The following is a 72089-nucleotide window of genomic DNA, read 5'->3' as shown; positions in this document are numbered from 1 at the left end:
GAACTCAAGAGGCCGATTTCATCTTCACAGAGTGAGGTGATGTCGGCCACACACTTTTTGATTAAGGTCGGAGACTCGATGCTGTACCTTAAGCATGAATTTGAGGCTGAGACCATCGTTCGGTAAGGTTGGCTTGGGACGTCGAGGCTTGTCGGATCTGGAATGGCTTGCTCCTGCCAGTCCTCCTTCCGAATTGGAGTTAAAGTACATCATCGTGGTACGCAGTGATATTTGTTCCATTACCCCACCCGAAGACCGTTCCCAGAATTTTTTTTTTTTTTTTGAGGGAGGTCGCTTTTGTGGTGAACACTCGAGCACCTGACCACGGTCTTTGGGAAGCCACTCCCCCCTCCCCTTCCCCTGCGCCCCCTGGTGCAAGTGGCGCAGGCAAATTAGGATCCGGAATGATACTTCTCTTCGTCTGCTCCTTTGCTGTGCGAAGCGCAGCCATGCCCGAAGCAGTGGCTCCTCGAAACGTCCGTCCACCTCCGTAAATATGGATGGTCCTGTTACTTCAGCCCGAGTGCATAAGATTCGCTCCGCTGGTTTTATTGGAAGGAATGCTGTTACCAGCCTTAGCAATTTCTAGGTTAATCTTGTTTTGGGCAAGTTTAATGAGTTGCTTTGCAGGGATCTGGGAAGCGTAATTGTTCTGTCCAGCTACAGCTTGTGTGCAGTACCAGGGCAACAACCGAAGCCAGCGAACTCCTGGACTAGGTATTCGACTTATTATTCATGTCGAGCAATCGAACAAACATTTTAGTTCAACGAATCAGTTGCAGGAGATCGGCCCTGCACCGTTCGTTGAGTTTCACTATTTTATTTTTCTTTTGTTTCGGCTGTGTTACAGAGGCTCGTTCTTCGAAATTAAGTGGTTACATTTTTACTTCACCCTTGAAATGCTTTGTCTTCAGGCGCTTCAACCACGAATTTGACATAAAGCAACACCTTATTAAAGTTATAGTTTCGGTGCAATATGTACTCTAAAAGCTACACATGAAATATTCTCTAGGGTCGCTACTTGTGTGCATAATTTTATCCAGTGTAATAAATCGATGTAAGTTGTGTGAGCCCTTGTTTCAAGAGCGCATTGGCTTTTGGCACTGTCCTTGGTCGAGTCACAAGTCGAAGCTGGTCTTCCGGTATGAGCCGAATAGCATTACTTCCCAGCTCAAAGTTGTTGGGTCATTGAATCTTGCTTTATTTGGATTTTTTCTGGCTCCCGTACTATGTATTGTTACAGCCAGCCACTTCGACTCAGAAGGCGCAATGCGCTTCGTAATATTTGGGAACGTATTTGACTGACTTGATATAACTATTCGATTGCAATTTTTTCTTGTATGAACCCCTGCTGTTTGTTTCGATTTTAGTACAGTTCGACATAAATCTTCCGTCTTAATCTCAAATGCTGGAGCAGTTTTGTATAGCTTAATAACGGCTATAATTGACTTTCGGGGGTCCTTCCGCCATAAATATAGGCATTTGCAATTATCATTACCATTTAGACATTTAAAGGCGCATGCCATCATAGTAAGCAATAAGTGGACCTTTTAACAAGGGTGTAATTACTCATTGACATCCACTCGAGCGCAGCCCATGCGGCTGCAAAGGAAAGCTACACGGCTTCCTCAGAAACTTCATAGCTCAAAAAAAAAAAAAAAAACGTATTGTCCTAGTCCGGGGATTTAACCCGAGACCACCGCCTTTCTGAGGTAGTCGCTCTACTAACTAAGCTAACCAGGCTGGTCCGCAGAACAGATGGTAGGGTGAGGGCGAAATGATTAATAACTCGAAATAACAACGGTTGGGATCAAATTCAATGAATAATTACTCCATTGTTACAAATGTAATGCACCTTCTGGGTTTTCTTTAAATATTCAATCAAGTGGGTCTTTCCTATGTGATAGTAATTTTTCAAGTGCCACCTTTAAGTTTGAAATGTTGGTTAACGATATAAAAGAAAACAAATGCTGAAAACTTCAGCAAAAATTTCAATATTGTGCTTAAGCCACTTCGCACATGTTTTGCGCTTCTATCACGAAGCTTTGTGTAGTTGAATAAAATGAGACACAGATATGTCGCCGATTAAATCTCTGCATTTATAATTGGCTGCGCTACTTTAGTTGCTTCGGCAACGCTTTGCTAACAGCTGCTCTGTAGTTGATATGCGCAGCAACGCATTGTTATGCAGCTGTATAGAGTTTTAGTTGTTTCAAGTTCGTTCCCCAAGTTCGTGGGCGGCTTAAAAAGGCGACATAGATATTGACATCTTTCCTTCTTTGGCAGTGCTAAAATATTTCGACCAAGAAGTATTCAATTATGGCATTCACACGTAAAACGGTACCCCATATGCATCAATGGCAGTCACTTTCTATTAAAGAAGCAATCGTTTCCTTGCAGTTGTGATCGATATGAATCTCTCGTGGAGTTTCTAAGCGACATGAGAAATAGACTTGTAGCGATTGTGCAAGTTTCCTCCTTCCTTGGGGAAAGTCTTTGGGCGCATCGCTGCCCTCAGTGTTTCAACTGTGCCAGTCACTATCCCATATTTAGTAACATAAGAAAAATGAACATCCAAAGTCTTCAAAGTCGCCAAGCGCAAGCTCTTCGTATGTACTAAATGTGCCTCAATGGCGGACACTGTTCTTGTCAGCGGGGAACATTCTGTTACTAAACAGGTTGCTGTTGACACAATGAGCACATACATTCGGCACCTAACATTGTCGCCGGTCATCATTAGCAACTCGTCAACTATTTAGGCCAAGTACTGTATTCGCAGTGGCACAAGCTCATCGCACCTGTATCCTCTCACAGTTCACCCCAGCCGCAAGGCCATGCTTACCCATATGGAGTCTACACGAACCACAGATACAAAGTAATATGCCTGAAATTACTAAAAAAAAAACGGTATGTCATCGCTTGTTCGTAAAAACATCGACACACAAACATGTCTACATTGATGGCTCAGTTAATAAAACCAGTTTCACGAGGTCTGTGGAATTACCGGCGAAGGCTATTTTTATGAAGGTCCTATCTTACTCCTTGCAACTGGTGTTGAGCTAGTTGCCCTACGTGCTGCAGTAGAATTCATAAGCCAAGAACATCCAAATGACTGCATTATGTTCAGATTCTCAAGCAGCCCTTAAAGGCTTAAAAGCTGCATTACTCCGCGGGTCTCATGAACAATTCGTTGGAGAGATCCGCCAGCTGCACCACGGCGCCATATAGAAAGTTCACGGTGTTATTTTCATGTGATTTATTGTGCCTACAGCATTGCCTTCCACTTCGTCCCAGCAATTTGTAATCTAAACTGTAAAGTGTGTACTTCAATGCACTGTCGGTTGCATTATAGGTGAGTGAGATGTTAGTTACGGTGAGGTGTAAACAGAGAAGGTTTCTTTCCCGGAAGAATATTAAATCAATTATGCTAGCAATGTCTACAGGAAAACAAGCCCAATTACCAGAGCACTCCCCAGCCGCTCACGGCACTCTTCAGTCCCAAAGCCATTGGCACCATGGGCCAGCTGCGATTGACTGATCGAAGCATATGTTGGATCCACGAGCTACCGCGGGAGACACAAGTATTTCTAACAACTATGCAAACCTGCAAAAATAAGTTTTTCTTACTGCGTGCACATTACATAGCATATACAAGTTATGGTTGGTTCATGTGGTTTTAACGTCCCAAAGCGGCTCAGGCTATGAGAGACGCCGTAGTGGAGGACTGCGGAAATTTCGACCACCTGGGGTTCTTTAACGTGCACTGACATCGCACAGCACACGGGCGCCTTGCTTTTCGCCTCTACCGAAAAGCGGCCGCCGAGGCCGGGATTCGATCCCGCGTCCTTGGGAACAGCAGTCGAGCGCCGTAACCACTGCGCCACCCCGGCGGGGTATATACAAATCATGTATTGAGTAATTAAACATCTCTAAATTTTAATAATATCATTACTAGTCATTATACACCACTATAATATTTTTCACTCGCTGATTGGACGCTATTCGGAGGAGATGAATTTTACAATTTTATATGAATAACTCATTCACTGGCTTTCTATTCTCGGTCGACTAGCCGGCTTCAACATCACAACATGAGGGATTATTTAAGTTCGATTTATTGCGTTTAAACCCCTTCCGTAGTATTATATAACTGGTAGAATTACATTATATAATGGTGGTAAGTTTTGCATGTGAGATATCAGAGTCGTTAAAAACGTCGATGAGGAGGCGATGCCAGCACCAATGTGAGGAAGGCCTTCCATTCGTAGCTGATCGGGTAAAAAATGAGGAGGCAAACGAAGAGGTTCTAGCAGCTGCTTGAGCGATATGTCTAGAAATAACTGTGCGGTTGCATGGTATGACCGCGTGTAACACATATGATTGTGATTGAAGGAATAGTGAAATACCGCACGAATAAGGAAAATGTTGCCGATGCCGCTACGAGTAGCAAGGTTCAAAAGTTCGCAATCAAAGTTTCAATGCCCTCACTGTTTAATTAAAGGAGCTGCCAAAATTAATCAATCTTACCCCGCTATTCTACAAAGCTTCGAGCGGGTTGATTAGGTGATATTGATGATGCGGGTGCCAGGTTAGAGACGCATAACCTAGTCTCGACTGGATGAGCTACTTACAAGCTAGCAATTTTGCGTGCCGTGGTGCAGGCTGTAGGCGACTTTTCAGAGAAACACAAGTTATTTGCAGGTCTTACGATGATTTTAGTGATATCAGTACGCCAGCAAAGGTGGTGGCTTAAGGATCCGCGAAGGTATATGTGAAATTGCACCGGTGCAGTAGCAGAGGTGGTGATGGTGAAGTAAAATAACATGTGCTACTGGCGAAATGAAACAAAATAAGTGTGCATTTGTTAGCATTTCATTTCATGAGCCATTGCTCACACCACTCATGCATGCGATTAAGATGATTTTGAATAGCTACTCCGTGATATATAGTGATTCATGCTCATATTTATGAACATAGATCCCACACAAGCTTTGAGGTACGGATCCGCTAAACAATGTATATTTAAAGATTTTAGAAATCGCTAAAATGAACTTAAAAAAGAAAATTACGAAATCGTCGGCAAACATGTCAGCATAATAGATGTATCGGCAAGTTATTAATATTGATTAGAAACAATGGCGGATCAAGGATGGAGCCTTGTAGAGTGCCTGATACTACAGCGAGGATGTAGAAGTTCGGTTAATAATGAAAACAAATTAGCAGTGGTTAATTATGAATTCTTTGTTCTCTGCTGAAATGATGCGGTGAAAATGTAGGTTTAACTGTGAATGAGTGAGGGTCGTGCCGCCTCGACAATAAGGATAGGTGCCTCAGGAGAGCTTAATCTCAGTCGGTGAGATTTAGGTTCTGTGAGGCCGCCCAATTTTACTTGAGGTTAAAGGGCCACTGTCCAGGGAAGGCCCTTTTAAGAAAAGGAGCCCAGTGTTTCGATCAGGTACCGGAGATAGTCTGTGCAAAATTCTACAGCGACACGCGCGCCGCAAAGCACCGAAAATACAATTCAAAGCTCCCTCATGCTCTCCTTTGAGAAGCCAGCTTCACCGCTCCCTGCGCTGGCCCGACGGGCCACGATAATGACGTACGTATCGGGAACGACGTCCATTGGTCCGTCTAGCTGACTGACGGGAGAAGGATGGGTGTCTACCGCTCGCAGCGCGCTTTTCCCTCACCACGGCCAGACTGAATCCAGCGGCGCGCGCTCCCTCGACCGTTTTTTTTTTTTTTTTCGCGCTCGCGGAGAGCCACGCCCCACCTCCGGCCAAACGCGGAGGGGGAAGGGGAATTTGTATTGCGGAGGCTAGACGACCTCGGGCAGGAGAGTGAAAAACCTTTGCGAGGGAACGGAAGGAGAGAGGCAGGATAGAATCGGGTGATTGCGGTGGCTGTAACTGCGTTATTAGTTACTCTTTTCAAAAACATTTTGCGGCCTTGCGTTCCAGGGGCGAAGTCTCGCAGTCACCGGGGAAGAAAATATTTTCGACCGGAGGGTGGACAGTGGGCCTTTAAGACCAGGTCGTGAGATTTGGAAGTCAAATGTCCACCCCTGGCTTATGTGTCATCATCATCAGCATCATCAATCTGACTTTACCCACTGCAGGGCGAAAGCCTCTCCCATATTTCTCCAATTAACCCGGTTCTGTGCTATCTGCATTCACTTGACCCCTGCGAACTTCTTAACCTCATCCGCCCACCTAACTTTCTGCCGCCCCCTGCTACGCTTTCCTTCCCTTGGAATCCAGTTTGTTACCCTAAGCGACCATCAGTTATCCTCTGTTCTCACTACATGTCCTGCCCATGTCCATTTCTTCTTCTTAATTTCCTCTAGAATGTCGGTACTTGAGTTATTTCTTTGACCCACTCTGCACGCTTCCTATCTCTTAATGTTACTCCTACCATTTTTCGTTCCATAGCCCTCTGGGTTGTCCTCAACTTAAGTAGAACCCTCTTGGCTAGCCTCCGCGTTTCAGCCCCATAGGTGAGTACAGGTAAGATGCAACTGTTGTATACTTTCCTCTTGAGCGATACCGGTAAGCTGCTAGTCATAATCTGCGAGTGCTTGCCAAATGCGCTCCATCCCAATCTTATTCTCTTGTTATTTCCTTTTCATGGTCCGGATCTGCGACTACTACCTGTCCTAAGTAGACATATTTGCCTACTACTTCCAGTAATTCACTACCTAATGTAAACTGCTGTTCCTTCCCGAGGCTATTGAACATTACCTTAGTCGACTGCATATTGATTTTCAAGCCTATCTTACTACTTTTCCTGTCTAGGTCATCAATCATTATTTTCAGTTCATCCCTTGAGTTGCTTAGCAATGCAATGTCATCAGCAAATCGCAGATTACTGAGGTATTCTCCATCTACCCTTATCCCTAACTGCTGCCAAGGTAGGGAAAAAGCAGGCAGGAGACCAGGTATTAGGCAACTATGGCATTAGTTCTAGGAATAGCAGGGGGGAATTGCTAGTTGAGTTTGCAGAGCGCAATAACTTAAGAATCATGAATACCTTCTTCAGCAAACGGAAGAACCGGAAATGGACATGAAAAATTCCTAACGGGGAGACTAAAAATGAAATTGACTTCATACTTCGTTCAACCCCCGCTATTATGCAAAATGTAGAGGTAATCGGGAAAGTGCGATGCAGTGACCACAGGTTGGTGAGGTCCCGAATTAGCCTAAATCTGAAGAAGGAACGCAGCAAATTAATAAGAAAGAAACCCATCAACGAATTAGCGGTGAGGGGGAGGGCAGAAGAATTCAGGATCTCGCTACAGAATAGGTATTCAGCTCTAACTGAGGATGGCGACATTACCCTAGAGGCAAGGAACAATAATTTCAGAGATATCATTACTGAGTGCGCGGTAGAAGTAGGCGGTAGGATAGTTAGAGAGGATACCGGTAAGCTGTCTAAGGAGACGAAAGATTTGATTAAGAAACGCCAGAGAATGAAAGCTTCCAATCCAACAGACCAGATAGAATTGGCTGATATGTCAAAACTAATCAATAAGCGCAAGGTGGCCGATATAAGGAAGTATAATATGGAGAAAATTGAGCATGCTGTAAAGAACGGGGGAAGCCTTAAAGCGGTAAAGCAGAAATTGGGCTTATAAGTAATATATGTTAGTCTCCCCTAAAACGGTACTATAGAAATGTTTTGCTTTAAAATGGATCTAAAGATACGTTTATTAATTTCTCTACATTTCTTTCTATTGTGTTTACTCATAAATTTGTTTATGTGTGCTACTTTGTTAACTTTTCATTCAAGTAGTAGAGACCAAAACACATAAAAGCAGTAGTCGGCTAACTAAGATTACTTAACATGCGGTGACATCTCAGAGCGTACAGGCGCTGCTGTAATCTGTTAACGCACACTAAATGAACAGTGTAATAAATTTGGACTAGAATCGAGTAAATTAAAAAAATATTGCCAAAGAAAGGCGTAGAAAAATTTGCAAATACACCACATATAATTCTGGCACTAAAACTTCGTCAACGCATTCCCACTTCTTGCGCTCGCGACCAATTTCTAGCCGCAGCGTTTTTTTCTTTTTTTTCTTTGCCGGTTAGAAGTTGTCGCATTCTCCCGAGGCTGCGTATACTTGTTTACCAAGCTCGTTACCTGAATCACGTGTGCAGCCAATGCTCCTGCATACGCTGCCATGAATGTATATGCGACGCTCATGAAGATGGGGGCACTCTGTACCGTTATCTATCACAACTTCAACTTATATCCTTATATAAGTGCGCAGTTAAGCCCTAAGATACCATTGGTTTCATAGTCGCAAATGTTTTGCCTTGTAAATCTTGCATACCTGGAATGGATTTCAGAAATCAACATAGCAGCAGACCGTAGCACAGGAAGAGTATTTTCTGTTTGCTATAACTAAGCCGAGTACCTCCCACACCGGCGCAGCTTAGAGACTCCGGATAAACTCATGTCCACAACCGGAAAAAGCTTACCTTCAGTATTCCCAGCTAACTCTCGGCATTGTAAAACTTTCTCACAGTTCACGCTGCCAGTAATCACAAATATACTCTGGAAATATTTTGCGCTCTTCCATTCATACTATGTACTGTTTTATAGCTCATAAAGGTAGAGGGCACTTACACATAGCTGAGCTTTTAGTTTTTACAATAAAATAAAGTCTAAACAATAAGCAATAACAGCCACTTTTATCGCTTAGATTGCTTATAGGAAGCACCCTTTAAATAAATATTTTGTTAGCACGATGATTCTCTGTGCATTTCCAGCGATATTGTCGTGCCGTTGCTCCAGCACGTTAGAATTCATCATAACATTCCCAGCATGAACACATTAAAACACTAAATTTGTTACATTTTTCTTGAAAATTACTTTTTGTATATAAAAAAAAGTAGCGGTTCCTCCAACCGTTTTGTTGTCTACGTTGGCGACGCGTACGGATACCTTTATTTCTTCCCTCTCATTCTTACAATAAAATGCAGATGCGTGCAGCGCAGAGCCCATGAGTAATAGCTAAAAGGTTTAACAAGGGTAGCTTCAGTAGACAACCGCTTTTATCAAATTAAATATCACGGCAACAAATTTTCTTTTTTGTGTATTTTTTCCTTGAAGGACTTCCGATCCACACAGCCATCAGTGTGGCGAGCACTTCAGCGCCAACACGTCCGCGTCTTGAGCGGTGCTTCCTCTCCAGACGCATTAGCGCGCCTCTCAGCGCCGGCCGCAGGTCCAGCCAGCGAGCTGCAACCGGGCGACGAGGCATCTCGCAACCGCCAGTGGTGGCGGCGGCCCGAGGCGTCGCCGTCCATCCGCGCCAGCGCAAAGTTTGCAGCGGGCTGGCGTTCGGAACGAGGCGCTCAGCCACCGCTCAGCGCGACTCGTCGTCTCACTTCCGCGCTCCTAATTCTTCCGCGGCTTCGGATATTGCAAAATCGATGGTGCCGAGCCACGGCCGAGCATGCAATTACCCGCGCTCATTATGTCTAGATAGAAAACGGCCACCTCGCTTCCTCCGCATTCACTTCCCCCTCCTTTCGTCGGGCCGACCGCCTGGCCAAGCTTCCAGGACGCGAACTTTACGCACTGCTCTCGTCTCCGTTCCATCGCTCTCTTCTCCTCTGAGGGAAGAAGGCTAGAGCGTGGAGGGGGCTTAAACGGGGGAGGCGCTGGTTTCAAGATTGAGGAAGAGATGGCAGAGTTAGTAGAGCAAAGAGGGGATTCGTAGAGAGAGGACGGGTCACTTGCACACAGAAGTGCCTCGCTGACAACAAGGTTCACCAAGGAGAAAAGTGGCTTTCGCCACCTCGTCCTCATCCTCCTTTGCCGCATTCAATCTACTACATCTCGCTCTCTCGGTCTTTCTTTCTCTCACTCATCAACAAGCACCAGCAGAATCACCTCTCACCATGCGCCCCTTCGCTTAGATGACCGAAAGATTTTTGCGCCTTCTCGACTCGCTTCATGCGGAGCCGGTAGGCATATATGGGTACTTCAAGTGCATTCCGTTGCTCTCTATTGAGCATACCTCTTCTCCTCGCCCTTCTCTTTACTTTTCCTAGCTTTGTTTTTCAGTCCCTGGACGCTCGAAGAGCCCCCTGCAATCGCAGCGTTACGCGTGAACGAGTGCTTTACATAATGCACAGATTCGGCCACCGTCTTAAACGCTCGACGCGATCTCTAGTAGGGCTACACTCCCGCTGGACAACGTGCGCTTAACACCCCTCATCCTCAACCCACCCTTCCTTTTTTTTTTTTCCTCCATTATTCCGGTCTCCGAAGGCGTTACGCTCACTGCGCTCATCGCGAGAGCCGCAGTCTTCAGAGCGCGCGGCCCCGTTGGCTTGTGCGCTCATAGAGTAGCGAGGGAGACACTTTTGCTAGTGGACCTTTTCGGCAAAGCGATTATACGCTTGTCCTTGGCGCTCGCTCGTGAGTAAAATGGCTTCAAGCAAGAACGACGCTGCTATGGTTAGGGTGAAAAGGGAATTAGTTTACTGGAAAGGAGGCTGGTGCGCTGCGTGGTCGAGGGGAAAAAGTGTGTTTTCCGCCAGCTTTAACGGCGTGTCATGAGCGGCACCAGGGCCTTGGGTTAAATCTAGGAATCCAGACATTGCTATAATGAGCCGGACGATGTTTTTGAGCGCATATAAAAAAGAAAAGACGTCTGAGCCAGCCGAAAGCGCATTCGTATGAAAGAGGTGGAGGATAATCGTGCCTATCTTTACAGGTTCATCGTGTTTCCCTCACTGAATGAAATATTTCTGGATGCATTAGACAGCAAGCGTAGACCTGCATAGTTGTGCTGCGCTGCCAAACCAGCCTATTTCAGTTCGCTCTAGATGTTCTTCTTCTAGTGCACACACCGCCTTCAAGGACGCGCTGTCCACAACTAGAGTAAAATGTTTGTGAAACGGCATCGCTGGTAAAAGCATCAATCACGCCGCTAGCGCAGAACCAAAAATATATTGAAGGGAATGTCAGACGTGAGAGCAGATAGGATGCCTCTCTAAAGCAGTAAAAGGCAGTCCGATAAAAATGGCGCGCTTTGCTTCGTACAGCTGGAAGCAATTTGAGATGGAACACGGGGGCGCTTGGCCTTCGCCTTTTGATAGCGATGCGACCAACTGAAGAAGAGAGTGGGTGCTCGGAAAGAGCAGCCCACCAAGATTTCCTTGCATGCGCCTTTACCGCTGATTCTTATCACCTGTCGGCATCAACGCTTTGAAAAGCATAGAGGCCACGCGCTCCCGTGTTGCCTGTCATAATGCTTCTAACAATACACCCTCCTGTGTATGCCACCACGCTCACTGTTTCAGTGCGCGTACCTTGTATCCATTCCTTTTATTCGTCGTTCCTTGGAAATACATAGTTGGGTCCTAGATTTTGCATAGCGTTCCACTGCCGAGTAGTCGGACACTTCCAGCACGTGGTCACCGTTAGTTGAAGGTCGAACGTCTTCAGTCAATAATAGTGAACAGAAAACATGAAATAGATGGTAATTCATATATATATATATAGGGACTTGCATGTGTCGCCGCCTGCTTGTTCTAGCTATTTTAAAGCTATTAAAGTTTCGAGGACTTCGATAGTCGTGTAACAGTACCACTTCAGTTGTCAAGTATAAGATATCTTTGGCAATCTTTTCTTACGCCTTCTCGAGCAGACCTTCTTCCCCTAAGGTGTCACACCATCAGTACCTCGCCATATATGTATTTGACACTTGTTCTTCAAAAAGTGTTTTAGCGCAGAGGAGAAAAAGTTAATTTGATTGCGCCTCTTGTAGCTACTGTCGTGCTAAGTAAAGTTGCAACCCATGTAGTGTCCCAGAAGTCTAATTCTCGAAGCACTACGTGCCCAGTACTGTTGAATACCAGTGCATTTAGTCGTCGAGGCAAAGACCAGTGTGCGCTGAATGTCTATGCAACACGGGTACTGTGTATTTAAGTGCAATGATATAGGTTAAGGTTTGCTAAAGCTGGAGAATTTGAAACGTAAGAGGAGCGCGCTAATGCATATAGAGAAAGTTTTTGCTAGCATTCCTTCTTGCTTGTCTTATGTTGTCAGGCGCGACCCACTGCGAAAGCACTGCGTGCCTGTATCGAAAGGACGACTGAGTTTTAAAAATTACATTAAGATTTTATGCATGGACCCTAATAGAGTAAGTTTTCGGTTTGACCTCACGCATGCTCCGCCTAGTTATTAGTCTAGGTTATATCAAGATTCTGTGGTAAGCAAACCATCGTTCGGGGACACGCAATAAACTTACAAGAGTGCAGAACTTGTAGCTAAAGGGTTATTGTTCCTCTATTCCATCCTACACATACTCATTAGCATACACTCGCGAAATACCCCGCTATGCGAAAGACAGCCTGCATACGACGTAGTTGCCTAATAGTGTGTATTGTCATGTGATGCCAAACAGGGGTGGGATGTTGGAAAAACGAAAAAGCGTACCCCTCTGCAATGTTTCGGAAGCTGCATTAACTATCTCGTTTTTAAGCCATGCATGCGTTCACTTCAAAGAGCAGACAACAGAGTGTATTACGCCAACACATTGCAAAGGCCTAATGCACCCGTACGTGAACTTGAGCATGGAGTTATGTAAATAAGGAACTGTATATCACCTTATATGATACATTATTCAATGCAACCGTGTAAATAAACAAAGGCTGCTGTGTGCGAAGGCTGACTTTCCGCTTTCCTGGCTCACTACGTAGGTCACAAGCAGACATAAGTCCGTCCTCGCTGTCCGGTAATAGAAGCGACAGCAAAGTCCTGCTACCTCTGTCTATGAATGATTCTCTCTCCGCCATGACATGAGTAATGATAACTCGTATTGCATATGAAAAACAGCCTCATGTTTCAGTAATCAAACCGCGTTTGTGTCTATGGCCACAATATTTAAATTATGTGCTCGAAAGCTACGCGTGGAAACTCCAAGCAAACAGAATATGTTGGCGGCGACACTTTGATCCGTTTTTAGATATGGGCTCATTCATCCACTATTGCGGGCACCGCACAGAACTCACGAAAGCAATCATTTCATTGAGGCCAGGCTCGCAGTGCAATAAATAATGTCTGTTTCGAAAGGCTACTCACAAACTGGTGCCATGAGCGCCTGATGCTATTGTGTAGTCGTGGCGTCGCTGTGAAGTCTGCGTTTCAAAAAAGCATTTTCCTGTGGAAGCCTACCGTTACAGAGGACAATACTCTAACAGACTAACGTTCTAAAATGCTTACCGCCGGTGGTACACAAAATATCAAGGTCATCAAGGAAGGAAGGAAGGAAGGAAGGAAGGAAGGAAGGAAGGAAGGAAGGAAGGAAGGAAGGAAGGAAGGAAGGAAGGAAGGAAGGAAGGAAGGAAGGAAGGAAGGAAGGAAGGAAGGAAGGAAGGAAGGAAGGAAGGAAGGAAGGAAGGAAGGAAGGAAGGAAGGAAGGAAGGAAGGAAGGAAGGAAGGAAGGAAGGAAGGAAGGAAGGAAGGAAGGAAGGAAGGAAGGAAGGAAGGAAGGAAGGAAGGAAGGAAGGAAGGAAGGAAGGAAGGAAGGAAGGAAGGAAGGAAGGAAGGAAGGAAGGAAGGAAGGAAGGAAGGAAGGAAGGAAGGAAGGAAGGAAGGAAGGAAGGAAGGAAGGAAGGAAGGAAGGGAAGGTAGGTAGGTAGGTAGGTAGGTAGGTGAGGAGGAGGAGGAAAGGCAGGGAGGTTAACCGGTAAAAAAACCGGTTTGCTACCATGCACTGGGGGAAGGAGGTAGGTACATATAAAGGTGATGAGTAAGCGAGGGATAGGTGAAGTCAGTATAGTCACATCATGGCCATATCACGTCACATCACATCACACCATAGTCATATCACGTCACATATGACAGCAAAATCACAGTCTATCGATCAGGCTTGTGGTTTTCATGAAGCGGAGCAGTGCCTGGGAGGCCTTCACCGCCGACGATCGCCGCGGCTAAGGTAATCAATTTTTCAAGCAAATATAGTTTGGATGGTATCCTGGTTTAAGGGAAAAAATGTATAGTCGCTCCTCGTCGTTTAAAATGAACGCAAATTTACAATTGCATTCTCATCTAAGCGGTTTTAAAAGTTTAAATTCATTCATGAAGTGTAAGGTATAAAAAATAATAAGATCTGTTTGTTTAAAGCTTGTGTTAGACGAATTGTATTTTTTAAAGATATTTTTTGTAAGCGACTGAAACCATATGTGCAGCAAGTAAGAATCTTTTTAGGTTACTGTTTAGCTTGAAGGCATGGCCCTCGCAGAAGTGCAATAAATTCTGGCTTGACCAAACAAAGCAGATTCTTGACTATTAAGTTAACTTTTGTCGAGCTCTACGGAGGAATGACGATACTAGGGAAAACATTCTACGAAATATGTGTCTTTCTTTTATGTGGGGGGAACTGAATCTAACATATAATGCTCTTTCACACCTGTTTTACCCGGTGATTATGCTTTATTTGTAAGCACATATTGGTTTATTTACATTTACTTACAAGTGGAATGAGATGGGACTACAAAGGGGCCTAGTCTAACTTTGAGCCTAGTCGTCAGTCACACTTGTTGCGTGTTGCCCTAACGCGCGAAGGGTCCTCGGGACATTTGCCCATCGGTAGCCGGTGCATTGGCGGCGAGTCTAGCGTCTTGTTTAGAGTTGAAGTGCTTCATCGAATAGTATACAGGACTATGGTGTTGCTCGAATCTCCGCTTCCACTCAGTATAAGGCGTGATGAAGCGCAGTTCAGGTCATTACAGAGACCAAACAAAATGACAGGACTGGTGTACCGACACAGCAGCTTCTGACGCAAACCATATGACCTCGTAATGAATTCCGAGGTTGTACACCCCCAGGTTCGTAGCTTATGCACTGTCATCTTATTCATTAGCGCTCTAATTTTCATCGCATGGCCATACGAGGTAAAAATGCGGATTCAAGTGAGCATAACGTTTTTTTTTTTCGTTTTTTTTTTTTTGAAGCGAAATCTTCACTACGCCAGGTAGTACGAGCCGTTGGGTATGCACGGTTTTCACCTTGAGGGAGATTTAGAGGTCAAACTCCTCTGCTAAGCCTGGTGGTTACCATGTGACTTTGGGCATAGTCACGTAGGCGACTGAGTGGCCAATGACCACTGTCAAGGTCAAGGTTACGTGAGGTACCGTCGGGTATATGCATGGTTTTCACTTTGAGGGAGATTTAGAGGTCGAACTTCTGTGTTAAGTCTGGTGGTCGCCATGTGCCTTTGAGGAAGTCACCTAGGCCAAGTGGCCCGAGACCACTGTCAAGGTCAAGATCACGTGAAGTGACGTCGGGTATGCACGGTTTTTACTTTGAGGGGAGTTTCTAGGTCAAACGTATGTATTAAGCCAGGTGGTCGCCATGCGACTGGGGCATAGTCACGTAGGCCACCAAGTGGCCCGTGACCACTGTCAAGGTCAAGGTCACGTGAGGGTACGTCAGTGTGACGTGGAAGTAGAGGCCGCAGAAGGGCAATGCGGATATAGATAGGAGCCCCCGGTATCCTACCTAGTTTACAACACTGCGCGAGATGGAGGAAGACGAACACACTGCTACAGTAGCGCGTCGGAACGCGAAGACGGCACGTCGGAATGAGGACCTGAAAAGGCGGCGTGCCGAAGAGACCGATAAATAACGGGTTTCACGTTTCGAGAAACCCACAATGTGTTTAATACAAGCTTGGAAATGGACGCATCCGTGTAGTACATGAAGCTTTCGCTTCCCCCCAGGGTTATGCAAAGTTAAACCACCAGCTATTTTTTTTTTTTTTTTTTGCCAAGGCACAAGGCATAAGACATAGATGGAACGCTCTTCTTGGAAAGACAGGGGAAGACCTAATTGTATGAAAAGCGAAGCCAGCTACTGTATGAGAAAATGATGGTCAAACCAGTAGTCACGTGGTGTATTACAAAAATGAAAGGGCGACATTTCCAAACAACATGACCTGGGTCCGTATTCCGAGTTTGCGTCGTTATCGTACGTGTCGCTACTCACCGACCTCGAGACACCTGATTTGTGGAAACGCTGGAAAATTATGTTGCCCCTCTTCCAGTTCCGCAGTGGCACCACCCAGTTCCGGCGTTTCGACCAATCAAATGACTCGAGGTCACGTGAGATAGCGACACTTCGATAACGACGCAAACTCGGAATACGGACCCTGTAGTGACATACGCAGCAAGCAAATTGGCGTGTTCCCTGTCTCTGCATTCAGTGTCACCATTCGTTTCCGATCCATGCGGGGTCATTTAACGAAAAATGAGAAGGGTTCAACGTTGCTGAACCGAATATGGAGCGAAAGCATTAGCTGCGGGTGACCGACCGTTCTTCTTCGTCTTCTTCGCAGCTGTTCACGGCCATTTGTGACTGCGGCCACGGACTATGCAGCGGGCCGAAACCTGACGTAGTATTGCTTTCGCAATAAAAGCGCAAATGGGATGGAAATGTTCGACAACACCTGCAGTGAACTGGAGCATACAGTGATCGACCGGAGTGACAGTGACGCAAACAGGTCTCCTTGCCTGCATGCCTTTTCGTCTGCGTTTGCATAGATATGCGAACAGTTTTACTTTCTTACTTGCTGACTGCATTTCTCGACGCTTTTTTCATAGTAAAGTCAAACTGGTTTTAGCGAGAAAAGCAGCATATATTCTGTATGATCATATTGCCTAAAAGGGTAATTGTTGTGTCTATAAATGCAGAATTTCCCGCGAATGCACATACGCCAGGAGGTAGCGGAATGACCTTACTTTAAAGCGTACTATAAATATACGCGCGCATAGGTGAACATGTGTCCACCAGTTTACCATTTTCAAGCGTCAAATATTACTTAATTTTGCGCTTTTGATTCTGTTGTATGTTAGGGTGCGTTTAAAGAGCAGCTGCAACACTTTTCGATAATTTCACGATATTCAAGGATTGGGATCTATATGGGCTGTAGGTAATGCATGCAAAGTGTTTTGCGCTGGCACTCAAACTCATGACGTAATCCACGATTAAACCTCCAGCTTCTGCCCACAGCACTGAAGTTCTATGGAAAAGCATGGTGATGACGTCACGGGCGGTAATATTTCTGATGTTCGTCGCCTTTGCTCTCGTCCTGCTGCGCCTTTTCTGACGGTGCTAATCAACATATCTAGGGCTTTATTTTCGGCAGCCTTGTTTTTATTTCTTCAAACCTAGTGTGTCTATGCAGAAAACGTACCGGTACCATCAATGACGTCATCATGCATCCCCCACCCGTCGCTGTGCATTGCGGTGAAGTCTGATAGCCGTCGCAAATTTAATTGCGTATTCGGCCATTGTTTCAAATTCTAGCGCCAAGATATTTCGCATGATTTAAGTGCGAGCTGTAATCATTCAACCGTTAGAAACTCATCAAAATCTAAAATCGGTACAGTTTCCCTTTAACGTGCCAAAGTGACGCGGTTTATGAGGAATGGTTGCGGAGGACTACGGATTAATTCTCTCATCTGGTGCAATTTAGGACTTTATGACATATTGCAGCACGCCGGTGCCTTTTGGTTCACCTCTATTGAAAGGCAGCCCAATCGACAGTGATCGAACCCGCGTCTTCGGACTCTGCAAAGAGCCCTTCGTAATTGGCCATTGCGACTGGGCACCATAATATACACCCAGGTGTGGAACTCTTACGTTTAAACGGAACAAAAAATATTATGTGAAATTCAATTTTAAAAATTTCATTTTAACAGACAATGCTCATTATGCAAGGCATGACACCAAATTATGTGAGATATCACTCCACACAGATATAAAGCTCCGCTTTAAACAAGCCATATGCAAAGGTAGCGCGTCTGACTGGGGATGCAAGAGTCCCGAAAAGATCAATTTTCACCTCACCCTTTCACATGAAAGCAGCTGCCCGAGTTGGCAGCGCCTACCAGCTCGGTCATGTCATGTAATCTCGTGACGTCGCACAATGGCTGACCAGTTATTGCTCAGCCGTGTCACCTGACAACTACCACCTGAAAGAGGCGTGCGCGTGATTCGTCGCTCACAGTGCTGACGACGAGTTATCTTGGGAGCGGAGCCTCTAACGCTATTGCGTTAACCCCATGCGCTGCCTCTCTCACTGAGTGAAAATAAAGGGCCAAAACTCAGTGAGGCAACACGTGGCAGCCCTTCGTTTAGAAATTTATTTCTACTTACGGTTGTCGTCTAACGCTTCCCTTATTTAGCTTTTGTTACATTTTTATTCACGACATGATTCCGTTCGAACACAACACCGATTAGAGCATTAAAGACCATTCTCGTTCATTAAGGACCATTAAGGTGCGTTTAGGACCACATTCACGTTCAGTTGCGTCGGTGTGTCGCGGGTATGGAACCCTTCGGTGTTATCAACTATCCGTTTTTGTCTCTTGAATGTTTTTATGTGTATCTTTGTTCGCTGTTTTTTCTCTCTTTCTTTGAAAACAGATACTGTATTACAAATGACTAGTTTTCTACAGGGCTGTATGCGTTGCGCACAGTCAATATGAGGTCCCGGAACCAGTTGGGTGCAGGAAAGCACATATTTCCTGACATCCACTAATTTGTTATTAATTTCGCTATAGTGAAACTGCGAACAAATAAATACAAAATAAATACTGGTAAATAGAACGTTCAGGCTGACAAAAAGCCAAGACGCGTTGTAGCTCTTAATTTTATTAGGACACTATATTATGTTGCTGAAAAACGCCTCAATTGATCTATGGAGAATGACATCCGACCGAGAAAAACAAAACACGAAAGAAATCAGCCAAATTTTCAATCGATGAAATTAGGAACACATTAAGCACCACGTTCGTGCAAATGCACTTAGTAACTCATCTGATCACTGATTCCTTATTTGCATATCTACTATATCACCCATACTCCATGGAGTACTATTGTACGCTGCCACATTTTGTCTAGGACCACTCGACATAGATACAAATCCCTGCTTCAAACCAAGAACTACGAACTTTGCTACCGAAACCGGGTGGCAAGTAGGTGGCTACTCTGCGTGGTTCCTAACTAAGGTATATCGCGCAACAACCCTCACACGCTGAGAAATGCCTGTGCTTAGAACATTGATTTCAGTCAGCGTCAGTTATCTCTGAAATTCGTGAATATATTTGCCCACATCGTCTTCATTGAGTCCAGTCCCCTGGACGTATTACTCGAGTAGCGGTGCCGTCGAATGCAGAAAAGAAATAAAAAAATAGTGTCTGAATTAACTAAATTTTTAATTTGCTTGTTTGGTTTATCATTTTTAACGTCACAAATCGACCCATGCTATGAGAGACGCCCCAGTTGAGTGTTCCGGAAATTTCGACCACCTGGGGTTCAATAACGTTCACAGACGTCGCAAAGCACACGCGCTATTTGCTTTTCGCCTCCATTGAATAGCAGGCACCACTGCAGATCGATCCCGCATCCTCAGGCACAGCAGTTGAGTGGCCTAACCACTTAACCAAAGCAGTGGAATAATTCTAATTTTCTATTAGCATCTATACGTCAGTCTGGCGCCATATCATCGGTCACATAGATATCGTTGGGCGGAGAGTTCACCGGTATGTTAAACTCCGACATCGTTGTGCGGATCATTGTAGGAGCGTTCACTGTCGAGCAGCTCCCCACTGATGCTTAACGAACTAAATTGACACTAGCAAAGAGCTCGAGAAACTGCAATGTGCACTGCTATATTGGAGACAAATCTTCGACAACTATGCGGCGTTACCACTTGTGTTCTGGAGGTATTTCCCACGTCCTGGCACAAGTAGCCATTGTGGGTTTTCATTCACTGGTAAAGTAGACCTCAAAACACATTTGAGAAATTGAGGGTGAAAATACACATCTCCACGAAACAGGCAGTATGCAGCTCGCATAACAACAACTGAAGCTGCTGCATAGCAGAAGGTTAGAACATTCTTAAACCGGGATTCTTTTTATTTGTTTCAATAGACCAGTTCTTTCAGTCGAAGCAAGTTTCGGAAGAACAGACTCTTCTTAAACGCTATGTAGACCGCTGTTTTAGAGATTTGTGCTTGGCCCGAAAATTCCATCGTCAGGCAGCACAACAGTGTTTACTCCATGTTGTAAACAGCTGCAATTTAAACAATTAGTAATTCACTCGTTGAATAGTCAAGGCTAGATATATGGGGAGCTCTTTAGATTAGCTAATGAAACAATAATAGTCACTGTAAGCAAAGCAGGCTCATGCGTCATATTGGAAGTATGATATAAAACCTAAAAATTTTTGGCGGTCATATTCGTTTGTCACAGGCACCGCGAACGGTACAATGCAACTTTATATACTTTTGTGGTACCTAGTAGACACGCTCACTTCTGCATTTCGCTTGTCTGTTACGAGCACAGTAAACCGTGTAGTACAGTTTTCGCTCTCTTCTGACATACAATTGCATGTATGTACGTCAACGAGTACCGGCAAAGGGAAACAGAGTGGGGCTAGTAGTGGTATTGTCCCACACCATTAAAGGCGGAGCTGATGTATCCCTTTTGCGAAAGGAAGAATAGCGGGATGAAATGTTGGCAGTCTATTAGATCCTGTATTTTTCTACAACAGCAGTATTTCACGAGATCTAACCGGCTCAGAATTCCCGGGGTGGTTTTCCTGCCTAATTACCGTGCTCAGGAAAAAAAAAAAAAAAAGAGCGTCGTAGTAATTTCGAACCCAGGAATTTCTCGCAGCAAGCCAGAGCAAAATCTTGCAGCTATCAACGCTTTTTTTCTTCCTTTGTTGCTTTTTGTGACATCAACTCAAACAATACAGACACTGCTGAAACAGGCCAGTACAGGCAAACCTGGCGCGGTTAAACTTTTTTCAAGCCATCACTGCAGCTATCAACGCAACCGAACACCTCGCGTGTTTTACTGACGCTGTCACGCGATGTGCAATGTAAGTATTCGTCATTAACTTTCACATGGGCGCAATGAATTCAAGCACGGAGCCATCCCATTGCCTTTTAAGGTGCGTTGAAGAGGAGAGACGGTTTAACTAACGAACTTCGCAACCCCAATCTTTTGATGGCCCACCGCCGAAACTTACTTAACAGATTTCAAACATTTAGTTCACCATCTTTAAAAAGCAACCTGTACCCCCCCCCCCCCCCCAACATAGACTTGTCCTACTCCCGAAATATTGATAATCGATAACCCACCCCAAGAATTACGTCAGAAAATCTTTAAATTTGGATGGAGGATCGAGATTTGAACGTTGCAGGACACTAACTTGGTTGGTAGAGTCAAACTCTCTCATGTTTTTTTTTTTTTCTTTTTGTCTGAACTGACAGGGTTGCTAAAAGTGATCCACTACGTCATGAGATAGTGAGAACGGCTGAAGAAATATTTTCTGTACCGGACAGCGAAAAACACTAGATTAAGTCTTACAATGTCAAGCTTTCATGATGCTATTGTATCGCCTTTAATCAATAGCGAATTATTTGATTTACAGCTTTGCAAAGAAGCTGGGTAAGCTGATAATAGCTCGAAAAACATGCGCTTAGCGGCTTCCATGGCGATTAGCATATCGTTTCATAAAAGAAGAACTAGACATTGCTGTGTTTTCTTGCTTTAAATAAACTTTATATTATGTTTGTTTGGTTCATGGGGATTATCGTTGCAGAGTAGCACAGGATATGATAAACGCTGTAGTAGATCGCTTCGGAGATTTCAACCGCCTGGGATTCTTTACCATGCACTGTCATCGCACAGCACACGGGTACCTAGCTTTTCGCTTTCATCTAAACGCGGCCGCCATGGCCGGAATCTGACCCGTATCTTTGTGCACAACAGTTGAGCACCCTAACCACTGCACTACCACAGCGGGGCGCTTCGTATTATGAGCCAGTTGTCCGGCTGAGCTTATCATAGGAGGTTGCGGCCAATTACTGCACCAGGGTGGCCAACTCTTCTTCTGGTGAGGGAGTGCGTTGCCGGAGGTGTTCACCGGCATCAGGTCGCGCCCCAAATCTGTTTATGCAATTCCATCGATACGCGGATTTTTTTTTTTTTTAAATCCGGTGGAGAATTGCGCGGCACCGGGATTTGAGCCCCGGTCCTCTTGCATGCGAGGGTGATGTTCTACCGCTACGCCATCGCTGCACCTTTAGTCAGCCCGACCCGTCCGGGTGTACATGAACTCGTTCGTTCCTGTCGGGCGAAGATCACTGCTACACCATGCATCGAGCAAGCGAACCAGGCGCAGGCGGAAGAGCAGGAAGAGAAGGAATGATCAGACGAACAGTTCACGGTCCCGTCCCCGACCAGCAAGGAGGCGCTGGCCCGACGCCTCAGCGTATACACGCTCGAGGAGCGTGTATACGCTGAGGCGGGTAGGGTCAAGCCCTGCTGTCGGGCTGACTTAGCTTGACCTGACGGTCGTCTAGCTCAACCCCCTAGCGTATACATGAACCCGACAGCCGCTTTTCAGCCTGACAGGCCCACCCGACTCGACGTTGGGCTCATGTAAACCCCCTTTATGTCGTCTTCTAAAACCGCTCAGAAAAATACACGCGTTGTTAGCCGTGATAGAAGAGTAGACCTAATCTTCATATTGGCGCAACAAGTACCATCCTTCTAATTTCAGATCGCTTCATGAAACATTGTGACTGTGAAGTACTTCCATGTTTAGAAAGAGATAGCAAAGCCGAATTGCGCTGTCATTTGCGACAGCTACACTGCCTTCTTCATTTTCGCCTCAATGACCGTGAAAAACGAGGAACAGCGCTCACTGCAAACGACAGGCACTTACACGCGGGATCAGTCCCAATATTTGCCTTCGCCGAACGACCGGCGCATGTTTGGCGAAGGCCCAAGACAAGTCCGACCAGCAGGCGAGATAGCGGAGCGTGTACATCCCGTAGTTTCCAAAGTTTCGTCGGGACTCCGACGCGCGGCGCCACTGTGGGGGCTCCCGTCTCGGGAAACGCCGTGTTGCGGAGAGAAGGGAAGTGGGCGCAAAATAGGAGGAGGGGGAAGAGCAGGTAGCACAAAGCTGAGGAGCAGAGGGGAAGAGCGAAAAAAAAAAAAAGCAATGAGAGAGAGGAGCGCACGATTTCCTCCTCTCAGCCGGTACCTTCCTGCTCTCCCCTGCGCTCCGAGTGGCGCGCGATGTTAGAGCGGACCCGTAGCGCACGCGCCACCAGTCGCTTTCAAAGCCCTCGCTGCGCGTGGTTGTCGGACGCCCGTTCGCGCTCACACGGGGCACAGATTGCGTGCGGACGCCGCTGCCTGGACAGCGTGCTTTCCTCCGCGCCTCTCACGTGTGACTGGCCTCTCGGTCTGCTTACGCTCGCTTCTAATTGTTTCGACCGTCAGCGCCTGACACGAAGATCATTCTCTTTGTTCTCACGAAAACTGATTGTACTCTGTGGCGGATCAGCTTTACGCCAGAGGAGTTCTTCGAGAACGAAACTCTTTGCGCTTGCGGCCGTTACCTTCCTTCCGTTTTTAATAGCGGGCCTCTCCTTCTGCGCTGTCTTGATGCGTGGATTCGTGAGTGAGTGGGTGTCCTAGTCCCGTCGTTTGCCTCCGGATCTTGTTTTCTCTGTGACGACTCGCCTCGAGCTGGCCTCTGTGAACATGAATCTCAACGCAAAAACAGTGAGGTCTTTCTTGCTCTTGCGGTGTCTCGTGTTCTTCGGAGTCGTCTCGTCGCACGGTAAGTTTTGCAGCTGTGAGAGCTTCTCACGGTCTTTCTTATGCTATAGACGCAAATGGGCAGTTAATTTCTGCTTGGTGTATAAACGAAGATGAACAAAAATAAAACCACAGCGTGTGACTGCTTCAGCTGAACCTAAGCGTTTCAACAATACGCAATTTAATGTGTAGATTACAGACGATCGGCAAACACCATAGGCAAACCTCTGCGACAATCTCTGCCCCTTTCCGATCAGTTCAGTGCTCAAACTTTGTACAGACGCCGTGTGTGTGAAATATAGTCTATTTGTAATTGAAGATGTATTTTACTTCGTTTCTCGTCGTATGTTGCATAAGAAGAAAAAATCGCAATATTAGCTTTAAGGTATTGTTCTTGAAGAAGCATTCACTTAAAACAGTCAAGTGCTCATTTTGTCCATCTTGCCCACAGGAGGCATACGCGGGCTAATTCTGTGCACAATTAGAATTACGAAAACTACTACGCGATTTCGGCCTGACATAACTTTATGTTGCCCGCATGAAGACAGCCAAAAACCCATTCACGAAGTTATTACTACTCCACTAACGTATTAAGGCGAAAGCATTTATTGCCTCATCGTTGTCAACAGGAACTGTTGGCAAAGGGTGTCACACTTTCGAGGGAGATAGTTAAAAATAAATAAACCTGGTTTCCACCGGGTATCGAACATCCATCCCTTAGATCCTACGCCGAGTGTTTTACCAACTGTGCCACGCTCTAGATTGCTTTTTTTCTTTATTGCCTAGTTTTGGCACATGGCATAACACGAAACTCCGATCAAAACATGAATGAAAGTCATGATCAGCCAGTGTTAGACTGGCCTCGTTGCATTAAAGCTCTCGCAGCGAGAACAAATGCTCTACCCTTGAGAGCTATTCGGAACGTTCTGCAGTCACTTTTTGGATGGCAATAAGCTACCTCCATACCCTCTCGAAAAATAAATTCGAGCAGGTTTGGCATTCCTGTCACGGTGATAGCCTACCATTCTGGAGCGCCATATACAGTGGATGCCCACAAGCATAATTACGTGAAATGGAACCCCATCCTCATTCTCAATGCTTAAATATCGAATGCCTTGCGAGTGTGGTGGAAAATCCTTCTTTATGCTCCGTTATAATACATCCCAGAAATGAACCCCTTCCCAACAATGTAAAAGAAAAACATGATCTATTGTTTCCGACTGCTTACAGATTAAACAATGTGCTCGCCACGGTAAAAAAAAAAAAAAAAAGAAAAAAAAAAGCACCTTCCCTTAAAAAACTTCTTTGCATTTTTTTTTTTTAAATTACATACCGGCACCACGCCCCAGATCATGGAACGTTCATCATAATTCCCCTTGTCGACCGTGAGGATAGCGGGATTCCGCGAGTGACTGATACTGCTCATTTAATTTTCTGTAAAAAAAAAAAAAGAAATATAAAACGCTGGTGAAGTTTGATGCTTTTAATGGAATGCTGGTTGTGTTCGAAAAGAGGAGCGCCATGTACAGTCATGACTGGTTATGACGTCACCAGACGATTCATGCATAGACGAAGCTGACCCCGTCGGCGTCCGATCCTGTGCGCGCCTTTCACTTGGCGCTTCCTCCAACGCCGCAGCAAACCGAAGTATTAGTACTGAAGAGATCAGTGGCGTTTGAAATTGATTTACAGGGTAGAAAAGGCGCTTAAAGGAAGGGGGGGGGGGGAGTGAAAGAAGAGAGGGAGATAGAGGTGCCATATACTGGAGGGCTACGATCCACCGCGCTATAATGGCTTTCGCCTCATCGCACTTAAATGGTCCAAAATGCTCTGTAGATTTTTTTTTTTTTTTAGATAATATCTTGTCGCATTTAAACAACTGCGTATATTTATTTTGCCGATCAGCAAGCACCTCACTTTTTCCTGTAACCTTCCGAGTGTTAGAGATGATTTACTACTTAACTAGAGAAAGCACGCGAGCCTGCATCGCAAGACTTTTTTGATTCCTTGCTTTGTCCAGGCTCAGTCAGCAACATTTCCCATCGGCTGCACATATTTGACCACGTTAGCGAATGTTCACTCTTTAATCTCGAGATCTCCGCATTCATTCCTGCTTATCTTTACCAAGCAACCGTTTACTTCGACCGCATCCCTGGCTGCCCTCTCTCAGTCTGTAACATTCCTATCGTTTCTGCATCTACAGGAGTCAAAACTTCGTGCACATCATTATATCTAACTATATATTATATCGACTTTTTGATGAGAAAATTGGTCTTACCAATCGGGTATCTCTTGCTGGACGTGCTACAATAATTGGCAATTGAATCCACGTCGAAAGCCTATCGAGCGTATGCTTCTTTCCCTATAAGTATCAGATAGGCCTATTATTCATTCACGACTTCACCAAACACGCATAAGCAATATATCCTATGTACTTAGCTCGTATTTTCCCCTCTGTACTAATAAACTGGATTTTCACAAACAGCGCACTAAGATTTGTTGCTCCACACACTGATACCTCGAATTTCGCTGTCAGAATGTCTATGTAAAAGAGCGGAAAAAAGAGTCTTGCGTTAGTGAAGTCCTTTATTTCTGAAACAAGTACAACGGGTGAAGCGACGTATATTCGTCAGAAAATGTTTTCAGACCGGCTGCCATAATACCCGGTATGAAATACGTGGGTAAACGTTTATTAAATTTCTTGCTTTGCAGGCGCTAACCTGGTAAGAGCTGTAATGTAATATTATTTTGACGATATTTTTATCTAACCAAAAATGCGTTGTGTTTACACTGCCATTGGGAAGATGGCTGCCTTTACGCGCTCTTACCGTAATTTACTGGCACCTTTTCTCCGAATAACTTTGCATGCGCGCGCTCTCGTTAAAAATTGAAAGACGCGCTTGTCCAATCTATAGGCATCTGATTAGTAATAAAAAGTACATGAATGCATAATAAAAAGTACATGAAGTATGACACCCGTGCCCCTGGACAACGTTAAAAGCATAAAGCCCGAAAGAGGTGAACAGCAGGCAAAACGCTTACACATGCACATTTAGAGAACCGAGAAGAGTCATTTAGATAACCCTCATAAAAACACTCGGCAGCATTTTTCATTCCTTACTGGTTTCTTAAAAAAAAAAAAAAAAAGAAAAGAAGATATTCTACACAATTCAGCTTTTGTAATGAATTCAGGATTTTTAAAATAGTGTTCAAATTGGTTGGATTCGTACGAAGGTTACTCCACATACTTTCCGCGTACAACCCAAAACGGTTGAATAATAAGTAGCGTCAATAAACGTCAGGCGCAATTTGTTTCGGTTTATGTAGAGTGATGCTCAGTTAAGTGCTTCTTTCATAGGCGTTGTCCTGCGCTTTGCCTCGCATGTGCCAAATGCAAAACGAGAGTCGATGTTGAGCACCCTCTTCAACTTATCTTCATCTCGAGCTGTAGGAGGGTTCGAACCCGTACCCGCGTAACACACAATTAGCCTGGCACGTCTTGTGCAGAATTTCACGACTGCTATTGGAAATTTTATTGCACTGCGACGAATATTATCAATATTTTAACGTTTTAGGCGGAACATATTCGACAAGATGGCGCTAGTTCAAGTCAAGCGTGAAATGAGCAACGAAATATTTAAATTCGAATATAAGTTCTAAAATTAAATTATTAATGGCATGCGAGCGCGCATTCCGATTTTCATTCTAATAAAGCATTACGAACAGTTTGCGACTAATAGAAATTCATATTGCATTTACCGCACCAATCTGAGATTATATAGAAGTCTTCCCGATATGTTTCAACGCCTCGTTCGCAATACACTATGCTGTAAAGGACGCGGGCATGCGCAAATAGGCGCATTTCCGGCCCTATTTCGTCACTAATGTCATTCTTATAGAGCAAGAACAATTGTGACTCTAAACGGAGCCCTGAGAAACACGCGTTCTCTTTGAGACTGAGCACCATTAGCAACCACAATCTGCTGTCGCAAGCGTAGGCCCATCATATCATTTCGGGGCCTATACTGTAATAGGATATTTTTGATTAGTACGCAGTGCGTCACAGTGTCAAAGGCCTTTCTGAAATCAAAAAACCTACACTCGACACTCGAAATTCTCTCCAATGCTCCCGCCAGGTAGTGCGCGAATTCAGCTACTGCGCAGTGCAAAACATGCCCCTCCGAAAACCATGCGGAAGAAGGTTAATATGCGCTCAATTCAGGGTCGGCATCCAAATATACAAGTGAGCTCAGTGATACTGCCCTATAGAATTTGATACAATGTCGCTCGGACCAAAATTTAGAATTGGCACCTTCTTGCAATGTTTCAATTATCTGCAAGATACAATTCAAGCGATTTTCAAATGATAATCTTTCATTACAGTCCTACCGACTACAGCACAGAATCTTCAAATATTTTTGGCAGTCATAAAGATATCGAGCCTTGGCAACTTTCAATTCTGCAACAGAGACTGTATACCACTTGTGTTGATGACAATATATCATGAACTAATTTTGGAGGTAAAGGCTTCAGATACCAGTGGCGACATGTGGTTGCTTTTCTCGTCCATTTCCTAATCAAGTATAATCAGGATTGCGCTCCAATTTCACATTCATCACTAGAAAAAATCCCCAATTCTTCTATTTGTGCCAATGGCTGCTAGCTCCATTCGTATCTACTTATACTTCTTAGTTTCCGTACATATATTTTCTGATCATCCCCGCCTAGAATTGCGAGATATTCATATCGCCACTTTGTATTCCAGAGCTGAAAACAGAGCAGAAATAATCATTACAAAACTCAACCTTCTCGGCGTCTACGCCGTTACCAGAAACAAGTATAACTGCAGTTTCTTTTACATGGTTCCGAATTCCTTAGGGTTACCTTTCAGTTTCGACTGCATCAAAAGGCCGAATAAATATTTCCCTGCTGCCACTTTCATTCTTTCGGCGATTTCTTTTACCTTCGACAATTTTTGTTTTGTCAGTTTTCGAGCTTATACAGGATTCCTCGCATAGCTGACTTAACGATACGCACAGGTTTCATAGGCTTGCGCCAAATCAGTCGTGGGTGCTTCGTGTTTTTAAAAGAATCAGTTTTTAGAGCTCCAATATACGGGACTAAAGCCCATGCCCACGCACTAACTGCCCAATATTATATGCGACGGAAGAAAGAAGCCGACCATTATGCTCTGTATGAAAGAGCATGCTCTTCTCCGCGTATGCCCTTTCGGTAGAGTACGGACGCAGCAAAAGAAAAAAAGTGCCGCTTACTAAAGGCATCGCAAGGGTCTCTGATGAATTGTCGGCACTGCGAAAGACCATCTGCAGGGACAGTTGCAAAAGCGACAGAAAAAACGCATATGAATTAGAAGGGGCGAGGGAAGAAAACAAATGCAGTTCTCTAACAAAGGCATGGGAAATCACCCCGTCGACAGTAACACAGATTGTCCAAACCAATAGTGAAGTGATATCGGGGCTGGTAATTGACATGCGTCAGCGCAAGTGAGACTAGACGGGGTTGGCGATTTTCCGCTCATATTAGCTTACCGGAAGAACAAGTGGGCAACAGACCATGTTATAGCGCATGACTCGGGCAGCGGTCGAGTTTCTGCCCTTGCCCCTTCGATAATCGGATCATTCGCAAAAGGTCTTCCGATACGCCTAATGGAAGTCAAGGTGCAGGGAAGGGCTTTATGGAGAGCCTATTTTCTTCTTTCTTGGAGTCTATGTGACGATCTCGTAGCCGAGTGCACATTATTACTTGCAAAAAAGGTTACTCTCGAAGAGGGTATTTCAATGCTAAAAAATATAATCACCTCCATCCAAAGTTAGTTCCATATTTCACTTGGCATTCGAAACAAAAATACGTCTTAGGCTAACCGAGCGGTCGAAAATTCTTACTTTGCTTCCGGTATAGAAACACGCCTCGCTTTTAATCCATATGCTCTCTGGTCTATTTTCAGACGTCAGCATCTTCTTTACATGTACGTACTGACCAGCTGATGACACCACAAATAGTATTTTTTTAGCGATTATATCATGTGCAGCAGGGGCAGGATTGGGTCACGCTGAGGTCACGCCGAGGTAAAGGTACCGAAATGCATCTCAATAGGAGCCGCAAACTAAACAAAACAGCTTTATTCGGTCTAAGCACGAGGGGCTTTCCCGTGCTGGGGAACTTGCGCTACCGGCTTTGACCACGTAGCTTGGGCAAAAAGCCTATGAATGTGGACGCATGTCGCGGAACAGTCGATGTTGCTGTTGGAAATATTGAAAGAATGCTATTAATCACCAGAGAACGAGATGCAGCAAACAAGCATAACTTTGAAAGCCTCGATAGTAAAGCTCGCATAGCTGCGTCGAAATGAGAATTAAGAGGGAACTAACAGCTCCTCGAAGGTACAGTTGCGAGCAACATTGCACAGATTTGTACACTGAATTTCGTACCAGTCAGTCGCTTCATTTTGCGTCCTTATACGAGTTAGTCAGATTTAGACTATACATAAAACTAGTGTTCGTAATATAAGGGTCATGTAAACAGGTCTGCATGCACTTGATAAATTCAAGATCGCCGTACGAGCTGGCAGCGTTGGCCCTTCGCGGATAGTTGACTTTACAAGCTTTTTTTTTTTTTTTGTCCTTCCCTTTGGATTGAAATAGACACAAGAGATGGAAAGACGTATAGATTAACTACGACGTAGTACTGGTTTGCGTCTCTCTGCGCTTGAAGAAGAGATGTGAAAATTTTGGAGCAACAACTTCAGTGACAGGCTACGATTTCGGCATAAAAATTTCATCCAGTAACCAAGTCTACTGATCTTCCGTGGTAATGTACGACAGCAGCACCTAAATAAGGGATTGGGAGCCTATTTAAGTCAGGATACTATATTCCACCCGGGTGGGTATATATTTGCTCTTTCTAAAATATACGCAGCCATGAGAAAACTGTTTACTTTCTTTTGAGATAATGAATACGTATGTATTTGTAAATCACGCAAGAATTTCTAGAAATGGGCATGCTAAGTCTCAATTTAACATCGGAAGTTCAAAACAAAATACCAAAATTTGTTTTCTTCCTGTTCTTTGTGATTCAAAACTTGTTAATGCGTTCGCGCTACAGGTCGTAGTAGACCTAAACCAAGGCGGCAGCCGTCTGTTGGTGGCCAGCCTCCGGGAAACTAGAAACAAACTTACCATATACGTACGGCCTCTAGTTGATTTTCAACCAGCAAGCATGGACAACGTAGCTTCGCTTGTTGTTGCTGTACCTCTTGTCCATTGCTGCAGTCCTTCTTTTTGGCCTCTTGAAACATGACACCTACTCACAGGGGAGGATTGGTCAAGGTGCATTGGCATATGGAGGAAAATTTCCACAGGTGATTAAGACGAAAATATAAGTGTCAGGTCTAGATTTTGAAAAAATGTGGGGATGAGAAACTACAGAACAATATTTAAAGTGAGATAGCAAACATAACATTTTGGTATCAAAGAAATCTAGAACTAAGTTAGCTATTCATCCTACCAGTCTCAATAATGTAGTCATAAAGAATCCCACAAATTGAACCTAGTGCAAATCATTTGGCGCTCGCACCGAACGACAGTAACACTGGTATATAGTAGCGAGAGAAACACTGGTAAGGTGAGCCTCTTTAACTAGGAGAAGGACATCCCAGTTGTGGGGATTCGGCATTCCCCTTAACAGTACGACGCGGCGAATACCCTCCCCTCTCTTTCGAGGGGAGCTCTCATCTTTCCCTTTCCGGGCTACTTCTCTGGGAGCAACTGCAGAGATGACGAGGGTGAGAGGAACAGCGCAGCATGGAGGGCGCGGGCCCTCCATCTCCCCTCTCATCTCCATGAGGAGCATCAACAGCGCAGATAGAGACGACTCAGCGACATCAGAGCGAGCGGACATGCTTCTACGACCGAGGAGCATTGGGAACTCCCAATCAACAGCTTGGCCCGCTCGCAGGGCCTCGGTGTGTGTCGTTCGCACCGGCCACGGATGTGGCCCGAGCTAGCGGTGTGGCCTTTGGCTCTGAGAGCAGAGTTCAGGAAGTCCCGCAGAACCCCCCCCCCCCCCTCCTCCCCCACATCAAGGTAGATCTTTCTCTGAACTGCGAACGTCGCCAGGAGAGCAGAAAATTCTTTGTAGATTTAACGCCCCCACGTGAGTCACGTAGGTTTATCGGTATCCGTCCACATCTGCATAGATAAAAATCCAAACTGAGAATCCCGCACTGCCACAGCGCCATTGATACTTCACACAGCCCAGTTAAACTCTAAAGGACGTTTCAATTATATGCTAAGTGCAGACAATGGGTGTTATTACTAAGGAATCACGTAGTATGGCTGATATGTGCTGGAAGCGCTGTAAACTGGAAATCACCGGTGGTCTGAAGTTAGGGACAGTATGTGTCACTGACGCAATAAGAGCCGACTTTGCTAAGAAATCAGCCATCTCATTTGAATGAATACCTGTTTGACCATGACCGTTCTTTACATGTCGTCGTCCAACTCTCATTCGTGATGTATTAAATCAAAGGTCTGGCATGCGGCGAGCCCAAGTTCGTTGCAAACGCAAGAGCACGCTCGGACCCAAACTCCAACAAAACAAAAACTGTACTTGTTCTAAGATTCACAAACTTAACCTATCAGCCGCATTCGCTGCATGACGATGGAGACGACAATGTTTGCTGCCCATAGCGAGATGAAAGTGACGATGTTTGCTACACGGCGCGAGATGAAACAACATGCGGTGTACGAGTACGTGGCGCCAACTGTGGACCGCATGAGGCACTCGGCCCAGGAATAACGCGGAGTAACGCGAAACTAGCAAGTGAACGCAGTACAGCTAACGTTCTAAAATAAACGTCGTCACGGAACCCTTCCTTTCGCATCGGGTGGTCACAGTGAGTGGGGGGTCAGAAACAACGCTATGCCGAGCATGGGTTAAGGCAAACTGCGTAGATTGCCTCTCACTGCTTGGTGTCAGTTCACATTGAAGAAAACTAAAAGAACAAATCCACAGTTACAGCGGCTTAACACATCGCATCTGCAACTTTGGAACGTGAGCCACAAAAAGTATTCAAAATACGTCAAGGTAACAACGTGCACTAGAGATAATTACTGGTGCTTGCCGGAAAGATTTATTACTGACCTAAAAAGATTGGATACTTTTTTGTACGATGCTGGCTATCTGCAGTGCGTAAAAAAAAAAAAAAAAAAAAAGGCCAGTAAGGAGAAGTTTAGGTCCTTCGGTGTTCTTTTTTTTTTTTATATATATAGCGACGTTCACCGAATAGGACTCATGGACGTCAGCAAGGCGGGTTTCGAAACAAATCTTGCTTTCAGAGACCGATACACGAATGCCTGGGCCGGTTGGCTCTGCGCGGGTCGTGACAGAGCCGACACGCATGGCGTGCCTGCGTAGCTCACAGCGCCGGGTATTTGAAAAAACCGTTTCGCTTCCGCACTCCGGAAATTTCCCGAAGCGCGCGGCATCCACTCTGTGCATGCGAGCTGGTTGTCCTCATTGTCAAGGCAGCGTGGCCGGTTGGCAGACGACGCTATTGACCGCACCCCCGCTGCGGTCGCGGCTGCCATCCATCTTTGAACAGCTAGCACGGGCCGAAACAGCGAAGGACGACGTGAAAGTTTACACTGCTCGTTTGTCGCCATCTCCGTGTGACCTGCGATGCCGAGTGGGCTGTAAAAGAGCGCTTGAAATAATAAAAAAAAAGCGAGAGGACACGATGACGCCATTTTCTCGTCTCCACTGTGTTTCGTAGAAACGGGTGCCGGCTACGCCCTGAATGAAATTACCGAGGTGGAGCACGATTCCGCGCATGGATACGCACGTACGTTACGAACACGCCCGCCGCGTTCGGAAGAGTATTAATTACTAACGCGAGCGTGCCCGTCGCGTAGAGCAGCTTACGACTTCCAATCAGATTATTCTCGATGATGTCATGGCATTCCGTGTAGCTGTCGATTGCACTGCCTTCGAGTTATTTATTGTGTTCAGGCTGCGTTGCTACCCGTGGAGTGCGAACGGAGTGACACCCCAGAGGCAACGGTAGCCTCAGTTCATGCCTCGAGTTTACCTTGAGACTAAAAGCTTTCCGCTGAACTGAGCCTTAAACCTTGAGGCGGTGTTAACATGTAAGGTCTGACTCACTATAGCCATTTGTTGGCTATAATGTCCAGCTATTGAGAGCAAGAACGAATCGTCGGACTACGACCCCGGGGCTCGCATTTTGATAGATGCCAAGTGCAAAGAGCCCCAGTGTGGGGTGCGTTGTCAGTGCAAGTTGAAAATTTCAAGGGGCTCGAAATTTTTCCTGAGCCCCTACGGCGTCTTTCAAAGTCCATGCGACACTTTGAGACGTTGTTTTATATCTAAACGAAAACAGAAAGCTAAGCATGACGGAGGGACTTTTCCCTCGAGACCACTGTCGGCGCTTTTTCGGCACATAATGGTGGCTGCGCTGCTGAGAAAATTGCAAGCGAATGTCCCACAACATTTTGTCATTGAAAGCCCCCGCTAAAAATGAGCACAGCGTCATCATTTCAATATACATTTGTCACTTTCCACGGCACCAAAGACCAATCCGAGAGCCGCCACTGGAAACCACCAGAAACATGACCGGAAAGGGTCTGCCGACCCAGTCAGCCCTGTTTTTCTACATCTCTTCAATAGTCCAAAAATGGGGTACCATGAAAACAAATGCAATTCAAGAAAGCCACCAGGAAACCTAATTTTAAACTACATATTTAGAGCGAAAGCTCGGCTCATTGCAAAGTTATTCATCGGACCTATACCTGCACTGACCTTGCTTTGGCCTTGTGGAACCTGACACAGCGCCTCCCCCCCCCCCCCCCGCCCCCCCAACCCCCCTAAAAAAAAAAGAAGAAAACTTCGGAGCGCAGCTGATGTGAACCCAAGCATTTCTCTTCTGAAACGAAACGAGCACGCAGCCTTGTAGCGATCGCTGTTTTTATTTGATTGTTTATTTAAATGTTTATTTATTTCTTGCCCGGCTTTTGTGCAAATTATTCCAGCACAACAATAACAATAAAACTGAGCACACAAATTACAATCAATGCAAATTTATATATTCCGACATCGGAATCAACCTAAAATTCCGACTACACCTCAAGCGGCTGATTTTCAGATCACGACAAACCAATCCCATCAAGTCTGGGATCTTTGTCGCAATAATAACCAGCCATTTTCGAGAGCCATATAACTTAGCTGACCACACCACGTTTTGCCACTCCTCTCTCGCTCTGCTCACTGCGTGTCGTCATCTTCTTTTAAACACAACGCAAGACTATGAGTTGACAAGACTAAACATGTGATTTCGCACACCTACACGGTTTGACTACTTTAAAAGACTTTTTTTTTTCAACTTTATTTGGACGCACCGTGTCTTACACGCAGCGCATCGCATTATGTCACTTTCACTGCGCTCAGGAAGAAAGTCTTCGCAGCCTTGGCGCCATCGCTATGCGCGACTGTAGATAAGAAAACGTAACAGAGCTATCCTACAACCCGCATTCCCCCCATCCTCCCCCCCCCCCCAAAAAAAAAAAAAAAAAAGAAAGAAAGATCGCGTACAGCTTCGTGTGATCGCATAACGAGCTGTTATGTATATTGTTACGATGTAATAAGAAAGGGTGTTTATTTACAGTGCTGATGTAGCGGAACAAGATGAAGTCTATAGCGCCCAGAAACCAACGCTTCTTCCTCCTCTTCTGCCACACCATCACAATCCTTCATCGTCATTAGCGTGACATTTCATCGTAACAATATGTTTTAGCCACCTTTATTGCCTCCACTGCTTGCTTTGGCCTATTGGTATCATCTTGACCGGTGTCTGGTAGCAAGCAGTGCTCAATTTTAACAAAGTGCTAGCCTTACCTTCTAGTTTTATGCTATGATTGCATTTGTATGCACACAAACAGCTCATTATGCATGCATATGTGCACTCTGAAGAGGCCCAGGGTGTCAGTACCAACCACACCTTTCCCTCTAAAGCAGCTTTTTCTCTCTTTCTTTTTTGTCCTTTGTCCAGCTTTGTCCAGTCGCTCAAGGCGCGGTTGAGGCGTCCAGCAAAATGTGAGACTGCTACTGCGCATCTTCTTCCCTCAAAACCATCAAGTTTTTTTTTCTTCACCTCAGTCCCACCAAATCCGTGGTAAATCATGAGTACTTAGCAGAATCCAATGTCACAGTACCCACACCAAGAAAAGCACGTTTTTTTTGTTTTGTTTTTTTCCTAGCGGGCAACGCGTGCGGGTTTTGGGGGCGACTATCTGACTGCTAATCTTACCGCATGACGAAAGTTCAGAGAAATGACGTAACAGCAGCTCCTAACAGCAATTTGGGTTTATAATCGGTTCATTTGTTTGAGGCTTTTAAATGAGAACAAATGAATCGTTGGTTGTCGTCGGTGTGCAATGCGGTCGTGGGTTCACGAGGCAAGCACAACGTATTTCCCCAGCATATCACAGGCGTGCCCCCCGTGATGAGAGGTGCTGCCGAAAGCAATGCTATGCGGCGAGGCATCAACTCGCTCTGAATTGAGTCTGACTCACTTTACAGCTTTAAAGAGACAATGTGAGGACGCAGTGAAATTAGCCTGTATCGGCAAAGAGCCGCGCTATGACAAAATGTCTGCCTTGACTGAAAACTGAGCTAGTACACATTAGAAAGAGCAATAAAACAACTCTCTTTATTGCGTAAATCCTTGAACTTAGCGTTTGCTATTTAGGGTATGCGAACAGTATTTTTTCCGAACTGAGTCGAATACATATAGTACAGCATCAACCGAATCTAATTCCAATATAACAGGGATTGCGCCGTATCGAATAGAAATTGAATATTTGGACTAGTATTCACTGCTTCTGCGAATATTATCGTACAAATTGATCAAATATGTGAAACTGTTAAATCCAGCAGCAGTGGCACTGAGACATAAGGGACTATTTTCTGTTGTTTACACATTTTAGGAGATACCGCTTTGTGATCGGTGAGAGGGCGGCTGATGTACACAACACTGTTGATGACGCTGTCTGTCTCTATTTAGTGTCATTGCGGGCTGGTCGGTCAGGAGACGGAATCCCAGCCATAGTTACTCAAAAGGCCCATCCGGGAATAACAGAACGACCTCGGCGTAATCATGGGCCGAGGGGACACAAAACGTAGCACAATCACCTGCGGCTAAACAGTCTTGCAACTTCACATCGCGTCGTTAAGCAAACTAAAATTGATCTGTGGCTAAGCAACCTGCAGTGCCATGTCGCGCAAGCAAACTAAACCGGTTAGGACGACGATGCTGCAGGGCCCATGTGCCCAAGAAACAACTCCTTCTCTAAAATTAAATACGAGTATCATAACTATCGACTGTTTCTGCTGGGAAACGGTGGTGCGTCCACAAATACTTGCAGGCCGGAATACCTATAGGCTAGGTCGCTTATTTCAAACTTTGGCCACACAAATTTCCATCCGGTCTTGAAGCCACGGCTTAATCAAGTGGCAGAAAAATTCGTAGTTCTAATTTCCGAAGCTATAAGCGTGTCTTCTCGCGGCAGACGTAAAGCAACATAGTTCTCTATAAAAACACTAGAGTCAGTATATAATAAAAAAGAAAACTGTATGCGCTTATGTTTATTGTTCTTTTAAAACTTCTGGCATTTACTGATGTATACTAACATTCGTCCACTTCGGCGCATTGAAATTACGCGCTATAATATTGAATTTGCTGCTCCGATTTCATTTCTTAGCCGCTTGCTCTGCTGCTGCTGCAGTGAATCAAGAGCGTAAAGAATCGGTGCGACGGAAAGCAGCGAATCGATCGTGTCTTATGCTATACTGTTATTCGGTACTAAGATTGAAGCTATGCGTTGCATTTACGGCTGTGCTTAGTTCATATTGTACGAAAAAGGTTTTCAGTGATGCAGCGCATTCTGTCAGCTTGACTTCTTTTTTATTTTTTGTGGAGCACACACCCCTCAGCTATCAAAATTAATACTTTCACTTTAAAATAGTCAATCTGCTTTAGCTAAATTCTAAAACCCAATCGCGTCAAATCTTGAGCGACCCGGGAGAAATTAAACGCAAATGTTTAAATTTCTCCCAGTAGACCCTTTATCTAATTCACACTGCCTTCAGAGTTGGTTCATGTCAGTCCGACCGAAGCTCATAAATAAAGTTTTCGCTTGGTTTGGTTTGTGCTGGTTTCGGTGTTTAATGTCCCAAAGAGGCCCAGGCTGCTAGGGATGCCGCAGTGGAGGGCTCCGTAAATGTCTACCGCAAGGAGTTCTTCAGCGTGTAATGGCATCGCAAAGTACACGGGCCGCCTTGCTCTTCCAGTTCATTTAAGGCTTCCGTTGTACTCACAAGCAGATTACTGTACATGGATGCTCCTTAATAAAACAAATTAGGGCCATATACTTAAGGCTGTTTAAAAATTGTTCCTTTAATTCTGTGTGCAATATAATCGAAATTGCTGCAAATGATATGGAGCAGATGCTTCGACAGTAACAGTTTTCTTGAGCTGCGGATTTCTATTTCGGCACGCTCCTGTTTTCACGACTTTTTAAGGTGCCCTTCAAGCATGTTTCACCATTCTTAAAAATCTGCTTAAGTAAACTGTCAAACTCTTTGGGTAACCATGGAGTGGTAATCCCTTATTTTGATTTGAGGAACGCCGCAGGAATGCGCGATATATTTACATTTACTGAGCCCAGCCTCCGCTCCTGCTCTCTGTAGGGAACAAAATCATGCAGCAGTGGCGACCGTATTAAAAATTAAAGCGTTGTGAAAAAAAAGCTTTGGGAACATTCAGAATAAAGGAGAAGTGCTTCATTGCCCCTCGGAAGCTTCTAAGCACCCTGTAATATTTAAACGCATAGTTTGGTTCGGCTAGTCAGTGAGGTTTGTAGCGCAAATAACACGCGCTAAATTCGGCATGTTTTTACTCTTACGACCATTACCAGCAAAGCTGGCCTAGTGAACCTGTTTTGATTTGCGTTGTAGACGTTTGTATTTTCAGGGGGAAGAAAACTATGATCTCAAGCTATGTGTAATGCCGTGTGGCATTACGCACGTTGCATATTTAACAACACTGATGTATGCGGCAATGCAAAAGGGGGCTTAATCTTCTTAAGCTTTGAATACAGAGAAGCCGCTACCAATGGTCATGATACAAATGAGACGATAATTAGCTATAAAGGACACTTCGGCTAAACGTCCAAGTCAGCCCTTAATATCTATGAGGCTCGGCTGGGTGTTTACAAGGCTGGAAATTCTTGACTTCGTCCGATGAGAGAAGCTATTTAGAACCTCGCAAGAATAACTCGAAGACTAGGTTTTGATTTCGGCGCTACTTTGAAATACGCAGCTTCGCCGTTATTTATCACTAACTAAACAAAAACTCTAGCCTCCTCGGACCTATGCATTGGAATACGCTCTGGCAACATGAGTTCAAACTATTCCCGATGAGATAACAAGGAAAGGACCAGTACCTTGACGCACCAGTGCACATCTGCTGTGATTTCATACCAGCCTGTCTTCCATAAGTGTGAACTTCGCTTCCTCGAGGTCTGTAGCGCATCGAGCACGTTTTTGTACCTAATTTCTCAGTCGCTGTTCTCCCGTTCGCGTAGTCATATTGTCAGCTACTGGTGACGACAGTGCCGAAATCAAGAAAGCACCTAAATACGTCTAAATGAAACCTTTTATTGTAATGACGTGCACTTAGGAGAACAACTGGGCGGCGGCCACAGCAGCATATGTGGGTGACGGCCGTCCCAGCACAGAGTGCGTGCTTCTAGTATATGAAAGCGCTTGATTGAGTCCGAAATCATTCGAAATAGTACTGAATGCATCTCGCATTGTAAAGAAAAGTGATATGCAGTCGATAAAAACCGCAGAACAGTATCAAAAATACGCAAACTATTCTGTAGTTCTGTGGTAACGTAAGATGTTTCTGTGGCGCTTTTCTGCATTTCGTAGTATTTTTTTTTTTTTTTAGTCTGTAGCTGGTGTAGTGCTTGTCAGTTGGAGAAATATAAAGTTCCGATGTTTTCATGCAAAACTTTCTGTCACAAGAGATTCACAGAAATTGTTTCGTGACAAGACAGCATTTTATGCCGCTTTTGTTTTCTGCGACAGGGTAAATCAACATGGCGGGTAAAGACAAAGTTTAGCGGAAACTTCAATAAACTCATTTGAGGTTGGGTAGTTTTTCTAACCGAGTACATCAATTATTGATCCGAAAATTACTTTTTTAAGGAAACTATGCACCTGTCTCGTGTAAATATTCTGTAGATGCATTGTATAGACTGTTTGCTCGTAGAGGGTTTATTTGGCGGTTGTGTGTGCGTGTACACTTTCGCCAATGCATGTGCTTGCGACACTGCTGGCAGAGGATATTTTCTAAACACATTCTCCGTCCAACAAGTCAAGAGTCTTCTACGTTAGTTAAATGACTAGCCAAATTAGTAAGCACAAAGTTGGAGGAACCGAGGCGTCAGTACACTTTCACTCGGTTCCCCAAAAAGAGGCCATTTGGTGGGGATCAATAACTTGTATAGATTAAACGGACGGCATACTCACGCTATACGCCGCAAGCCGCATTGCCTTATGTGGTAGCACGAAACGGTGACAAGCGAGCCGGAGCTGATGGAAGAGGTCCCGATGCATATATAAGATCGTTTCTCTGCGTCCATCGAAAGCAAGTACACGGCAGCATGTCACCCAGTTTAAAATTTCCTTTGTTTTGTTCCCAACAAGGGGCGCGAAACTCACCGTGGCACGGTTCACCCGTCCGCGTATTTTCATTGCACTTCTCCCGCGTCACAGCTGTCTTCGAAATGACACAAACGCCAGATTACGCAAAATCTCCCTGTTCTATTACCAAAGCAGATACGGACGTGTCATTTCGCGTGTGCTTTTCTTTAGGACAGCCTTTAAAATCTGATTTCTGTTACTGTCATCTATAAAAGACCTTCTCAAATGTGCAACAGCCAAGCTGCTGTTTCGGTACGTAGAGCTAGGAACATAAAGTTAATTGCAAAGTTCTGATGTGCGTCTCACTTTTTATTTATGTCTCGCTTATTATTAACTAACGATCGTCTCCGGGCAGCAATTAGGTCAGTGGTGATAGTTGAAGTATGCACAATTTATGGCAACAGTAATGAGTCACCATGAAACATACTATACACAAATTCCGCCCCTTCCAATGGTGATTCAATGGTTAGGGCGCTCGACGGCTGATTCCAAAGGCACGGGTTCGATCCCGGCCACGGTGGTCGCCTACTACAGAGAGAAAAGTCGCGGTTTTTTGACGCTGCTCTGTTATGGCCTACTATGCATCATTTGTTTCATTTTTCTTACCTTGTTCCATACCTTGCCGGATCCACCGTCGCGCAGGAAAATAAACTAACGTAGCATAGCGCATTACGCAACCTAGGACACTACTATACAACATGGTCATAAAGAATGTTGAGGGCTTGAAAGAGGCCTCATAAGGAGAGACAAAAGATATTCAGAGCTTATAAAAATTGCACTGAATGTCGAAGAGGACCATAGGTCGAATCTTTTTCGGCGTAAGTCTTGCCGAGAGATTTAAAGACGAAAAATGCGAAGAACAGAGCAAAAGAAACAGTTATTTTTAAAAAATTGAAAGAGTATAACAAGTGTCTACACATACATTTATCTTAGCAAACGCTAACAGAATAGTTTCATGCTGTGTTCTTCGCGTTAGTGTGAGACATCATAGTTCAAGGAAAGGTGTACACCTTTATAAATTTGACAAGCCAAAATCGGATCGAATGTGTGAAACTTGCGAACCTAACACGATAAGTATTTTTTAATTTTTTTTTAAATGAAATTGCAATCGCTGGGTAATGCCGCGGTAGCGTTCATGTTGCTCTGAAGCGCACATCACTAGGAAAATCGGGATGCAGAGTTAATGACGCACCCTGCAGTGGCAGCTAGGGTTAGTCCGAAGCCTCAGAATGGTTCGAACAGTTAGTTTCAATGCTTTCCTTTAATACTACAAAAATAAACCTGAAAATTATCATGACTTCGAATGATAAATAAAAGTATTGGTATGTGTTATCTACAACCCCCAGTCATTCTTTCGAGTGATCGAGTGCGCCTTTTTTATTTCACTGTAGACCTATTTTGATACGAACTCGTCGTTTCAAACTAGCGTCATGTACAATACGTTTGACCGCGCCCCACACCTACAACTCGTGCTCAAACTTTGTTTTAAAACAGATCCGCAGACATTTTCTTCTATTAACTGTTTCCTCTAAAACCGGTTTCTATACACCATCAACGGGTGGCGTCATTCAACCAGTAATTAGGAGACCTGGAGCGTGCACTAAGGTTCTGTTCTTGGACTGCCGCTTTCTCTTATGTTTATTTGTAATCTCCTCTCTGGCATTTCATCGTTCATACGCTTCTTCTTTGAAGAAACCTTCCGAAAATACAAGTACTCAAATATCGAGGTGTGCTTAGAACGGTTCATGGAGCATAACATTAGTAAGCGCAATATCAGCGCAAATTTGTGTAATAATTTCAAAGGAATCTATCCTTAATCTTTGACGCCGAGTATTATACCACATGTTTAATATGGTCCTTAGTGCTTAGGTACTCTAATCAGCAGCCAACATACTTGGAATAAGCATGTCACTAAGTTCGTCGGCGACATTTCAAGAGCACTAGGCTTCAGTAGACGGTCGCTTTCTTTGTCTCCATCATCAATTCGCAAGCCTGCATATGCAACTCATTCACATTGAACTACAGCATAAGCATCATCAGATTAGTTCCATCGAACTTACTTGGTAAGTGTGCACTGAATTCGTCTGGAATCATGTAGCACATATTTTTACTTCAGGTTATAGATTTCAGCACAGCACTAGCAGTATTGAGATTTCTGACATTATCAGCCCACGAGCTTTTAGACGGAAACTTTCAGGCTTATCTCAATACCACAAATTATATTAAACTTTCCTAACCCACGCTAGTCACATTTAGGGCCACCTGTGTGGACTTTATTTCGCTTATTCATTTAATCGAACTAGCAACGTTTAAATGGGTCAGTTATACGCTTATTAAATAATTTGTGGCAGCCTTAATGCAAGAATGAGACCAGCTACTCGAATTTGCTGTTGCCGAATGTCATTCAATATTCAATGAATGTCTAATGCTTTAGCTTGATGTATAAATTTCTTTGCCGATGCTGATGTACTTGTTGCTGTATAAATTGCTGATGGTCTATCTTGCTACATAAATGGCTACCTTTTGCATTTAATGACGGCGTCCTTGTTAATTACACTGATAATGTTTCAACTTTGCGTTTTTCATATGTTTTTGTTTTTCTTTGACCATCAATCAGGGTTAAATCTTCGTGTACTACTGCCCTCCTCCCCTTATGTAATGCCTCACAAGTGCCTTTAGTTGCCGTATAAATGATCATGATGGGAAGGATACATTCAAATCCATGAATTTCATCGCAAATCCCCCTCCTCGCCATCACAGCTATCCTTTAAGTACTTTTCACAACTAGCCACGACGCCTTTTTAAGCATTCAAGTCAAGCTTCTAGACACATAATGCCCTATGTGTTTATGTATTTTCTTATGTATGAAAAAGCAAGATATAAACAAATATATTTGATGTTACGGTGACGTTCAACTGGCAGGAAGTTTAACGTTGTTTCACAGACCCTTCATTTCATCCCTGATTATCCTTTCTAGCTGTGCCCACTTCATCGTTGCCTCAGATAAGCGAACGACACCGTAGGGGAGCAGTAAACGGGTGAGTCAGTGAGCAGCCGACTCGTGTGCTCGTCGAGAGTCAAAAAGCCATTCCAAGTTACTTTGAGCTTACGATGTCGCATCTTTGTTTTACTGGAAGGAAGAGTTGAAGCGCGCACAAAGAAATAGCGCGTGCGCTGGAACAATGTTCGGCGCAAGGGCGCCATTAAAGCGAAGGTGACCAATTGCTACGACGGCCCCTTGCGAGGCGCTAAATTCAGCGAAAGGTAGAGAGGTAAGTACTTCGCGGCCTCTATTTCACTCCGCTTTTATGCGTAGCTGGATTTGATGAGAGAAAAAAGAGCGAACATGGTGGAAAACAACGCAGATAAATCCAGCTGCCAATGAAATGGGGAGGAGTGGCGCGGAGAGGGGGAGTGAGGAAGCGACAGTGATGACGGTATAGCAAGCGCATTACAAGAGAGACGAAGCGGAGGGCGATGAGCAGAGGGTAAGCGTAAGCGCTTGTCACGAAGGCGTGCATGCGTGCAAGATTGTTGCCTGCTCACTGCAGGCATAGAAAAAAAAAATAAAAGAAAGGCCTCGAGGAGAGCGGACGAGGGGTGAAACCGAAAAATGCGCAGCACGGTCCGTTCACTGCCATACGGCGGCGGCCGTCACCGTTACGGCCCATTTGTCAGATCGGCGTAGCGCTCGTACTTCTTCGTCTTTTCCAGCTTCTCTTTTCTTCAGCTGCGCTTCTATTTTATCGCCACGCATACGGACAAGTGGCTCGTGTTTTGCGAAGTTTCGTGCGACCCTCGCGGGGTCGACTCGGTGATGTTTATTTCCTGAAGGAAAAGGAAAAGAAAAAAAAACTAATCTTTTTTTCGCCACCTCAGTTTTTGGCTTTTCGCTGGGTCTCAATCTCTTTTTTGTTTTTCATTTTCATCCTTTCGGTTTGCACTCCTCTATTCATTGCTCCTCTTGGCGCCCGCTCAGTTTCCTTCGCTTTGATACACTTCCCATCAAGAGACACTTCAAGCGAGAGACGAGGGAGCAGGAAGTGGGAATGGGAACGACACTGGGTTATTCGTCCCCCTTTCCCGTTCCATCTCTTTCGGAATTAAAAACCAAAACAAGGCTGCTAAAGTGCTCGTTGAAGACACAGTTTATGGCGAGGTTTAGAAAACACGGCGAATGCAAAAAAAAGAAAAAAGAAGACAGAAAGAAGACTACGGAGCTGGACCGGAGAGAGTGCGCAGGAGGAGGTGTAGAGTGAGACCCATAGATATTTTACACCAAAAAATAAGAGTGACATAAAAATAAGGCGCTCTGTATTGAGCAAGCGCAGAGTAGAAAGGGGAGATGTATAAAGCAGAAGCTAGTGAATAGGCGCTGACAGAAAGGATGAATGTTCGAGAAAGTAAGAGGAAAGTGAGGTGAAGGAGCAGAAGGGCCGAGCGCGATGGACGCGCCTTGCTCCTGACGGCATTAGCGTGCATAAAACCAGAGCAACTTATGGCAGGGCACTTCCTTCCGGTTCTCTTGGCGCTTGAAAGACGATCTTTTCTTGAGGGCTTTCTCAACGGGCGAGTTGCCGTTCTGCGGTGCACGGAAAACTTCGAGGCGAGGAAGCCAGAGGGTTTGATCTGTTTGCTTTGTACTCAATTGAACGTTAGCAAGAAATCCTCTAACTTGCGTGCATATAAAATATCGCGATTATCAGAACATTATTTTTTTTATTTCCAAGGCACATGAAATCTTTTTCTGGATCCTGCATTTATGCTACAGTCTTCCTGGCGTATGTTGTTCTTGATTACTGTTCGAAAGATGGCTGGTGCATGGTCATTTCGGGCTAAATGGTCCGGGCTATAGCCTCCACCACCTCAGATTTCTTTTAAAAAGCAATATATCCCGTCTTTGCGGCAAACGTCCCTCAAGGTTGTACTTGGATAAAAACGCTTCCGTTTTTTCACGCACTAGGCTTTATTTTAATTTAGCCATAAATATCAAAACACCGTCACAAGATCGTTTTAAAATATTTTATATTTCACGATCATAACGAATTTATGTTCGGATAAATGAAAGGCGAAGCACTTTCGTGCATAATATCTTGTACCAATTTTGTGTATATTTGTAAGGATAAAAAATTTTGAAGAAAAAAAAAACCCAAATTGATAAGATATTGGCTTTCAAAACCAATATCTGTCCTTAAATATGCCGCCACATTTATTTTCTTACCTTCATTAGACTGTGGAAAAATCAATAAAAAGTCTTCGAAGAAATATTGGTGGTGAGTTAGCTCAGCTAGGCCAGGATATACGTAGCGAGAGATACTGTTCGGCAGCGTCGTTGAGCGCTGGTAAACCCGGCGGCATCGGCGGGTACCTATACCCGTGGCTAACGCTGCAAATAAGAACCCGTCGTTGTTACCCTTACACGTAGCGCAAATACTAGCTGCTTGGAGCATTTCGGCAGACTGCATTCAAAGAAAGCTAGCTCTAAAGTTGCATACATTGATACATTTTCCGTTGTCACACACCGCCGCTGCCACAGCCTTTTGCACAAGGAACGCCCAGAACCACACTCGTTATTTACAATGACAGATTCGAACGTTCTCGTTACCGATGCGTTGGCCGCCAGCCTAATGGTGTGTTCGGTCATCCAGCTTGTCTTCGCGTACTGCGATTCTTCCCGAAGTTCTTCGTGTTCCCGTAGGGATTCGACATCGGCTGGACGTATCTGTCGCTCCGCGTTTTATGTCGCCGCTTGGTGCGATGTTCTGCCCGCTCTTCAGACGTCTCCGACACTTAGCCCTTCGTGCTTCATTCTTACGCTGAAGGGCCTCTTCACGCCAAGCAATGATTTTGGAGTCTTCCGATGCAGCTTCTCACAGCGGGCGAAGATGCCACGCGCAGTACACGCGCTCACCATCAACTTCTTCACCCATGGAACACCCGCGCATCTGCACAGCTGGTTGCCATGGTATTGGCGCATGCGCTGTTCTTGCTCCGGCTGACCACGTGAAACTGGGCTCTGACTAGCGTAGTGTAGCTCTCACTACAAACACGGAACTAAACCTTGCCAGAAGTAAAATACTGAGCTTAAAAAAAGTTTTGGCGTATATTTCACTTATTATCGATAGTGAGTTGGTGCTTGCAAAATTATGACAGACAGAGCATTGAATATAGAAAACTTAGTAGAACTAATTTAAAAACGTTCAGTCGGAATAGCTTTTTGTTTCAGAAAGAAATTAACTTTTAATACTGAGTATACCAGCACCCTATGCCTTAAAAGGGCGCACATAATATTTTTTATTTTTGTCAGAAACAAGTGGGCAGCATATTTAATATACTTACCTGATAGAATACGATTTTTATAAGGACTTCTGAGATGGTCACGTGTAATGCACGAGTAAGTGTGCATGTAATGACCTTGAAGTTGTATACTCTAAGCCAGAAACTACTAAAAGTTTTATATAGGTTAGTCTTCCACGAATAGTTTTGTAGCGACCATTATTTCCCCAGAAAGCGATTCGATTGATTTTCCATTTTCCATTACAAATTTCAAATTGTTGTGTTTTGGCTAAATCTCGACAATCAATGTCACGCTGTACAGTTGCTGACCACAGCAACGCTGTTTTTCAGGAATCAAAGTGTTATAATTATTAAAAGGGTATTTCTACTCGTGCTAATAATTCCTGTTAATGCAGGGATGCCGCTTTGCTGCCGGAACACGCACTTGATCCAGCGTAGAGCTGCAAATGACGCAAAGCTTAACAGTTTTTAGGATTCTGTTTTAGTTGAGCTCGATCATCTCGAATATTGCAAATATTCATTCTAGAGACAACTAAAAATATGCTACCTAAGTACGTGTGAACATAATATATCTTTGTACTGAATGCACATAACGTATTGCTTTAGATACTGAGTGATTCCGGGCTCACCTCCTTTGCAGGGCTTATCTAGAGTTGACGAATCGAAAATCTTTATCAGGATGACAATAGGCCGCCTTTCCTGCTTGAAGGTAGCAAAACGTTTAATTCACTCACTGCCATGCACCTGCTGAGAACGACACTTTCTGTGTAGGTTGAATCCTGAACAAGACATGATTTTCGTCTACTTTCTGTGACATAAATGGCGGGTGCACAGCTTTCATGCTTTTTATTCCAGTGTCTACTTTTCTGCTAACATAACGCTTCACTCTAAGGATCCTTTACCGGTAATGTAACCATAACGAGGGGTAAAAATAGTACAAGTGTTCAATTACCCGCAATTTCACTGTCAAAAAGAGTGGCTATGTTTTCCATTTCGCATACGGTTCATAAATATTCTTCGTGCTCTCAAGGTTCGCTTTGTTCCTTATATTTAGAGGAGCTCGTCGTCTGTAGCCTATGGTGTTATAAGGAACAACATTCTGCGAAGATTTCAGTGACAAGAAATGACATATCCACCTCCATAAGTTATTATTATTATTATTATTATTATTATTATTATTATTATTATTATTATTATTATTATTATTATTATTATTATTATTATTATTATTATTATTATTATTATTATTATTATTATTATTATTATTATTATTATTATTCAATCAATAAAGTTTGATTGATTGATTGATTGATTATTATAGAACTCGTAGATACTGCGAAAAATTTATGAGATTTAGATTTCAAAGTTCGCTAGCCAAGGTTATTTTTTAACTTCACGCACCAATAGATGGTAGAGTTTCAGCGACGTGAATTGAATAATCCGGAAAGACGAGTGGCGCCCTTGATCGTCCGCAGATCCACGATGAATGACCAGGCCAAGCATTCAAGTCTGCCATTGACAAACTGCTCCGAATTGCCTCAGGTCAGAGATGAGAACACTTTGTAAAAAGCGCTTTCGTATGTCTGCTTTCCTAGCGCCGTTTTCTTTTTTTTTTCTTCAATTTTTTTACGGCTCTTCGTTCTCATCCGTCCACATCTCCAACCGCCCCCATCATAGTTTTCAGCTGTTAGCACTCGTAAAAATTAGTTTATCACCTTGCTCCTTAGTGGGACATGCTGATTTGGCGGAGTGTGCATACACATGCGGATAGTTATCGACGGAAGCGCAGAAAACCCAGAAAACTCAATTTATGATGGCGCATCAACACACAAATTTGCGAACAAAAAAGAACGGGAGTTCCACACTGGGCTACCAACGCTGAACTGATGACTTCCCCATAAGCATCGGTATCCCTCACTGCATGACGCCTGAAGAAAAACCACACAACACAAATCTAAACGCTCGCACATAACCAGGCTTGAAATTTATAGAGGCGAGCAGAGTCATTGAGACAGAAAGTAGGACCAACAACACACTCTAAGCTGCGTCTCTATCCTCAGGACTTCTCGAGTGCGAACTAACTGCCTCGAACCTTGACAAGACGGAGAAGGCCACGACCGTGTGCCACGACTCACGCATGGGCGCTCGCCCCGCCAATGAAATCAAAAAAATATAATTTACTTTGTTTTCTACAGGGGACCCACCGCAATTGTCCAGCATTCACCCGAGCTCACTTGTTCCCCGCTATCAGTTTTAGAGGATGCAGAACATCAGGCCATTGTGTGCAGCCCCAAAGATGCCTACTGTATTAATTTCCGGACAGCTTGCGACTATAGGGCTGACACAAGATCTCCAAAATAAAGCGTATTCTTTCTGTCGGATTCTCCTAGTACACCCAACTCCATGTTATAATTCTCTCTCCCTTTCCTTTTGTTTTATCTGTGAACGCAATGCGTCTCTTTATTACGCTAAATGCGAATGTGTTCAGTAGATGTCTAAGACGTAGAGATATATCCGCGCTTCTTGAAAAAAAAAAAAAAAAAAAAAAAAAAACAGGTAAAAGCAGCAGTGCTTAAGCGGCCGGGATAGTCATTTGTGGGGAGGAAAGCTCGGGGTCCGTAACGCAAACACAGGCATCGCTGAGTGCTCTGAGAGGCACGTGGTATGTAGAAGGCTAAACACAGGGCGGGAAATCCCTTTTTGTCCGCCCAAGTCGTTAAGAAACACTAACACGAGGGCCCTGAGAGTCTCCATCACGCGACGCCCACAGGCAGGCAGGGCACGATTGCGTGACACTGACTTGGGCTGCGAGAAATTTCTTTGATCCTCAGTCCTTTTATCTCCAGCAGCAAGGGAAAGGTGGGCGAAATGTAGTAGTGGAGACAAAGGCAGGGGTAGTGGAGAGGAAGTTGTTAGCGTGTGCGACGGGTGAATGCGAAAGAAGAAACTGTCGGGAAACAGGCCGTTAAATGACATTTAAATGGAAATCCGGGCTCTATGCGCACAGGTATTGGCAAAACCTGCTCCAGGTATAATCACACATCATTCGGCATCGACTGTCTGGCCTGCCGTTGTTTAAAATGGCTGCGATAGGATCGTGGTTTGAGAAGTCTCCTCTTCTGCATTTTGTTTTTCTACAGCAGGTCAGCTATTGTTGAACGCGGACATCTCAAGTGCGCCTCTCGTCTTCTTGATGCTCAAATCATGTCGGACACTTCATTGCGCCGAAAAGCTTATTAGGAGTTACAGCTTTTATTTTAGACCGTTATGTTTTGTCGGACAAAGAAGATTTAGAATAGTTTGCTTGAGGAAGTTGGTGGGCTCCAAATCTGTACGTGCGATTTTCGAAGCTTTTTTTTATTACAATATTGCTCTTAGTTGGTCCTGATTTATTTAAATAAAATCAATTGAAGTAACTTCAACACTTTGTATTTAGTCCATTAACATCTCAACTGCCAATACTCACCAGAACGTAAACAAATACCACTTCTGCTATTACAAAATTGCGCCTGGTGTTTGCTGAGCGGAACAGAACAATTACCAATACTTAAATGCCCTGCTTACTTTAACTAAAAGCAACTCCTTCACGTGTTCCTTGATATTCCGGAAAGGTGTTGCAGTGCATCACTTATGAAAAGAGCATTTATTTTACTTTTTCCCAACCATTTGCGTATTAACCTTCACGGTATTATTACGGTAATAAAATTAAAAGGAAATACAGCAAAAGCTCGGTTTTGACTAGCCTTCAATCGCCTCCTGTGTACGCTTGGATGGCTTGACAGCAAGAAATCAAGTGTTCTTTTCTATATACTATGTGCATTTCGTCGCATTGTCCAGTCAGCACTAAGGCACGCTTAAATATACCAATGCGATATATTCTAAACTTGAAAACACTCACAAAATATTTCCTCATTGCATGGTATTTTCTCAGTTGTTCCAGCTTTTTAAGGTGTTATGTATATATTTCTTTTTTTTTTAATACTACATTCTACTAAATTTGTTCATCATATAATTTCTCTTACTTTGAAAGCGTGATCTCTTCTCTTGATATGTAGTGTGGTGAAACAAGAAAGTTGGTCAAAAGAATTATCAGCTTTGAAACAGAAAATATTATGCAGCAAATTACGCATGTACACGCAGTCAAGTTTCTGAAGTGCGTCGAAGTCTAAGGGAGTCTCCAGTGATGGTGCACTGAAATTCCTGTTGTATTTATTCGAAGCGAAATGAACAGTTGTACTATGAACCTTTTCAAATTTATCAATCTATATTGTAGATATCGGAGTTTATACAGAACACGTGCGCTCTAGCACAGACTTAGCGTTATAGTACATTGCAGCTGGGAAGATATCAATTTTATTATTCGATTAATATTAGTTTTCTTTGTATAGAAATCTAAAAGGGCAAAAAAAAAAACGCACAAGCAAACGCATACGCACACACGCAATGCACGCACACCTCATACATACACAAGCAAACATAAAACACGAGGAATCCCAATATAGACAAAAAAAAAAAAAGCAGTGTGGGAAAAAATACATAACGCTTGAACGCATAATGCTTGGCAGGACATTAAGTTTGAGCCTAGGTAAGCAAATGTCTCAAATGATAACAATTACCATTCTTGCGTGTTCAAAACACGGCCTGCTTGGACAATAAGTTCAAAGTATTGATGCTGTAACGAACACTATGAGGCTATTTTTTTTCTTTTAGGGGAGCACTTATTAACAGTTAAGAAATTATTAGCTATGCTTTCTCTACCGCGCCAATCAGCAAAAGCCGCAATGTCAAGCTGTGGCAAGGTAACACTGTATGGCATCATGATTAGAAGAAATGTAAATAAAGGTTCTGTACAAATGGCAGTCATCGGCGAATGGTTCAAAAGATGACGATACACACATAGGTTTTGCTGCATTTCCTAAGTGTGCGGCACCTAGTGGTGAATTCTTTGTCTTATCGGATTAAGCACTCTTTATATTACAAACAGGGTTCTAATTTATTCCAACTGGGGAACACCGTAAATGGTGTCTGGAAAGAATGAGCTTAGTGGCACTTTGTCTCCCATTTTTAAGCGTACAAGTTTGGTCATGAGCAATTTTTGCTAATAGTTCTGTTTGTACTGTTTACAGCGTCACGGGCATTCGCGAAACTGTCGATGCTACCGCAAAACCTCTGGTGTTCACATGACAAATCCTGGAACTTAGATGTTTCAATTTCCTACCATCGTAACATATGCATGTCTGCAAAAATAAGCGTCTCTGTTTTCCATTGCAAACTGAAGAATTTGCTCATGAGGGCTGAATATACCATTCAGACAGGAAAGTATAAGTTTTTAAACATAAAATAGCAAATAAATTTTGAAATAAAATGAATTAGTTGTAGTTTACCATTCATAATTTTCAAATAATTGGACAACACATTTATACAAAGCGATTCAGTGATTCTAAAGCATTGATTAACTGCTCACTTCATTTGCCCCAGGCTGCGTCCTAGATGGCAAGGAACCAGCTGAAAGAAATAACAAGATGAGAAAAAAAAATACATTTCGAAACACAACCCTGTGGTTCTGCGCTCAAATGGATTGGGAGAGCGAGTACAGGTAGGTATCAGGCTTGACAAGGTGAAAAAGGGTATTCCCAGAATGCGTAACTGGGCTGGAACGCAGTCAATATCACCACAGGCATGCGGCGAGATAGGATATCGAGCCGATTTTTAGACAGCGCGAACAACCGCTAAGCGCTCGTTCCGAGAGACTGGAGGAATGCTACGAGGAAAGAGTAAATATCAGAGAATAAAGAAATAATGTGTAGCAAATGAGGAGGCGAGAACATCCGCTCTGTAATGAAGAAAGGAGAGCACACCGTGAATCAGGCGAGCCGCCGTTTTGTGCCGTCCCGTTCGAGTTTTTGCCGAAACTGCGGCGCGCCGCCGCCGCACTGTGCCCTGGGGGTTCGGAAAAGGCAAGGGTGAGGGAAGAGAAAAGGGAAAGCGGTGCACTCCTGCGCAGAGGTGGCGAGAAGAAGCCGAAAATCGTTTTGGAAGCGGCCCAGTTCGGCATGAACCAATCGCACCGGCAGCGTCAATATTTGCCCCGGCGCCGCCGCGCACACCGTAGCCGGCCAATGGGAGCGCAAACAACCGATCAAGCCACCCCGCCGGCGTCGGCGGTGGTACTCTCGGAACTGAGCGGTGGAGGAAGAGCGCGCGCAAAGCACAGCGCCACAGGCTTCCCCGACACTCCTGATCTCTCTGACGCAGAAAAAAAGAAAAAAAATGCAGGGAAGTCGAAAACGAGAAACTACGGGTGCGGCGTTAAAAGAAATGGAATAGTTGTAAACATCGAACGGAATGCACACACGGCAGCACATGTGCTGAACCGAACACACGATGCGATGATCGTTTCGGTTAAAGTTTGGCTAGCAGATTAGCTCATGTTTAGGTGTGGGGAACTGAGTAACGATGTTAGCTCGCTTCTTGGCACAACCGTGTCTTTTTTTTTCTTCTTCTTCTTCTTCTTACAGGTAGCTATATCATGGATTTGCTTTTTTCTGTTCTGGCTATTTTGCTATTCGCATTTATCTAAATATAGATTATATAACGAACAGCGTATGAATATGTATCGCTTAATACGGAGTGGGAAAGCTATGTTAAGCGGCTTTTTGTTCCGAAAAACATTGGCAACTATGGACATGGTGCTGAATAAGCAGTCCGCGAGGTTCGGCCGTCCCTGCGACCTGTTGAACACGAACGCGAGGATTGGAGTTTGTATTGTGAGCGCGTGTAGCACTAGCCTGGGCTAAGCTGGCGCTAAAAGGCACTAGAAGATATCGCTTATAAACAGAACTCACCGTCGCATTCAGGATTTTTTCGCATTTCACGCAAACTAAGCAAGTGTCTGTTACATGAAAACGGAATACCTAGCAATTCAGTAATTCATATGCCAGTTACATCAATGTTTTTGTAAGCTTATTTTTTCCTCTGGTAAATCTAATAGCTCGCTTATTTCGCGGCAATTGTGGCATTTTAAAATGACAATGATTTAACTAGTGCAGGTTTCATAGTAAAGCGCGCAAAACCGACAGGAGTGGAGGACACAAGAAGGCACAAGACAAGGGCTTTATCCTTGTGTTCCCTGACATTTTTTGCGCTACGCATTATGAAACTAAATTATAATAGATTGCCCAGATCGCAGTCATGGTTAGCAGTGCACAGTATATTATTGCCTTCGATTTTATAAAGCAAACACCACGGCATTTGCCGCATACGATCTGTGAATACCGCTAAAAAGGGCGAAGTTGAATTTGTTTTTGAAGGGTTAAGTAATTTCTGGCCAAACCTTAGCAACGAGCTGGATAAATCATGACTATTAAAAGACCAATGCAAGCAAGGTAACGACCGAATAATCTCGAAGTACAAATTTATGCTGTCCCTCACTTAAAAGCGATGAGCGCGAAGTGGCTAGCGATTTGTCTATTCCGCCATTTTGTACATATTACAGCTCTTTGTGCAAAGCGCCTGTGGAAGCTGTTTGAAAAACACTTGGTTATTCTTCATTTTTTGTTTACCCGGGGTGATACTCCGTCAATTTCGCGCAAACAATAGCAGCCGTAAAGACACTTGTCCCTTCTGACAACACCAAGAGCCTGCATTGTGAATTGTCTTGCCATTTTCGCCCTGGCCCCTGAGGCGTCGACGAGGGAGCAAGCTTTCACTTCTGAGAGCGAACTATCCAAACGAAAATAGGCTGTTATTGTAGCTTCGCCTAACTTAAACTAACCTTAATTTGGGCTCAATTTCCTTCATGCTTTGATCACAATTCTTTGTTCGCTCCGACGACGGCTCCAACCTCGGTTGTTTACTTTGTAAACAAAATATCCTCCCGTCAAGGATTCTGTGGAAACTGACATGACACAAGGAACAGCGAAGAAGCTACGTTGAGGATGAGAGAAACGAAGGGAGTGGGGGGGAGGGGGGGAGTGCTAGTGTTAGGTGTACAGTGCGTACAATTACAATTGGAGGAGGTATGGGGGAAGAGCTTTGGGGAGAAGGGTACGGGAGCGACATCAACCGACAAAGAACACTGCAGCGTTGCTTCTGTGGGGCTAGTGGAATGCAGAGCGCGCAAACAGCGTAAAAAAGGTAAAAGAAAGTGTGTGTGTGTGTGTGTGTGTGTGTGTGTGTGTGTGTGTGTGTGTGTGTGTGTGTGTGTGTGTGTGTGTGTGTGTGTGTGTGTGTGTGTGTGTGTGTGTGTGTGTGTGTGTGTGTGTGTGTGTGTGTGTGTGTGTGTGTGTGTGTGTGTCTGTGTGTGTGTGTGTGTGTGTGTGCGCGCGTGTGTGTGTGTGTGTGTGTGTGTGTGTGTGTGTGTGTGTGTGTGTGTGTGTGTGTGTGTGTGTGTGTGTGTGTGTGTGTGTGTGTGTGTGTGTGTGTGTGTGTGTGTGTGTGTGTGTGTGTGTGTGTGTGTGTGTGTGTGTGTGTGTGTGTGTGTGTGTGTGTGTGTGTGTGTGTGTGTGTGTGTGTGTGTGTGTGTGTGTGTGTGTGTGTGTGTGTGTGTGTGTGTGTGTGTGTGTGTGTGTGTGTTGGAGGGGAAGAGGGGTTGTAGATACGTGCAGCGCGCTGCTGTTGCCTCCCTTGAGGTTCTTTATTTGTGCGTGCGTATATATCTAGAAACGGCAGTTATGGCGATGCCCAGTGGCTCAGCGCGATGGCAATTACCCCATAACAACACTATTTTCTTTTACGATTTGCCGGAAATAACGATCTGGCTGCGGTAAAGCGCCCACAGGAGAGCGAGCCGGACGCTCCAGAGAAACACTTAACGGCCGGGAGCGCTGCGTGTGGCGCGTTTATAGTGAAGAGGAGAGCCGTCGAGATGAAAGAAAAACAACACTATGGTGAGAGTTAAAAGGGAAAGCGACCGCAGATGAACCAAAACTGCACTTACGACTCGCCCACGAACACTGATGATTTCTGGCTCTCCACTCTTCTTCCTTTTCTCTTTCTTTTATTTTTCCAATGTGAAAGTAAACTTTGTTTCAACTGTTAGCAGCCTCGCCACACACGCATTTCGTTGATATCGCTACCATCGAACAGCTCTCGCCTGCACTATTGTTCGTTCTATAGATATACAATGATCGGCCCGCGCTAGCGACAGAAGCCATCTTTGCATCCATGAACGCGCTCAAGAAAAAAAAAAAAGCTCAGTGCAGTCACGTTAAGCGTCTCACTGATAAAAACATGGCGTCACAATTATATTGTAGATTTGTTTCACTATCAGATACTAATGCAATTATTTTCACGCCGTCCACCGTTTTACCGTGCTCAGAATACTGTGTTGAAAACAATGGGAATTCACAACGACAGGTTCATGCGAAGCATGTGTGGAGGAATGGAGAAAGGTCATTCATATGAATAGTTTTCTTGCATCTTTGATGCGTGCGAAAACATTTTGTCTAAGGCTATTTAAATGACAGGCTGTAAAGACTGCGTCATAGATGAGAAAAAAGTATATCATGAGAAGCTTATCTTCCTTGCTCCCTTATTCTTAATAAACTACTTCCATCACCAGATTAAAACAATGAGAAAAAGAAAGCTTTGCCGCCCGTTCATGCATCACAGGTTGGCTAATTTTAGCACCTCGGAAACCGATAATGACCAGTAATATTAAACAATGTGAACTAACACGGGCCAATATTTATTCCCATCCGAAATTAGTAATCATGAAAGGTAACGACTGGCAGTAATATTATTCATTAAGAGATCGGATTAGTGCTTTCTTCTCGTTCTTAGATGGGACTCTCCCTTAAAAGTGCGCAATATACACGCACGCTTACTACAGTGGCTGCATTTATCCTTGTCTGCGACTTCTCTGCCACGGAGTGCTAAAAGCACTACAAATTTACATTCGCAAGCATTCCGGTAAAGGCGCTCTTATAAGGCTCCACACAATAACCTCCCCAAATTTCGCAGTTCTAAGTCTGCTGATACATTCACGCATTCGGACAGGACACGCATGGACACGCAAGCACATACGTATGCGGCGACCGCTTGCCGATGACCTGTTTCGTTTCCCCCTATTTCAATTTCGCAATAGCCTGCAAAATAGAGAAGCAAGCAGTGGGGCCGGCGTGGTCCAGACAGATATGGAAAGAAAAGAATGAGCAGAGCGAGGCGAAGTTAATCAAACGATTGGGTTGAAACTAGCCGCGAGGAGAAGGATGCCAGAACAACACCACCAGCGGCAACAGCAAACAGCAACGGTCAGAGCTGGGCGTGTCCGAAACAAGAGCACACGCATTTCGAGTTTACGCGCTCAACACGCGCTTCATTTCCCGGTGTTTTTCTGCCTCTCTGGAAACATTCCGATTGCAGTTTATTTGTTATTTATTTTATTTTTTCCCTTTTCGCATCAATCCGTCGGCGAATCTTGGTTGCCGCTTTCCGTTCCGTTATCGAGTGATGTCGCGCGCATAAGATTAATCGAGATTGCGTCCCTGGCAAATACGCACGCCCACGCCTTCTTTTGTGCTCCAAGCGCTTGGTCCAGAGTCCACATGTGTGATGGAGGTCACAATAAACAAACCGGCGCCCGTATTGTGCGGGCGTTCATGAACGAAAGCACAGCAAAGAGGAAGGATTTGTCGGGCGCGGCGGCTGCCAAGCGGGATGAATGTGTAATTTAAAAGAACTTCAAACCAAAGAATTTAAGGGTAGCACGGGTGGACGCCGAAAACGGCAGTTTCAAAGAGCAAGGACAGGATGAGACCCATTTCTCCTCTCTTATTTCTTGCGCGGCTGTTATTCACTGAAACCGATTTTTTTAGTGGACTTGTGTAACGATAAGGGCGGCCGAAATATTTTTCCAGTACTCATAACTACTGGGAGGTTCTTCAAATGAAGGATGTACAACGTTCTTAAGCGAGAATAAGACAGGTCGGGGACTGAACATTGAGCAGATGTCTCATATGGAAGCACCTTTGGTGAGCCATTATCGCTGTCGTGTCCCTTTTGGTCACGAGAAAAGAAACGTGTGATTTCCATTTATTTCAGTTTGCCCGGCAGATGTGAGAAACCGGAATTAAGACGACATATCTACATCTCCTCGCGAAGAGGTCCACCGCTACACTAAACACTCTCTTAATATATACTCTGGAGGGAATGGTGGTATTATAGCGAATGTAAACTTTGTGCACCACCGCGTGGTTGCGCAAGGCTTCGAGGCTGGTGTCCTGTAAGAAGTGCCGCGCTGCACTGCTGCTGGCGTCCTCGTTAAGAGGACGGTAGGGCCAAAGAAAAGCTTTATTTCTCAGGAATATCAGATGAGGTCTCTGGCGTGGAGCAATAGCATCGACTGTTCAATTCATCGACCAACAGCTGATGGACCTCCTGGCGTCTCTCTTCACTAGTCACCAACTTAGCTTTAAATCGAAAGAAAGCCCCGGCTTGCAGTAATCAGTTTTCTTAGTAAACATATCATATAGCCGATATTGGTTATTTAAGGTATATTTCTAACCCAACTATCAACTTACAGCGTTAGAAAGTCAAGAAAAAAGCAGCTTTTTGACTGAAACAAATTCGCTAGGCATGTATTGTTACAAAAGCATCCAGAGATGGCGACACCATCAAAGACGGAGATCGCGGAAAGAGCAACGCGCAAGGCAGACAGGCGCATGCTGCCATACCATTTGCTGGAATAGCAGTCACTTGCCCTTTGCCTATGTGCTTTCCCTTTATGCACATGCCTTTTTCCAGTATGATCACCGTGTCACTGCACCCCTCTTGCTTGTACAAGAGAGCGACCTGCTCAAAAGCAGCTGCGCCATAGGGCCGGGTTCACTGAATTTTACTTTTTCTAAGTTTATGCAGAAAGTAATTGAATTACCCAAGCCATCACAGTTTGAAAAAGGAATCAATTAGTTACAAAAGTGTCGTGTTTGCGCGTCGTCGATGGAGAAAAGACATACGCGCTACTGTTAAACTGTTAACTTCGTTTATTAACTAGATAAGAGGGTGCGACCAGCGTCGGCCGAGGCGTAGGCCGAACTGGCGGGCGAAGAACGGAGGGAACGGAGGCCGGGGATGGGGCTTGCTTCCCAGAACCAGAGGAGGGCGAGGGAGCCCACCCTGGGGGGCGTCCCGCTGAGCGCAGGCAAGCGGCGAGTCCTCCCGGCGAAGCGCAAAGAGGGGTGCGGGCCTGTTCATTAGCGCGCACTGCTCCATTCACAACGGAACGGACGAGCACAGCACTTGGAACACAACACTTCCTTCCCCCTTAAAAAGTTGCCTGATAGCGTGCAGGGGGTCGGCGAGGACGCGTAGAGACACGCTGGCTCTGTGCGCACAGGGAAGGACCACTTGTAGGCTGAATGTTGCCCGCTGTGCTTTGTAGGTCTGCCCTGGGTGCAGTCTTTTCTTCTGTGGAAAGATGCCAGGCTATGTGGGAGGATGGTTCAGATGTCCTCGCTGCTGCCGGACTGCTCTCGGAAGGCGTCGTAAATCCACGCAGCTGGTTGAGGTGTCGGCGTGCCACCGTTCCATGTATGCTGACAAGCCAAGAGCGCAGGCCTATGCGTCGCACAACAGTAGCTTCCTCCCAGCGTGGTTTTCTGAGAAACTGGCGGGCGAGGACGCGCTGCCCCTCAACAAGTGTCCCGCAGCGCGGAATCGGTTTTTCTTCCCGGATCGTCTCTGTTTCTGACTCGGGGAGAATAGCTGTGAGCTGCGTCCGCATTTCGCGCTCGAACATCATTTTCGCTGGGGTCTGGCCTGTCGTGTTTTGTACAGTTGTGTGCTGCTTGAAAAGAAAACGTGCAAGGCGGCGCTGCAGCGACCCTGTCTGGTCTCTCTCAAGGGCACGTTTTAGCTCGGCCACGTAGCGCTCGACTTGTCCGTTTGTCGCTGGGTGGTAGGGGGCCGATGTGACTGATGAGATCCCGTTGTCGCGATAAAACTTGAGAATCTCTGCAGATACAAACGGTGTTCCGTTGTCCGACACTACCTTGCGGGGAATTCCGAACGTTGCGAACAGTGATCGGAGGTTGTCAATGACTGCTGCCGAAGTGGTCTGTCGCATTTCCCTTATTTCAAGCCATTTGGTGTAAGCATCTACGAGCACAAGGAAAGTGCAGCCTTCAATTGGGCCTGCAAAATCAACGTGCAGGGTGTGCCAAGGTGTGTGTGGCTTTTCCCATTCCGGGAGAGGAGCTTTCGGCGGATTGCTCCGGCTGCTTTGGCAAGGCTTGCAGTTTCGGACTGTTGTTTCAATGTCGTGGTCAATGTTAGGCCACCACATATAGCTTCTGGCACACGCTTTCATGGCAACGATGCCCCTGTGTCCGGCGTGGATGAGAGAGATAGCTTGCGCGCGTAGCTCTCTCGGAATCACAACTCGGAATCCTAATAGGATGCAGTCGCGGTGGGTGCTCAACTCTGTAGCTCGCCTGCGGTAAGCGTCGAAGTTGTCCCCTTTGAGTTTGTGCACGTTGCCTTGTTGAACAGCTGTGTAAACTTGGCGTAGAGTTGCGCATTTCTGCGTAGATGCTGCAACTGTGCCTGCTGTAAGCGGAGGTTCTGGCAGTGCTTCGAACATAAGAACGTCTCCGGGCGGAGGCGGTTCGTCAACTGTTTCGTTCAGTGGCAGGCGGCTTAGCGCGTCGGCATTCTGATGTTTAGTCCCATTGCGGTAGACCAGATCGTAGTCGTACGCTGAGAGCTTGATGCACCAACGTGTCATTCGCGGAGACAATGTCGGTGGCATAGGCTTTTGTGGCCCCAGAATGCCCAGTAGCGGTCGGTGGTCCGTTATAAATATCACCTTTCGGCCGGCAATATACTGGTGAAAATGTGTCGCCGCGTAGACGATGGCCAGCCCCTCTTTGTCCAGTTGCGCGTAGTTGCGTTCCGCTTGTGACAACGTACGTGAGGCGAAGGCAATCGGTGCCTCCCTTCCTTGGTCGTCAGTCTGCGAAAGAACCGCGCCGACTCCGTACGGAGATGCGTCGCAAGACAAAATCAGTGGCTTCCTTTCGTCGTAGTGGCTGAGGACTGTACACCTTCGAAGCAGGTGTTTCAGGGCGTCGAATGCTTGCTGATGGCGTGGCGACCATGTCCATTTCACATCTTTCCGGAGCAGCTGGTATAAGTCGTTGGCCACAGTAGCTCTTTGTTCTAAGAAACGGTCGTAGAACGTTAAGAGTCCGAGAAACGCCTGTAGCTCCTGCTTGTTTGTTGGTGCCCGTGCTTCGGTGATCGCACGCACTTTGTCTTCGGTCGGGTGGATGCCTTCTGCATCGATTCGGTGTCCTAGAAATTGCACCTCTGACACTGCAAAACAGCATTTTTCTTTGCTTAAACGCAAATTTGCGTTCGCTAGCCTTTCAAGAACGTGCTCTAGGCGCGCTGCATGCTCTTCCGTGGAAGCGCCACTGATTATTACATCGTCCAGGTAGACACAAACTCCTGGGATTCCTTGAAGTACTGTCTCCATGAACTTCTGAAATATGGCCGGGGCTGCAGCTACACCAAAGGGCAATCTCTTGACCTTGTACAGGCCTTTCAGTGTGTTGATTGTCAGTAATTCTGACGTCGGTTCGCTCACCTTCAGTTGTTGATAGGCCTGGGTGAGGTCTAGAGTGCTGAAGACTCTTGCGCCGCGTAGTACACTGAACACTTCTCCAGGTGTTGGCAGAGGGTAAGACGACGCTTTAGTCGCAAGATTTACGGTGCTCCGGTAGTCTCCGCAGAGGCGTATGGTTCCGTTCTTCTTGCGAACAACAACCATTGGTGTGGCCCATTGCGAATGTTGTGCCGGCTCGATGACACCTTGCTGCTCCAGTTTGTCTAACTCCCTTTCAACGGAAGCTCTGAGAGCAAAGGGTACTGGCCTGGCCTTCAAAAACTTCGGTTGCGCGCCGCTTAACAACTCCAGTGTGACTGGTGGCCCTTCATTTCCTGGAATCTCTTCAGAGAATACTCTTTCGTATTTCTCCTGCAATTGCTCAATGACGTTGTGGCTCGGCGTTTGGTGTATGCCGCATATCGTCACCCCTAATGGAGAAAACCAGTTTCTCCCTAGAAGGCTTGATCCTGAGCCCTTCACAACAAGGAGAGGTAGCGTATGGGTCTGGCCGTTGTAACAAACCCGCACGTTGGCAGATCCCAATAGTGGCAAGTTCTGTCCTGACCACGTTCGCAGGTGCGTGTCGTCTTGTTGCAAGGGTGGTGCGTCTGATGGCCACGAAGTTCGGAATGTGGCCTCACTGATCAGAGTACAGGCTGCGCCTGAGTCCACCTCGAACTTAATCAGTTTGTGGTGTACTGTAACTTCGGTAAAAATCTTCGGACGCGTGCCGAGATTCACGGTGTTCAGGTCGTACAACACTGATGATACTGCTGATGTTGCTCCGTGGGCATCAGATGGCGGCCTATTCTCTGAGGCGTCTACGCTGTGGTTAGGCTGAGAAGGCGACTTTATCTTGGCAAGCTTCCGCTTCGTAATGCATGCTTTCTCAATATGCCCTTGCTTGTGGCAAAAATTACACGTGGCTGACTGGAATCGGCATTCCTGGGCGTTGTGTTGGCCGTCACACCGCCAGCAGCGTTGTACATTTTTGACCGATTTTGCAACAACAGAAGGTCTGCGTACCTGGTTGCTTGTTTGATGTACCGGCTCGGTGTTCCGGCGCATCTCTCTCTGCTGGTGACCGGCGCTCTCCGCTCGCACGGCGATGTCGTAAGCTTTGTTAAACGTGAGGTCCCTTTCAGCGAATAGGCGCTGCTGTAGTGACTCGTCACTCAGTCCGCACACAAATCTGTCACGTAACATGACGTCCAATGGAAGCATGGTGGTGTTAGCAGATGCTGTGTCTTCATGCTGCCCGGTAGCTGTCCTGGCTGTGGTCAGCGTCCCAAAATTGCAGTCAGCTGCAAGCTTCTTGAGCGCTGCTACGTAGGCGCTCACAGTTTCACCTTCCAGCTGATCCCGTCGCTGGAAGCGGGCTCGGCTGTAAACTTCAGATGGCCTCGGGTCGTAGTGCTTCTGAAGGGCTGCAACGATTTCTTCGTAAGGCACTTCCGCTGGTGTGCTTGGCTGAATAAGGGCGCAGACAGTGTCGTAAGTCTGCTCCCCGCACAGCGTTAGCAGGTTGGCCCTCTTCAAGGCTGGGTCTGTGATGTTGTTAGCCTCGAAGTAGAACTGGAGGCGTCCAACCCACGATGACCATGATGAGCCGTTGAATTCTGGTATTAACCCTCGCGTAGCCATGGCTTGTCAATAGCGTTGCGTAGCGCGGGTCAAATCCACTTCCTCGTCGCCACTGTCGTGTTTGCGCGTCGTCGATGGAGAAAAGACATACGCGCTACTGTTAAACTGTTAACTTCGTTTATTAACTAGATAAGAGGGTGCGACCAGCGTCGGCCGAGGCGTAGGCCGAACTGGCGGGCGAAGAACGGAGGGAACGGAGGCCGGGGATGGGGCTTGCTTCCCAGAACCAGAGGAGGGCGAGGGAGCCCACCCTGGGGGGCGTCCCGCTGAGCGCAGGCAAGCGGCGAGTCCTCCCGGCGAAGCGCAAAGAGGGGTGCGGGCCTGTTCATTAGCGCGCACTGCTCCATTCACAACGGAACGGACGAGCACAGCACTTGGAACACAACAAAAAGCATATAAAAACGTAATTGATTTCAAGTAATGCATTACTTGTAACTTGTTACGTGCAAGTCTCCCTGGGAGGGAGTCTTGATGTTAGATGTGGGTCGACTGAGTGAAGAAATTGGTAGTCACGTGTCGGCAAACTCCAGAGCCGATACGTTTCTTCATAAGCAAATTTTTTAGCCAGTAGCGATGCATAAAATTTTGTGCAGAAGTTCTGAATGTATATCCGATGTTAGAAGCCTTTGCGGCCCACTCCAAAGCTCAGTTTAGCTCAGTTGGCACAGCAACCACTCCTTAAAGGCGGTGGTCTCGGATTGAAACGCTGGAACAAGACAAATATTCTTTTATCTACGGAGTTTTTGAGAAGCTGTATAGCTTTTCTTTGTTGTCATATCGCTGCACTTTGGTGGATGCCAATGAGTATGGATGGAAAACGTTTATTTTCTCTATTTTACAGTGGTTTTTGCGGCTTCAGATGGAGTCTTCCACTTCCTCTTCAGGGTCGGTTGCCCTAGTCCAGGGCTCCGCTGAGGGCAGCTGCTCTGCGTGCACGTCTTACCAGTCCTTGTTGGACTTTCAGGATCTCGCTGGATAGCATCCTTTCCCACTGTTCTGCACTCGGGTTTTATTGCGTAAGCAATACATGTGCCAGGTTTCAGCCCGTGGTGTAAACCGGGCCGTAGCCACGTTTGACCTTTAGAGCGACTGCAGATGGGGCCCCTCTTCAAGCCGTCGGTTAAACCCGGTCGGTAGCCACGCCGCGCCAAAGAAGAAGAAGAAGAGAAAACAGAAAGAGAAGCTACGTCGGCTTTGCTTACTCAACCTACCGGGTTTAACTAAAGCTAAACCCTAGCTAATTTTTTTATTATGGCTAGCTCGTCTATTTTATGGCAAGTCCACGTGCTATGGTATAGAGTTGCCTTGTCTCCACACCAGGTGCACTCGTTTTCGTACTGCGTGGGGTAGATTTTTCTTAGCATGTTTAGGCACGGGAATGTTGCCGTTTTTAGCTTTCGCCATGTTACTGCGTCTTCTCTATTTAGTTGTTTGTGTGGGGCGGGTATTTTCGTCTGATTCCTCTGTAGTAGTTTAGCATCTCTGTATAGCTGTGGGCTACCGGCTCGAGTTCCTCAGCGGGGTCGGGATTGTTGGATGCTCGGTTTGTTGCGTACCCTCGATCTATCCTATCCGCCTCATGATTTCCCGTAATGTCGGTATATCCCGGCACCCAAACTATCGTGTGTTTGGCCTGGTTGTTTTCGGTTTCGGCACTTGAGCTGAGAATGCGGAGCGCACTGTGGCTGATTCTGCCATTTAGGTATTTGCGGCATGCAGCTTGTGAGTCTGTGAGTATGGTTAAGGACCTGTCTGATCGGTAGCCCTCCGCTCCCGCTAGAGCCACGGCTGCCTCTTCAGCCTCGACTACCGTACAGTTCCGGATTGATGCGCTGGCGATTTCTTTTAGGTCCGAGCTCATCACCGTTGCCACTTTGCTTTTCTTGTGGTTTCTGTCCTCAGTCTATGTAGCGGCGTCTACGTACACTGCGTCGTTTCTTGTTGCCAGTATTCATTCTACATACTCTACTCTTGCTTCTCTTCGCACCATGTGTAGGTTAGGGTCCATGTTCATAGGTGTCGGTGCTACTTTGATGGTGTCTCTGTATTCGTCCGGTATCATCTCTGTGCTTTGTGTCTTCTTTATGGTAGCTTCACTGCCGTATCTGTTCAGTAGTCTTCTGCCCGCTGCCAATAGTTTTAGGCCTTGGATTCGCGCTTTTATTTGCTCTTCTTGGAGTTCTTAGATACTGTTATGTAGGCCCACAGCCAGGAGTTTGTCGGTAGATTTGATTGCGGTAGGTGAAGCGCAGTCTTGAGGGCTTTACTAAGGATTGCTTCCGCTTGTTGCGCTACTTATTTTGTGCAGTATGGGAGGCTGTATGTTACCCTGCTGACCACCAGGCTTCTGACCAGTTTTAGCGTGTTTGACTCTTTCATGCCGTGCTGTTTCCTCGAGACCCTTGTTATCATGCGGGTCACTTGGTTGGTTGCTGTTTTAAGTAATGTTAGGGTGTGGGTGCATCTTTGGTTCGAGTGTAACCACACTCCTAATATCTTGATGAGTGTTTTTTTTGGGGGGGGGGATTAGTTACCCCTCGAGTAATCAATGCCAATGAGTAATCACTCGCTTATTAGAAATTCAACTCCACCATGGAGGATTCCCCATAAGCTTTGGGCTAGCACATTCCCGTTTCGACTTTCTGAATAATTCACTCTCGTCCTTCCATCTGCCAGCCTTGCCGGTTAGTTCAGATGGTAGAGCGACTTCTCCGGAATGGCGGTGCTCACGGGTTCCAAGCAAGGAGAAGGTCAAATTGTTCTTTAACTACGATGCTTCCAAGGAAGTTCTATAGCTCTCCTTTGGTGCCGTCTGGCTGCGCTTAGGTGGATACCAATGAGTAATAACTCCATTATTACAAATTTTCTCTACCATGGGGTTCCCATAAACTAGGGACTATATCTCTATACTCTGTCTATATAAATTCCTTAAGAAATCAGGCATCCAGGATTATTCCACAAAGTGGTGATGTCAAAAATATTCAGAACTTGCTAGCTCCAAGTAGCTTCATCAAAAATAAAAATATGTTTTCTTGCACCTCGGCATTTAGGCAAGGGAATCCACTTTGCACGTGTTGTGCGCATGCGTTCCTGCTGCCAAGAGAAGCGAGAGTGGGCCAGCAAAACAGAAATATTTGGGGAATTCAACCCAATTATTTTTACTCGCCTAACTCAAGTGGAACTCAAGAGACTTCTGATGCGCGTACAAGAAGAGAGTGAGAAGTTTGGGCTTAAACTGAACATTAAAAAGACGAAGATCATGGCGTCTTGCCCTATCAAGTCCTGGAGCATCAATGGACAAGAAGTGGAAGCTGTGACAGATTTTCTGTTCTTGGGCGCCAAGATTACCTCGGAAGGAGACTGCAGCCATGAAATTAGGAGACGCCTGCTTCTGGGAAAGAGAGCAATGGTTAGCCTTGACCGCCTAGTAAAGAGCAGAGACATTAGTCTGCCAACCAAGATCCGTATAACCCGTGCTATGGTCTTTCCAGTTGTGATGTATGGATGCGAGAGTTGGACTGTGAAAAAGGCTGACCGCCGAAGAATTGACGCGTTTGAATTGTGGTGCTGGCGAAGACTCTTAAGAGTTCCTTGGACTGCCAGAAGATCAAATCAGTCGATATTGTCGACCATAAACCCTGACTGCTCATTGGAGGGTCAAATTCTAAAGTTAAAGCTCAGCTACTTTGGTCATCTGATGAGAAGAGAGGAGTCGCTGGAGAAAGATTTGATGTTGGGAAAGGTTGAGGGTCGCCGGAGAAGGGGTAGGCAGCGAACGCGATGGTTAGATGGCATTCTCGAGGCATTGCAGATGAAGCTATGTGATGTTAAGAAGATAGTGAGAGACCGGAAAGCGTGGCGTGACATGGTCCATAGGGTCACGAAGAGTCGGACACGACTGAACGCCTGAACTGAACTGAACTTCACAGGTATTTACAGTACCGTTGTATTGATGAACTGCGCATAGTGTAAATAAACAAACAAAAAAGTAAGTAACTTCACAGGTATTTACAGTACCGTTATATTGATGAACTGCACACAGTGTAAATAAACAAACAAAAAAGTTATGCCAGCTTTAGGGCAAGAATATAATGTTATGAGAGCTTTGGAAGTGGCTTCCACAAGTGGATTCTAAATCTGCGACGGCAAAACATGGAGTGTGGTCGAAGGGTAACGCTTTTCTGGCACACGAAGAAAACCAGTTAGGGTGCAAATAAAAGAAAGACCCAGAGAGAGGTCAGAAAGTGAGCCGACATTCTTGGCGCGGCTGCAGCCAGGAACACCACGGCGGTTGCCATGCAGGCATCTCGTGGGAAGCAGTCTTTGCTCACCGAGTGTTAGTCTTCCGAAGAAAGTGCTCGTCTTTTTGTTCCTCCCTGGTTAAGAAAGCGGTGTGATCAGGCGATGAAGCTGGTGGGAGTTCGCGAACGTGGTTCTCCGTCTTTACACCCGCTCTTGGCGGAAGCCGACGCTTACGGCGCGAAACTTTACCCACCCATCTCCGCTCCCTACTGCTCGAAATTCACGCAGTACACATATCGCTACCCAATGCCGAAGACATGCAAAAGGCAGCGAAAGAAGAAGAAAAGTTGGGCGCTCGGCAACGTTCATCATCGACTGGACCCATGTTCTACAGAAGCATTCCGAGCGTGCCTTCACTCCCCCCCCCCCCCCCCCACCCTCCCCCTCCCTTTCAAGGTTCCGTGCATACGTGCTCCCATTCCCCTTTTCTTTCCGCCTTTCTTTTTTTTTCTAATTGTTTTGTTCCTTTATCCTCTCTCCACGCTGTCTCTCCATGTTTCTCCTCAAAGGCTTTTTCAGCGCAAATTGCGAGCAGCAGGTCACTTCAAACGAAAAAACAAGACGCAGTCGCCATTCTTTCGTCTTTGCTTTGCTGCACAAAAGCATGAGAGTAAGAAATATGGGATAGACAGAAAACAAGCAGAAATTCGTGTAAAAAACAGAAACACAAGATGGCCCAGTGGCACCGGTTGAAGAGGCTAAGGACCCGAAATCGAAAGCTAATCAAAAAGAGACTTTGTTTTTCTGACTCGCACGTCTGTACGAATGTTTTCTTCGGTATCTCGCTCCACACGTGGCTACTGCGGTCTTTGTGCAAGTGGGACATCATTTCTAGGACGTCTAATCACAAAGATAGTTGTTTAGAAGTCATTATACTTAACTTCCTGAAGTCTATAGAACATTTCTAATAAAGGAGTTTGTCTATTTTTTTCCTGTCATGATTTCTGTGCCTTCCTATGCTCATTCGTTTTTTTTTTTCTTCCTTGAAGCTGTGCCTGCGCTTTTATGAAACCGTATTGCTGACCCGCTGGCGAACATAGATTGTGTTCCCTTTAGATGACTGCGTTTGTATGCGTTCGTTGCCATTCTCGACCAGAGGTCTAGGACGCGTTCCAGCGGGAAGAGCTAATCGAGCACCAGCGAGTCTTGGACACACTTAGAGACTGCCTCCAGACCCAATATCAACGCTCGAGAAGATCCTAGGAACGCACCAGGAGTGAAAGGAATCAGCTGAGCAAACGTTTTGTTCCGTTGCCTTGGGGAAGAAGAGCAGAAGAAAAAGGAAAAGTGAAATGAAACTTCGAGATGAAAAACCCGTGAAGTACTTTAAGGGAGATGCAACGGAGACCAAAAAAAAATCAAAAGGACAGGGATGCTTTTGAAATAGCGAGGGAAAGAATCCCACTCCGATGACGGCAAGTACAACTACGTAGATAATTGCACGAAGCGTATTTCTTCTCTGTTCCTTTCGCCGATACGTTGATATTCTTATCTCTGTTCTCCTAATGATTATGAGAAGGTGGTAGAGGTCCGTCGTTGGAAGTCTGTGTAATTAGGTATGCGCTAGGACCACCAGAAGCGCAATTGGCTCGCAGTTCTCGACAATCACGCGTAAAATTAAAGCGAAATAAAATAAATATGCACTGCATATTTTGCTACGATGTTTAGTCGTGAGAAAAATCAAGACACCGCGCTTAGGAAATAAGAAACGAATTGAAAAGTATTTTTTTTTTAATTGGCCATTTTATGCGGCGAGAATCAGGGGACGAGCAACAAGTTAAAACCGCTCAGCGGAGAGGCCCAAAGTTAGATTGCACAATTGAGAAAAATCCCTGCCTACAGCGTCAGTTGGCCTTCAGCTCAGGCAGAGTGATGCGGCGCCGCTCTGCAGTCTTCATCGTTCCAAGATGATCGCTCGCGTCTACATCTTCAGACGAGAAGAAAGCGTGATCGGTGGCTGCAGTCAGCTGGTGTCAAAATACAAAGCCCGCAGCGGTGTCATCCAGCGGCATGCAATGCTCTCGGATTTGCATTTAACAATTTCTTAGGTGTTCCGCTATTTTATTGCGAAAGCAATGCTACTCGCACTTTCAAGCCTTCGCGGGACCCGGCCGCAGTTACGTTTTACCCACGTGATGCTGTGACGTCACACCCCACGTGACACAAAAGCGAGAGATGGGCAGGAGCTAACTTGGATCTCTCGTTTCACGTGAGACGGTTGTGTTAGAATCAGCCTGCTAATACCCTGGCATTCACGTTACCCCTATAGGCCACTAAGGCACGTTCATATGGGTTGGTTAAAGCGAGGCTAGGGTGGCTAGAATGGGGAGGTGTGAAAACCGGCTCCTGAAAGCTGGCCGCAAAACGCGTTCCTGCCGCGCGCGGCGCTGCCGGCGGGGGCGCCGTCGCTTCCCGCGGCATCTGCACTGCTCCAGTAAGGTGGCTCCAAGTTAGCCCGAATGATTTGATCGCGCGAATATTTTTTCGCTTAGAAACAGAAGAGTAATTTTGTTTTACAGGTAGTAGATATGAGATATTTTGATTTGATACTCTCATTCCTCACAAAACTGCTAGCACAGACAAAGTTTGGCGGCTTTCGCGCTAGAATGAATCCACAGAACTGATACAGCGCTGTTTTTGATCTTCACTCTCTGTGGTGCTCTTAATGCAGCCGCTTCTTAAAGGAGTTAGCGCGTATGCTTACCAGAATCTCGAATAAAAAAAATAAAGTGCAGTTCTCATCGGAATTACCGTGGAGGGCCAGCATGTTGGAGATGACTTTGAATGTGTCGGCCGTGCATCTGTCACAGTATTTTAATGTAGGAAGAGATTAGTGCAATATATGCGCGATGAGGTAAAAAAAATACGAAAAATACAAAATGTTCGTGGTTTAATACAAGTTTATTGCTAACAGCATAGTAACTCAGCAGCACCACATTTTTACAAAACACAGGGCTTAACTCTCTTTTTGTCATGGGCCTCGCGCTCATTCAATCCTTTCAGCAAGAAGTGCACACGCGTGATGCAATAAAACCTAGCCACCGACATTGTTAGAACAGTGGAATGCACACTACAGCCAATCTGTGGTACGTGTGAAGGAATGGTGACAGCCTCTCACCACTTGCACTATAGAATTATATAAACGCAAAAAATACAGGCCAGCACTGCAGAAAACGTTCGCAACGCCACAACCTATGCTTCGTACGACGCCTGCGAGACTGCTGGTGCATGCCGGTGCTGCTGCCGGGCTAGCGGCGCCCCCGACTGGAGCGCCGTATTTTCCCCAAGCGGCAGGAACGCACAGCGGGTACTCGGCTGGCAATGGTACGGCGCCGCGGTTTTCACACCTCCCCATTCTAGCCACCCTAGCGAGGCTTTATATGTGGGCTGAGGAAGAAGAAAAAGAGAAGAGGCAGAAGAAGAACGCTCGGTCACCCGCAGCTAATGCTTTCGCTCAGTATTTGGTTCAGCAGCGTTGAATCCTTGTAACTTTTATTGCTTTACGACATCATTTGTAGTTGCTATGACATGCGTGAATTTGATGCATATTTTCTTCTTAATCTGCTTGATCTAAAAAGACACATAAATAAGCACACATTAAAAAAAAACGGCTTGTTGATAGTGCAGACATATCAACGGCATCAGCCTTCACTGCTTCTGCTTCACGGCACTTTTCACAACAAGCTCTCACGATTAGCTTACCAGCATTGAAATCGATTGCTTGTTGCTCCTATTTTAGTGATTAACATAATTTATTCTTTCTTATTAATGCTGGCGCTATATTAATTTTAGTGAAAGCATCGAGTCCTACCTTACGTACATTATTCTCGACAGGTGTTGGCACTCATTTATGCCAGGTTATAACCTTCAACGCCGCACAAACATAATTTCAGTAAATATATGAGCCTTATCTAACTGGCATCACTACTCAAGAGGTCGTTCTCACAAACTTGTCTCATAGAAGCCACTAGTGCCAGTTTCATGTTTACTGTTTCCTTCCTCTGTCCCGTGGTTTGCCCGAGGAATCGTAGCACTACCATTTTTGAAACCAGATCCAGATTGCTTAGTTCAGTACATTGCATACGATATAATCTTGACTTAAGTCCACGCGTGTAACTGCCACGTGAGCTTCAGAGACTATAAAAATAGAATGCCCTGCGTACGGTTAAACGATCTGCATAATGTCAGAGCCTACCATAAGAAAGTTGATAGGAATAACTCTCATGTCGTTGAAGTAACGGCAGGGGCCTGGGTCGCGGAGACCACCGGAGCTCCGGGACTCCAGAGCTCCGGGGCTCAGGGGCTCCGGGACTCCAGAGCTCCGGGGCTCAGGGGCTCCGGGGATCAGGGGCTCAAGGGCTCAGGGGTTCCAGGCGGTCTGATTTTCCATCATCCTTAGGCTCATTTAATTGAATTAGGCCGATGCGAATAGAAAAACTGATTTTAAAAAGATGAATGTTGAATGATGATGAATTGGTCATTACTGAAGTGATCACATGGCTATAGAAACTGGGGCTGGGTAGAATAGTAGCACCTTTTTCATTGTTGGAGACTGTCATAGTACAGTTAGCGTAACGCATATGAAATCTAACCTTCAACTTCAGTTACCTTTTTCTCAGTGTAAGCTTTCACACATTTGTCTTTTCCCTAAAGACTACACCACTCGCTTGAAGGCTGCCTGTGCAAACGGATCATCTTTTAACTCACCTTGCGTAGACCGCAATCAAAAGGTCGCTGTTCCGCACTTGGCATCCACATGCTCTAATTCCTTCCT

This window comes from Amblyomma maculatum, chromosome 2 (genome assembly GCF_055883805.1).
Source record: "Amblyomma maculatum isolate TAMU_Amacu chromosome 2, ASM5588380v1, whole genome shotgun sequence".
NCBI lineage: Eukaryota > Metazoa > Arthropoda > Arachnida > Ixodida > Ixodidae > Amblyomma > Amblyomma maculatum.
Note: the sequence above shows the minus strand (reverse complement) of the source record.